The sequence below is a fragment of the Centrocercus urophasianus genome, unplaced genomic scaffold (assembly GCF_019232065.1).
Source record: "Centrocercus urophasianus isolate 14NV4802_14NV808 unplaced genomic scaffold, USGS_Curo_1.0 seq_15, whole genome shotgun sequence".
Lineage (NCBI taxonomy): Eukaryota > Metazoa > Chordata > Aves > Galliformes > Phasianidae > Centrocercus > Centrocercus urophasianus.
The window spans coordinates 20,592,490-20,653,437 of record NW_024884697.1 but is presented as its reverse complement, the minus strand read 5'-3'; the positions used below and the strand labels follow the sequence as shown (position 1 = coordinate 20,653,437).

Below are 60,948 nucleotides of genomic sequence, written 5' to 3'. Positions count from 1 at the left end.
TTTGCAATCACATTATAGTACAAGAAGGGAATTAATGCTTTCTTAATTGGGAGATCTTTTGGAGTCAAGGTGGAAAGACTGATTACTTTGAGTTCCTCTTCCTTTGGGAAATAAATAGGGAAATTTACATCATGAAAAAAGCAGTGTTTTCTCTTGGGAGTGGGTAGGAAAAATGCCTGTTCTTTGCCAAACTCACATCTTACCCACTTCTGTAGGTGGGAGAAGGCTGGAACTTTTTCTTCTGGAAATGCTTCTAGTGGGTAGTGAGAAGGCAAATTTTCCTTCATTTTTGAAAAGTCCTGCTCACAACAGAGTCCTGCAAAGCAAACTTCAGGTGTTAACTGTCCAGGTGCCTTTGCTAGTGCAGAACGAGAAATGCAAGCCATATGGGCCAATCTTGTTAGTATCTACAGGTGGGAAAGAACTGAGGCAAAGCCAGTATTTCTCACCACCATTTCTGGAGTCCTTGTGGACTCAACCTTTAAGGTAGAATTTAAGATAGTTTCATAAGCCATGTTCCCAAAGGAAAAGGAGGTCAGAATTTCATCTTAGACTGTTATCGTTTGAAGAGGCACTGATGTTTTACAATAATTTGTTCGCATTATCCAGGAAAAATCTAAGCTCCAAAGCAGGGACTGTTACACAAATAGATTCCAAAATCATCTTTTGTGTAAGTCTGAAATTCAAGAAATGATGATCAGCTGTGCTTTTAAAGCATTTATTCAGTTCTAATAGAAACTGGCAGATCTGACCCTTTATCTGAACAGTTTTCTTCTCCTGATGAAATGCAATGACAATTGAAGGTAAATGAGCCCAGGCAGATTTCCCAGAAAACGCTTCCTAGAAATAGAATGTCTCTATCTGACCCTGATCTCCTGAGTTGGAATCTCTATTCTTACCTCTGTCTGATGCAGAGAAAACTTACATCCTTCATACCTGTCCAGCATCCTTTGTAGCTTATATAAACAAGCGAACCAAGGCAGTAACTATTATAGAAAAGTTTCAAATTAATGCCTTTTCAAAGCATAATACAATCATAAATGCTATGAACAAGTCATGCTAAAAATCTTTTTTTTGAAATTCAGTAATATAAAAACCACATGTAAGATGACAAAAGTAGCAGTCAGAAAAGACTATCAGGGTTGTTCCAAAAGTAATGCCTCCTGTTTTATTATCTTGGCCAACACCATCAGAGGCGGTGGTACCACCATCATGTTGGTGGTACGGCAGTAGAGACTGAACCTTCCCACCAATATGCTGTTATATTTTGTTACCATACAATGGATGGCAGCAAAGGAGCAGTGTGATAAATGGTATATAAAACAAAGGTGTATCACTCCTTTGAATTCCTCCATGTGGAAAAAAATGGCATCCACTGACAATCTTCAACATTTGCTGAACATTGGTGGAGATGAAGAGTGAGGCAGTCGGTGGTGCATTTCAGCAGCAATGACAGCAGATTTTTTTACAAGCATGGCATACAGGCTCTTGTGGTGGTGAAAATGCATAGCTAATAGTAGTGACTATGTTGAAAAACAGTATGTTAGAGCTGAGAATTTGTTCTATCATGTAGTGTTACTGTGCTTTTTGTAATTACTCTCAGAGCAACACACGTAACATGAAATTCTGTATGATAATTTCAATCATTAGATTTTAAAAGTCATTCTATTTTAGAACTGAGGTGACAGCATTTGGCTTTTATCAAACAATGAGTTTCAACAAGATAACCAATAAATTGCTATTTTAAAATGTTTTTAATTTTAAATTTTCTTTTCAATATACCACATTCTTTAAAACACTCAACTTCTATGCTTTCAAAAGCCATTTTTGGACACCAGCTTGAAGGAAGACATGAGTTTTCACTGTATGTTCTGTATGCAGGTAGTTCTGTGAGAACTATGAGAATCATTCTATGATTCTGTAACAGTTTTTTTCTTCCTCTGAATGTTCAAAATCACAAGACAGCCATGTCCCAGAAAAGTCAACTGGACTTTTGCATAACCAAACAAAAAAACCTGTTTGTGAGCAATTCTTTGGCAGGCTAAAACAGGCTTGGTTGCTAATGCTTAACTGAATGCAGAATCTAGAGATCTTCAAGAATGAATTCTTAACTCTGCATCTAATTTCATGTCCCTCAAATCAAGAGGACTATGATAAATGGAGCAAGTTCAACAGCATTCCACTGAGAAGCAAAGGAGGCAGAAGCACTTGATGTAGAAGGAGAGGCTATACTTATTAGGCCTAGACAACAGGCTTAGGAAAATCCTGATAGAAGCTTTCTGAAATTTACAAAGAGATTATGAAAATTAAGGCAGTTGTGCACAGTAAAAGAAACAGCAGACTTCACTGAAAGAAGGCAGCTTTTAACTGGATAGGAGTGTCGATTTCTTTTTTAAGCTGAGGACAGTCAGGCACCAGATCAGATTGCCACTAGAAGTTGTTCATTCTCCATCCGTGAACATTTTGAAGGTACAAATGGATAAAGCCCTAAGCAATTCACAGAATCATAGAATGTCTTGGGTTGGAAGGCACCTTAAAGACCATCTGCTTCCATCTCCCATGCCATGGGCAGAGTTGCCACCCACCAGCTCAGGCTGCCCAGGTCCTCATCTAGCCTGGTCTTGAGCACCTGCAGGGATGGGGCATCCACAGCTTCTCTGGGCAGCCTGTGCCAGCACCTCACCATCTCTGAGTAAAAAATTTCCTCCTAATACATAATCTAAATCTCTCCTCTTTTAGTTTAAAAATGCTCCCCCTTCCCCTATCACTATCTGCCTATGTAAAAAGTCAATCGCCTTTCTGTTTATAAGCTCACTTTAAGTACTGGAAAGCTGAAACAGAAAAGATCCAACAGTTCCACATATTTTTATAAGGGCATGTAGTGACAGCATGAGGGGAAATGGCTTTAAAGTAGAATAGGGTAGATTCAGACCAGATATCAGGAGGAAATTCTTTACTGTGAGGGTTGTGAGACACTGGAACAGGCTGAGCAGTGAGGTTGTGGATGTTCCCTCCCTAGAAGCATTCAAGGCTTGGCCAAAGGGGTCCTAGAGAGGTGGCCCTGCCTATAGCAGGGGGTTGAAACTAGATGATCTCAAAGGCCCCTTCCAACTCAAACCATTCTATGGTTCTATGAATGTACACCATAAAATATTTTCCTCTCTAACTGTAATCAAACATAAATGTAACTGTGTAAGTTTAGGGAGGCAATTAACTTTTACTTTAAATAACACAAGCCTCTCAAAAGATAAACAAGTTCTGAACAGTCTGCACTGTGTATTTTCAAATGTTAAGCCTGATTCACAATAACTTCAAGATCTTGGATCCGATAACTGAGTTCTGGCAGTTCCATTATGACCAACAGGATGAGCCACAAAAAGATGGCTGACTTTTTTACATCAATGTTTCCAAGGCATAACTGCTTCTTTCAGAAGAGAGTATCAATTTTGGTTTTCGATAGGTTATGATTTGGTGGTTTTTTGCTGGGTTTTCTGCCAAACGTTTTAAAATCAGAGAAATAAATTTCATATAATTATTATTACTTTTATAAGTAAAAAACAACAAAGATTTAGCTTAATTACCTCATCAAAAATATTAGTTTGCAAGCAAAATATTCCAAGTAACACAGGCATACATAACCAAACAGTCATGGCTCATGAATGTAAACAGCTCACCATCAACTATCTACCTTTTAAATAATGAGGCTACAAAGCATGAAATGCAGTTACATGGATTGGTAAGGATCAAATTATTTTATACTCAGAATTTTATTTTGATCTATGAAATGCAGTTTAGGTGTTGGGAAAACAACATATTTCTTTAAAAGCAGAGGAATTGTATTAGTAAATAATTCAATGAACTTCTTTGACACCTGTTATCTGAAGAGTTACGTTTTCCTATGAGTAGGAATAAGGATAGCTTTTAAAAATTAACTTGCATTAGCCTGCTTGTCACTCCTGTGGAAAAGTGATGTCATCACTGGGATCTGAGCAAAGTACTTTTTTGCCCGGATATGCTTCTGCTTTATTCCATGAATAAATGATGCTTCATAAGCCTGAAAGGAAAGAAAATCCAAATCCTATTAAATACAATTAAAATATTCAGCAATATACTTGTTTGCTTTATATTTTAGACAATAGAAATAGCAACTCTTTACTGAAGTAAACCATATAATGTATTCATATCTAATACAGAATGAAATAAAACATTCTACAGTTCTATACTGCTACCTTATGGTGAAAATCACTAACCACTCCTGGTGAAATTTTAATCATCTGTTAAAAACAGTTTTTTATCCACCCGAGGTAAGTTCCATTTATTTCTTTTCAAGTAAGAAATTTCAAAAATGGAAATGGTTAAACATCAGCACTTGCAAGGTAATTAATATGTGAAATCTCCTTGGTAAGAATCAGAATGGTTACTTACAAATAACCATGGCAGCAAGCACTTCACTGTGTTTGAGTCAGCGTATTTTCCTGATTTCTCATGATCAGTACTAGCACATAGGATGATGTATAAAGACAGAATATTTCGTTGAAAAAAAAATTTTTTTTGCTATCTCTTTAGCCATAGTTATGAAGTAGAATCACTACTAAATAAAGTGCTTAAGAGGCCACTTTCTTTGTTTCAAAGAATGACAAACAATGATTCAACTTACGGCATTTTAGGCCTCATTTTCTCTTATTTCACAAGCATTATTTGAAACAAAGCTTTGGCCATTACCGCTGAAGCAAAGCAGCTTCTCGCTGGCCCACTTCCATTTCTGCATCAAGAGATAACTGAAAATAACATGCAGCTTTAAAATAGATTATATACCTTATCTGCTGCTCTTCTGGCCTATCTCCCACCTCCACTAAAGCAGATGTGGAGGCCTTTCCCTGTTATCCTGCTGCTCATTACCAGTCATACAGAAGACTGAACAGTTCAAAAATTTTCATTTCCAACTTAGAATGAAAGCATTTGGAATAGGAAAATTAATGGTTCTTTTCAAGAGTCTGTAATTGGCTTCAAGCTGTGCCAGGGGACATTCAGGCTGGGCGTTAGGAAATACTTCTTCTCTGAAAGAGTGGTCAGGCACTGGAACGGGCTGCCCAGGGAGGTGGTGCAGTCACCAACCCTGGAGGTGTTAAGGAACGTTTGGATGCTGTGTTGAGGGGCATGGTTCAGTGAGAACTATTGGTGATAGGTGGATGGTTGGACTGGGTGATCCTGTGGGTCTTTTCCAACCCTGGAGATTCTGTGATTCTATGATAATTATAGAGTCCAAAAATTCAGTTACAGAGAAAGTATAAGTCCAAATCAGAAAATATTTCTATTTCTATTGTGTAAAAGTAATGAAATATTTTTTACTAGTATTTATCATTCATATTAAAATGTCAAATCTAAGCTTTGGACTTAATCAAATTAAAAAATCTGACAATGACAATCCAGCCTTAAGAAGTTAAACCAGGAAAATGCATAAACAGAACATCTGCCTGCCATCATGCCGGGAAGATAGATTTATGGATGCAAAGGTGTATTATTAGATTTAGACTGCCTGGAGAGCACTGTTGATTGGAAGTGAGACAGAGGACTTAATATAGGAATTTCCATCATTAAACTGATTCTAACTTTTAAAGGTAATACTCATGTAAGAATGTGTCTGCTTGAAAACAAAAGCTGGGCATGCACAGAACAAATATGGATTGTTAAATTCCCTTTACATTTTGAGTTCCCTACTGTATTTTGTTCCCAAAACAAAATCTTCTTTCAGAGAGTCATTTATTTGCTTTGTCAATTTAGCTCTCAGATAATATCAACATTTCCAAAACGAGTACCATCTGAAGTCCATGCTAGATCAGTAGTTACAGTGGGACAATTTAAACATGAATGAGTGCAAAGTCTTTGGCCAAACATCATTACTCACAGGATACTACTAGAACAGTAGAGTCACTGGAAAAATATAAGCCATCAGATATTACCTCTTGAAGGTTATGCAGCTTAAGATGTGCATCAGCTTCATCTTTAGTGAGGAGAATAGTGTTCCATGGAGACCACTCTTGCTGCTTATCCCATCTGACCATAACCAAATCATAGAGGTCATTGCAAGAACTAAGAGCTGACTGACAGCCCCATATGTTCTCAATCATGTACTGCAGATGCTGCTGCTGAAATGGAAAACAAGAGCAAGAAAGGTGAAACGTATTTCATTCTACAGCAAAAATGGTAACCATTTAAGAGTCCAGACTTTGGAGTAAAATACTTCTATGCATGTCACACAATCACTTGGTTGAAGAATATCTAGACTTGCATCTTCCTTAAGCAGGGCATGGAACTATTAATTAAATTTTTCTTACGTCATAGCTAAAATCTGCATTCTTACTTGGATTATTTCTGCCATTGGAAATTTCTTATCTCCCTTTGACATCCCAATTGATTAAATGCTCTTATAAAGCTTCTTAGATCTCATTTTCTTTCTCTTGTAGCATGCTTTAACCTGTTCAGACTTCTTTGGTTGATGATAATAATCCATCCCTGTTATCCCCCATTCAAGAGTTCAGAATTACTGTTATTGAATAAATAAGTTATTATACTACTAAATTACTTAAAGTTTACATATAATCAGAATAATCTGGCCTGAAAAATGTGGAAAATTACAACAATGAAAAGTTCTCCCTGTTAACAGACCTTAAATCACGGCCCACTCAGCTTTTTTGCTCTCAGTCTCTTATTGGCACACTAAGTGTGTTCATGATACTGTTATTCATTTTACCAGATGTGGTCACCAAAGATCAGGTAGTTATGCTACAACATTAACAAAAAATAATGGAAGGGCTGCGTGTAAAAGTTCTCTGGTACAGAAAGATCTTTAGGTATACTTTTCAAGTTAATTTATATTGATCTTGATTTGTTTAATTTTTATTAGCCATCTGAAATAACTACAAATTCTTGATTAAAAAAAAAATCATACATAACAAAAAAAATTAGGCGAGCAGTTGCCACTGAACTTGGTGAGTTTTTCAGTCACCCTATGTTGATTCTTCTCTGTCTCAGTCATGGAAATGTTATTAGAAGATCGTTCTCTACAGGAGCCTGTATTCAGCAGAATTTAAACAGGTTTTCCTCCAGCAAGCCATTTAAAAAGGCTCATTCCTCTAAGGAGAAATCATTACTTACTTAAATTAGTGTTTCCATCTTACTTATTAGAACCCTGGCAAAATATGGATGGAAGTATACCAACACAATGCTTTAGTGAAATGAAGTCTCATGTATTCTCAACTACCTTGCTTCCAAAATCCAGGAACCCACCTAAATTGTTGCCAGGAAAAAAATGTATGATAAAAGATGGGCTTAGAACATCCATTATAACAACTATATGCTTACTGGTTCCAAGAACATAAGACTGCTGCTACATCTGGTCTTAAATCTGGTCCTCCTTTATTAGCTTTCATTAATTGGTGTATATTTTTAGTATTTCCTCCTTTTCACCACATTTTGAATAACATTTTGAATAACTGTGTCTTCTTTTAAGAAGCCAGACGTTTGAAAGTACACTGGCATGCACTTTTTTTTTTTTTTTTTTGGTCCTAAGCTGTGAATCTCAAATAATTGGCTAAAACTTACATTAAAATATATGAAGTACCATCTAAAACAGATCCAAAAACTAATTTGTCATTTTCCTTTCCTGCCTGTAAATTAGACGAAAGCCTGTTCTGTGTGAAAACTTTTCTGGTTATGAAGAAAAGTCTGATTTAAGAGACAACTTCTGCACTTTGTTAAGGTAGATATGCATTTTGCTGTGAAAATTCACAGTTCATATCACATGACACTCTGTCCCTCCCCTCTGGTACCTTGTTCTACTCTCACAAAGAAACAGAAAAGTCGTTCAACCACTACTATCAGACAAGTTGAGAGCAAGCATCATTACTTAGCGATGGAGACTGGGAAATGAGTGAAGGCAAAGAATGGATAAATGAGTTCATCATATTCATTAGTTCAAAGGAACACTCCCATCAGCCTCAGGACTTGACACATTGCTGAACTAGTTCATTTTGATAGCAAAAAAGCAGGTCTTTAGCTACAGTAAACTGAATTTAGTGGAGCTTCCATAACACACACCAGCTGCTTTTTTGCCTTAGTAGCACTCCTGGTGTTCAGCCCAAGTATGGTTAGAATCAGCATGCAAGAAAAATCTTTTGTCACAAAAATCTTACATCTATCCACGAACAACACAATCAGAGCCTATTTTGGCACTGAGCTGGGCAATGAATAAATTCATAGCTGCTGCAAGACTTCTGGTTGTGACAGTCATTTCTGGATGAATCACAGCTGTTTTCTGAATAGAAGTAGAGGACAGACAGTTGTTGGGAGATGAATTAAAAGCAAATAGCTCAGAAAAAAATGAAACAATTTAAATAAATGTTAGAGAAAAAAATAAGGAAATTAGTAGCTGAATATACAAATCTTGGCTGTTTAGATATTTATAGCTTGAAACAGAAGAACTTGAAATTAATTTGGCTAAAAAGTGACAGAGTTTCAGTGACAGTCATTATTGAGATTATGCCAATATCTTTAAGCAACAGGATGGCCAGGGCAGTACCAGAGAATTTGGATCATCTGATTCTGTTAGCTGGACATCCCGTTTCTTTTAATGTATTATTTGCAACCACTTTCGAAAGTACAGGTATACTTAAGGAGCTTTAGTGCTTTCTCTTAATACTACTGAACATCACAGAAAGAAGTTTTCATAGCTTCTAGCCTATTTCTCTTCCTGACAGTTACATCCACAAAACAAAAATTATAATCAAAGCCGCCAGTTTCCATTATTAGCAATGCTCTTGTAGACATTACCTGAACTAAGAAAACAATTCTAGCATCGTCCTTATAATCAGCTTCAGACTTTCTGAGACTTTCTAGAATCAGTCTGTACTTCAGAAATGATTCTCGTTGCCGAGCCTCATTATCAAGCTTGCAACAGAAGTGACATCTGCCAACGGTGCGGGAATTAGCAGGAATAGGAAACTCAGTAGCTGGGAAGTAATTTTCGCAACTGCGACAGAAGTGAACGTTTTTATAAAGCTTTAAGGGATCTGGTGGAACCTAAAAGATGAAATTGAAGAAAGAAGTTATTTTCTCACAACATATCTCACTGTTACTTGTGAACCACCCAAATTCTGTAAGGAATAGATTTTACGTATGTTTAAGGAAATGATATTTAAAAGCCAATGATTTATTTCAAAATACTTAAAAGGATTTTTATTTTATCTTTTTAACAGAAGACTTTAAACAGGGGTCTACCACTATTTTTACTTCCTCTCTGTTTCTGCTTTTCAGGAAGTATTCTTCCTTTCTGGACTCATGGGAACTGTCTTTCTTACAGTGGAAGAAAAAAAACGCTTTCAAATCTCTCTACTGGTTCCCTACTTGCTATTAAAATTTATTGTTAACATTTTTAAGATATGTAAGGCCACTTAAAATGCTCAGATTTTTCAGTTCATACCTGGAGCTCTTGGCTTGCTCTCTACTCCCTGCTACCTGATAAATTGCTAAAAACATGCCCATGCCTCCTGAATGACTGTATAAGTTTATTCGTGTGATACTTGTATATATTTTGACTTCTTGAGGAATACTCACAGCAATTCTACAGCAAAAGGTTATAGGAAGTAAAAGAACATTGATGATTTTCAATTCCTCTTCTCTATCTTTAGTTTCATAGCCATTAAGTCAGATTGCAGTCTAGGAATACTACCTTAAGTATCCTTGCAACTTCAGGGTTAAACTTCGGAATTTTAATATACTGAAGAAATAGTGTACAAATTCTTTTCCTCAGTCCTTCTAAGTTGCATTCTTTTACCTCTCTTGACATAAGATCAACTTCCCTGTCAATTAATTCCACTATTTCCTGTGTTAATTCACATTTGTGTTCCTGAAGGAAAACAGAATTAAAAAGGAAAAGAAAACTTTATTGTTAGAAAGAAACAAACAACATAACTCTTAACAATGGCATGAAAGCAAATTATAGCTTCTGTGTAATTCATCAGTCACAGCTCTGTATGTTCACAATAAAAGAACCCTTAGTGGAAATAGGAAAATAACCTCCAAGCACACTAATGTAAGAAGTTAAAAAAACAAAAAACAAACAAACCAGAAAACCATGAATACATACAGATTTTGCTTCAACGAGCCTGCATATATACTGAAGCTAGGAAGAACTGAAAATCTGGAGGCACTAAATAATGCCTCTAAAACGAGGCTGAAAACTGTTCTGTTCTGTTCCTCTAAAAGCTTGAAGAAGCATCTCAATAAGAAGCTTCCTTTGGTTCTGTGATAGGAAATGTATATACACTGGTAGAAAGGAAAGGGGGAAAGGAAGGAAAAAAAAAAATGATACAAAAGGCCTAAGGGACTTACAACCATGCTTGAAATTAGTGCTTTCAGTGCTCCAAACACTTAGAGATACTCCAGAGATAGAAATCAAATGACTTAGGTCAATGTTTCTTCACCTGAAACGAGTGCTAATCTGCAGAAATTCTAGAATTTGTTTACTACACAGTATTGAATTGTATTAAGATGAACAGAAATTCATAAATTAGCAATGCTCCCAACATCATATTGACTTTTAATCAAATTCTGCTATTATCAAAACCAAGAGCAAGACATTAGTTTCATTCAGTAAGAACCAGGAAACAGCATTCTATTCTTACGTCACTGTTAATGCTGTCATCTCACAAGTACTTGAAAACTTACCTTGGTATTCTTTTTGTACATTAATATGAAAAAAATGGAGAGAAAGAAAGAGATTAAAAGAAAGGCAGACAAGTTTTTATTCCACTGGGAATAGTGGCAGCATCTAGCGGGGATGTAAAGCGGAAGAGAAAAGAATATCAGTATTTGCCAGCCATAGAAAGTGGCAACAAACCCACAGAGATCACAGAATCACAGAATTGTAGGGGTTGCAAGGGTCCTCTAGAGAGCATCGAGACCAACCCCCCAAGATGACAAGTTTCTAAGCAGATAGGTCAAGCAATTGAGAAAAACAGAAGTACAGTAACAGCCATTTACATTTCTGTCAAGGTTTGCATCAGTTTGTTACAAATATTAAGCTGAACTTTGTACTAAATTTGTATTATGTAGTAATACACACACACAAAGACTAAAGCCATGGGGTTAAAATCCTAATGCATCTTGAAGAAAAATGTGTACGTCACAAAGTGCAACATGGATTTTAAGTACATGTGGAATACAAATCATTCTGTCACGCCAGTTGGTAGACTAGGCTTTCTCTTGCTGCCAACTGATTTCCCTGGCACCTATTTGCCAGAAGAAGCATTGTTTATGTATCAACACAATTAAATCATAGAATCATAAATGCTCACGTCTTTTGAAAGTGCAGCTCAAATCCAAACATAAATAGAAAAATAGAAACATACCTTCACTGTACCTCTGAGTGTTAGCAGCACATCTCTTCTCTCGTCTTTCGGGATGTCATTCATGCTAACACTGCGGTAGATTTCAAGTAGTTCTCTGGCACGGAGTGTGTATTGTGTATCCATTTCAGTGATTTTTCCATCACATGCTTTCCATCTCTTAGGTTGTGCACACTTCAGAAACAATTTGTACGACTGAGCTACTATAACCAGCTGAACAAGTGTATTGTTACATAAAGTTTCAAACTGGGACATGACTTTGAAGCTTAACTAACACCAAAATCTAATTCTATTGCCAATACTTTACAGTACCTTTTCCACCAGAGCAAGCATTCAATTGCGCACTTGTTTAAGATTGCAGGTCATGAAATCTCAGAGTAAATTAATAGTACATAATACTCTCCTACAAGGATACGCTCTACTCCTTTAGAACAAATTTACCGATGGTGGTGTTAGAATACATTTGCTCAGTGTTTCATCTTGCAGTCATAAATCCCTCTGAAGTATCAGTAAGATCAATGGGACTGTTGATTCTGTAAAGATTGCAAATTTAAGCCCTCAAAGTCAGCTGCAGTACAGAACATCTCCAGGGAACTGCTCTATTTATGCTAGCTGCACAGACAACTGTAGAAGGCATAGACTTTGGTAAACTAAATTACGACTTCACAGCTTTTTGGATTCTTGGGCTAGCTCCCTGCTCGCTAACTTAACTACGTAACATATGCTTACTACTTCAATTCTTTTTGCACGTGTTTATCTGCTAAAGACAGTGAGAACTTACATGGTATTGGTTGCACTACTCAGTTTGAAAAGTCCAAACATCGTCCTCTTTCTACAGGACTGGCTCTGGGGGCTACTTACTCAGGGAGGTAGATATCTAAATCCAACAGAAATACAGCATTCAAAACCCTCTCCCCATCACTGCCCAATTCCATTCCCTGTCCTTAATCATATAGTGGGACAGTTACTTTGAACTTCATTCTCTGCGTTAATTATTCACTTTCACTGTATTTGAAACTTGAGTATTCACAAACATCTGTGAACTTCACTTTGTGATTTTAGTGGAAGTTAGATGCAGAAACACAACATGGAGCCTTCAGATACTTGAGTAGTTCTGTGGAGAACGCCCCAGTATCTCTGTGATCATTATTCTGATCAAATATACAGGCCTTCTGTGGTGATGTCATAAAAACAGCAAGGATATTAGATAGAACATATATGAACAGTTCACATAGGGTTTTTCTCTTTTTAAAATAAATTACCAAATTATAAAAATACGTAAGCAAAAGGAAAACAAAGCAACTGAAAAGGGAGTCCAATACTGAATAACATTTGATTATGTTGTCAGTGGAGATGGAACTACAATTAAACTGCTGTTTATCAATAGTAACAATCCAGAGCAAAAACTGTTTACGGGACACAACAGCAGAACAGGTACTAGTGAAAAATAGAACCCTTAGCTCCTTAATTAAATCTTTGAACTTAAGCAAAATTAGAAAGGAGTCATTTTCTGTCTTAAAAAAGGAACAGTCCAGCATATATTCATTACTTTCCTACATTAACAATGCACACTAACAGAAATGCTTTTAAAAAAAAAAAAAGAAAGGACAAAAGAAAACAAGGAAACACCACCACCCAACAGTTACGGAGCAGTATCGTGCTGCAGCTTTCTCACACAGCAGGTAAGCAACAATCCCTGTTTTCCAAGGAGTACTTGAATTCATTACCTTCATTTGGTCCTCTTAATGAAACCACTCTTTCTAAGACAGAAGGGTCATTTGCTTACAATATGAGCACAATGAGTCAATGAGCACAACTTTGCCTAGGAAATAGCTATTAAAGCTGGGTTTTCTCATCAGTTTGCACAAGCCATATATAAGCTAGCAGCCTCACTGTTCTACACTGAATACAATCTGTAACATGGGCCATTATATTATGACCACATTTAAATTATTCAACTCAAGATATGATATCTGTAAATTCTGTCATTTTTTCCTCTTTACTTTATCAAAACTGAATATGGTATAAATTTTAAACAAAGAAAGTAAACAGCTTTCTATTGAAAACAAAACAGGAGTCTCATCATTACGAACAATATTGCGGTGTTTCAGACGAATTCCAAGTTAAGAAATATATTTACTTTAAACTGTTCCAGGCTTCTTTTTCTGAGATGACAGAAGAATGTCAAATAGTAGAAGCAAATATTTGACAACGAAATGATTTATAATTTTGTTATCATTTCTAAATATTTAGTTTCCTAGCATTTTTCACTCTTGAAAGCAGTAATAGAGAATTCAAACACATCACAGCAATAAACCTTGTAACAGTTCCACCAATACTTCAGAGAAGTAATTTATATTCATGATGAAGAAAGATCATATATTTTTACCAAATCAGTTTTTGTGAACCTGTTCCCATTCATCAATAACAAAAACAAGGAAATTTCCTTTGTACCAAAGAGTCACTTTTTTGAAAACTAAGTAGTCAAAGTTGAAAAAAAACAATGAACTTTGATATTTTAAAACTCTTGCTGCTGCAGTATATTTTTTCATAGTTATTTCACAACTATGAAAGTAGACATCAAAAACCTTTCTTCTTAAGGGATGGATTGCTGAGATATTGTTTTAACTTAAAAAAAACTTCTCGTGTTTTATATTAAAGAGCCATTGAATCTAATGTCACTCTAAACTGTTGTTGGAATGAACTGAATGAATTGAATTTATTTTTTTAGTAAGTTTTATCCTCAAGATTATACAAAAATAAATTCTCATGTAAAATTTGTTGCTCATCTAAGAGCAGTCAATTAATCACTGAGATCAATAAGATTCAATTAAAGCTCTCCTGGCTTTCTCATCCAATACATGAACAATAAATAAATACTTCCTTTCAAGTCCAACAGAAATGATGACTTAGGAACAAAGGCCTATCCTAAATGGAGAAATGAACAATACATCTAATTTCTGAAGGATAACTTTTTTGAGGGAAGAAAAACGAAAAAAAAAAAATCACATGATTAATTCTGTGGGATTTAAGATTTTATAATCTTTTTTTATCTCCACATAATCTTTTATAATTTTATAAATACTAAATATATGCTTAAATTTTGCATTTAACTGCAATAGCAAACATTTCATTCTAAAAAGCAATGAATGAAGATAGCAGAGGGAAGGTCACCTAGTCATTAGTTTCATTTAGAGAAACAGAATGTTTTTGAAAGAGCTTATAGGCAGATTTCTAAAGATTCAAAAACGGATTAAGACAGATCACAGTTTCATGCATGAATTATTCTAGCATTCTAATTCACAGAATGCAAAATACAGAATGATTTGCAATGTTCTTGTGTTTCATAACCTCAAATCAGCCTTTCTGAATTCTGTCAGAATGATCTTAACAATGCTGTCAGAATTCCATCCTTGATGCAGGACAGTTAAAGGATAAAAAATTCATCCACTCAGTGCTAATTGTTTAGATTAAATACACAACTGGTTGTGTCTATGGTAGATCTCACAATTTTAATGTTGCACTGTTTGTCTTTTGATAATCAGTCACAGAGCTGCAAAAGTTGCTTCTAGCAAATGGTTTGCAGATACCTTCTCTGTTCTTGTATGCTGGAACTTTCTTTATATTCAGTCTAAAATTATTTCACTGACCTTATCCAGAAAGTGCAGCACTGCTTTCTGTTGATTGTCCTCATCTGCATTTAGCTTGTGTCTCCCAATGGAAGCAATCAGCTGTGTCTCTTGTTCTAGAAGTCCACAAAGTGCTGCCTTTCTTTCAGCTCCAGTAAGAATTCTGTTAATCCGTTCCGTCTCCTCCTGCCTCCATGCTACAGATACAAATATTCTGGGTAGTTTTTTAGAATATGCTTTCCAGTGAGATTTCTACTTTCATATTCAAGAAATAGCATATTTTCTATAGTAATAATAATAATAATAATAAGCTTTTGTATTAGCAAATTGATTATTATGCAAAATAGACATAAAAACAGCACAGAAAATAATGCCGAGGATAAAGATGTTCTGAGAGTGCAAGTATACATCAATACCACACTGCCAGGAAAATCAGTGAGAATTTAGCTTCTGTGGAAATGTGTGGTGCAGTGATTTCTTTAGGATTTTGCATCTAAAAACTACTCCAAACAAGATGAACACTAGGAACTTTTTAACCAAACATCGATCACCGTGATCTTCTCAACAGATTAAGAACAGAATCTTACTGTGGTCCCGATAGTATTCGGTGCTACAGCTTCTCCCTGCAGAAATGAGTAGAGATCAAACAAGACTGACTGACAATCAAGTTTAGCACTTCAGGGCTTAACAGTGAATATTGAGTGGTATCATCTTTTGCCACCGAAGGCTGATGGATGCACATATATAATTAGGTGATCATTATGTTACTCTCCCTTCTGCAGCAGAACCCTTCCAAGGGAGGGAAGCGATATACAAACATGCTGATGACAGCAGCAAGTAAATCAGTGGATGCTATGAAAACATCTGGCCTTCTGACTCAAGGGCAAATCAGCAAACCACAGGTACCTGCTGCACTTTGAAGTAGAAGCCAAATGGAATGACTAACATGCAGACACATCTCTCATGGCTTATTTTGCAGTACCCATTTCTTGACTATAATTGCTGACATCCAGCTTGTATGCCCTTACAGAAATCTCTCAGTAAAATCACCATTTACATAATACTGCTTTCCTTTGCATCCATCATAACAATTCCTGCCTATTTTGAAGGGTATGCTCCATTTCAAATACATCCAAAGATTTTTGCAGGGAGTTCTGTGAGATCCAAAACTTCCACATTCCTGAATAATATCAATAAGTTATTGTTTCAGGATAGTTATGCAAAAGAAAAACAGTGTGAAGAAAACAATCCAGTATGTGATGAACAGCTACTCAAAAAAAGGCTATAACATCCTGTATCAGGTAAGATTAAAGGCAGGAGGAGGGAAGGGAAGAAAGTTTATTTTCTGCCTGTGGCTTCCTTATCTACAATGCTTTATGTTTTATACTTTAAAATATTTTATTCATTTCCTTAAGGCTTTCCAAGCTTTGGTATTAATGTGACAGCTGTCTGACAAGTTCTGAGTATCCAAAGATATATTTTTAAATAAAGCCATTTCAGCAAATAAAAGCTCCTCACAGAATTAATTCACATGAGGCTTTGTATGCCTGAAGGGGGCAGCAACTTCAAAGGTGGAGTTAATAAATACACTAAGCAACTTTGTACCTGCAAAAATGAAGGGCCTGTCAAAATGTTACCCATACTCATCTACAAATTCAACATGTACATTTTATCAGGTCAGACATTCCTCTTAGACTATCTATTTTGCCTATTTTACTTGCATTTTTTATTCCAGTGTTTATAAAGCAAATGAAGTAGTTCATACTTTTCAAATAAATAGTGAATGTGTCTATATGTAGAAACACAGAATATTTAGATACATCTCATTTGCACCATACAGCCAACAGGTAAGTTTTTGTACCAAAAATAATTGCTTCTCCTGGCTGACGTTGTAATAGTATCCCCATGTTGTGATCAGCAGCAATAACCTTCACAGATCTGTAGAGGACAATAACCTCATTCTATTACTGTCACAATGATTTAGCTTGTGTAGACTGTTGACACTGTAAGAATGTAAAAGTAGTTTCAGATGCAGGTAGGAAAAAAAAGACTTCCTAGAACCACTAAGCTCTATTATATTAAAGAGCATGACTACAAGTCTCCAGAGAAGCAATGAGTCAACAGTGGTAAACAAAGACCAAAGAATATGATTGATACTAGACAATTATCTCCCACAAAATGTTTAAAAGACATTTCAAATATCAGTGTTTAGTTTATTCCTTCACAGCTCTTGAAATGGCAAATGCTTCTCAGATTTCCTCAATAGGCAAAGCTGGACTTTTTTATTGTTTGTGAATCCAACCATACTAAATTAGGCAAGAGAGATGTATGTAACCATACATTTTAAATCTAAGAATATAAAACAACAACAACAACAAACAGTGTGCTTATTCAAAACAACAAATCCCAGGAAGATATAATTTCCCAAATTTAAAAGCTTTAAAAGCTTCAGACTGGAAATAATTTTTACATTTGTCAGAAAGAACAGTAATATTTATGTCATTTATACATTTAGACAAAGCAATTTGTTCAATGCCACACAAAGTATGACAGAATTAAAAGATAAGTGGATAACTTGGGGTTTCTTGAATGATGAGCTTAGGCTCTATGAATAACACATACTGCCAAATTTATGCTCAGTTTACCATAGGAAAAATAGCTAGGATGGTTTAAGGCAGGTTCAGTAGCTTTGCAATGAATCAGGGAATCCATTCCGTCAGTTCTGCTATAGGGACAGCAATGTAAAATCTGCCAGAGTAAAACCACAAGTAACCACTTAAGCTTAGATAAAATGAGGTGTCCAAAGAGACAATGCAAATATATAGGCCATCACATTACTTTTTGTTGTTTTCATTTTTCCAAAAGAGCATGTGTTAATTTTTTGTTATACTTAGGAGATCATTCTTGTATAAGACTTCATGCCAATTATTTGCAGTATTCACCTTATTTTGCCAGGGAAGTTTACAAGTGCTTGTCTGCAGACACCATCCACTCTGCTAGGAGAAAGATTTCATGATGCCCTTTAGGAACTTTAAAAAATGTTCTTAAGATTTAACATTTTTATTTTTTAAAGATTTTTAAAATATTTGTAAATATTTGTAAATTTTTGTCTGCAGTTACAGCAGCTCTGCAAATAAAATACACTAGAAAGAGAAGAAACAGCAGCAGAAGAGGACATGCATGAAACAAAGAACCTCATTTACCTTTCATAAAACTCTTGGTAGAATTTAGTCCATTATGAAAATTAAATGGCAAATGATGGATCTTAATTGCAATTTCTTCATGACATTATTTTCAGTGACTTAAATGCATTAGAACTAACTTAGTCTTTTGATCCTTAGAAGAAAACAATAGAAGAATCTCGTTCTTCTTGTTGACCTGTATCAGGTCGTCTTGATCAGAAAGGAAAAGAAATCAACCAAAACCAGAAAAACTTGGTTCTAAACTACTCTCTTTTTTGCTGACTTAGGAGTGCTCCCTTAAGAAAAACTTACATTCTAAAGCGTGGTAAAGCAGGTCGAAGTCTTCTTTGGTTTTAGGGTTCAGTTTTCTCTCCTGCTCCATTCTCAGTTTGTCTTCTTTCTCTTTTTCCCTTTGTAACACTTGTTGTGCTTCCCATGCCAGCCTTAATCTCTTTTTTTCCTTCAGGTTTTGTACTATATTTCTAGCATGCCAACGACGAAAGTATTTCTGTAATACTATTACCTACACATGATAAAATATCACAGAACCATCAATTGAAAATCAAACAGCACAGCATTTTGTTCTTAACCGTTGTTTTTTTTTTTTAAACTACATTTTAACTACATTAACTGCATTTTAACTGCATTTTCTAAGATTTGTCTTGTACCTAGGCTAATTTAAATGCTTTAAAAACAGTTAAGTATTATTAGTCTAAACACTAGCCTGCTTACTTTTTTAGTTAAATGCAAGAGTGTAATCAGTGGAGGAGGTCATTGTTCTTTTTCAAGCTCCCCTTAAAAATTGGCTTCTGCCATGTATTGCTTTAATTTTTTCCCTTCAGCTGTGTAGGCAGAGGTCTCCATCTTAGTACCAATTTATGCTTTGTCAAAATTAGGAAATTAGATTCATATTTGCAAATTTAATTATCTTATTGAAAATTAAAAAGAAAAAAAAAAAAAAAAAGCACAGACACAAAACTAAATTAACTACGTTTTATTTGTAAACAAAGAATAAAAATGAAATTAATATTGCTGTTATGAAAAAACTTAAAAATATATATATAACCACCATCAAAAATGTTGCTATTAAAGACTATGGAGCTAGCCTAGACATATCACAGTAGGGAGGACAATGTACAGGCCTGAACTTCTGCCAGCTGAGTTAGCACCTGCACCAAAAACACTTGAGCCAGGTTAATTTAATGCCATTTTGAGTTTATTAAGCATCATTCAGTGTAGAAGGCCATCAAACACAAAACCATGTTGATACAGCTAAACAGCTCCAGAGGTATCTTAATCTAACATTTCCTTGGATACGTCTCCAGTTAATATTTCAGAACAGAACTACACTGTGCTGTGCAAATCCACCAAATTGAATCAACACCAGCTGATGTCTCCACTGTGCTCTATTCCTTGACACAGATGCACTCTAAAAAATAATTTTAGAATGTTATATATCAACAATAAAAAATACTCCTGTGTTCTTCTTGTACTGTGAAAAAATACATACAGAAAACTAACTAATATCCAAGGTATTAAAACCTGAAGGCCAGTTTTGGTTATAAGAAGCCACTGTGAAGGGAGAAAGTATTTTGGAATACATTTGCAAAGTGTTTGCTTTTGAGGTGAAAAATAAAGAAAATCATTCTGTGGTAACATTCAGAGCAGCATTATAGGTTACCTACAGATACATCACAGATTTCAGTGAGTAGCACTAATGATCACAGTAAAATTTTCTTGTAGTCCTGGGGAAACAGTTAGCTACTTGGGTTCCATTCCAACAAGATGCTTATTGCTGTCAGCTGATGCTAACCAAATAAGAATTTCTTACAGAAAATTTTAACAAGATTTAAAAAGCATCTTGTCAACCATATTAATACAATGATCCCACTTAGACACTTAGGGAAACCAACTTGTCATCCACTTAGTAAGACTCAGACTGCTTATTTTAAGCAATTAAATTAGGAATTAGAGCATTCACAAAGCAGCGTCCAAGCTAACGTGATGACAGGGAGTAATAAGATTGGTGTGCAATGACTGAACAGGTGGTTTACAAAGAGAAGTTCAGAATGCCTAAAGAGACATTCTGTGTACAACGACTATACAGCATCCGTTGTCAGAATTGGCTACGCTGAGCATCTCAGTGCACCAAAAGACTCTGAACCAAAAGAACCCTCAAGGCCATAGCATATATATATAGTCTGCTCTTAAATAAATACATACAGCGGGAAAAAAAGCCATAAACTCCAGAAGTTGAATGTAAGTCACATAAATCCTAATCCAATATTCTAGCTATTATGTCATACATGGCATTAGGCAGGGAGTTCGGGTCCTTCTAAAAGAGATCAAGAGAATGGGAATGGGACAGACCTATTGTAATAACTAACAGTATGTATGAAAGCTTAACTTAAGACAGAAAATAGCAAATTCACAATGATTAATATTTAAGAAACTGTAATGTCTCAAATGTTGCTAAAAACACCAATACTGTAAATGTGCACACGCACACATATCAGAAAGATAAGGAAACGTGAATATTCTGAAGTTCACTGCTAAAATCCCTCTTTGAGCACTCTGAAGACTCATTACATATTCAGATAACTTTTTTGCTACTTTTCTTTGCAGATACAGTTGCAAACATATGAGAACTTACTGCTTCAAGTCGACGCTTATGGTATTCCTCTGCTGTTAGGTACTTTCCAGGAGTTATTAGTTTGTCACTTTTGTTAGACACATACAGGCCACTTTTAGTCATCTGTGTAGATGTTGGGCTTGTTGTTTGTTGATATTTATTTCTTTCAAAAACTGTCTAGGAAAAAAATACAAGTCAAATTATCAGAAAATACATAGATTGTTTTCTCATTTCAAGAAATAAAGAACGAAAAATCAGCTATTTATAAACCCAAATCTCAAGATACATTATATAAATTCATTAAATATATTCAATTGCATACTTACTGTTGATTATTTACTTCCTCATTCCTGTTTGAAATAATTGTGTCAACATTCTGTTGTTTGGCAAAATAAAATATATCTTAAAAAGACACTGTTGGACCATTACCTGTGTTTCTCTACAAAATAATGTAGTTCCTTTTTCAGGTCTTTTTTTGGGTACCGTTTGTGACCCTGCATTATGAAATTCCACTCCTGTTACTCTGTTCTTAAATCCACCCAGAAATGGTTTACGAAAAGTAGGTCTTTCAATTTTCACAGCTACGTCGTGGAATGACTCAGAATCTGTTAAAATGAAGGTTACAGGATAGAAATATTGTTTCTTTCAGTAACAGATTGAGATTACAGAAGGTTTGTTTATTTATCTATCTTTACGTAGATATCCATAGGTATACAAATACAGCTACAGATACGTATTTAAAGGTGCCATTTACCCATCTGTACTCTGACAGTGATGACATCTGGCATATGGTAATCCTGTTGAGCTGCTTTACTAGGTAAAAGTTCCAGGTCAAGACACAACTTCTCAGACTGGGTAGTTTCATGAAATTCAGCCCTACTCCACATAACAGTTTGAATTATGCTTCCTAAAAGGTAAAAGGACAATTTATGATATTGTTCTCAAGCAACAACAAAAAAAAGCTTTTCAAGTTAATACCCAGATCATTTTACTGAAACACTGCAAGAGAGAACAAATACAGATTTTTGAGCTGAAAAAGTTTTCTTCAACAAAAATTTATTACACACTTTGAGATCTAACATGCTACTGTTATTACATAAAAATTCATTCATACTCCAATCAGAAAAGATACAGTAAGTAAATATCTTTATTTGCAAATAGAGAACTTTAAATCAAAGTTACCCACATACGCAGTGAACTTTTATTGAAAATCTTACCAAAGCCTGTTCCAACTTAGAACCAAGCATACAATGGTGGAATTGGTGTGTTTTTTTCACACAGAATTTGACTTCGTGGTGTTTATTCAAAGACTACATTCTGAACCAGATTTACATAGCTTCGTGCTCCAGAAATTAATTTGGTTTGATTTAGAGATACAACATAGCATCTGGCTTTGGTACAGTGCATTTCCCAGGAAGGGAAAGCCAGCTACTGGAGAATAAGAGCATCTGAACACAACTCAGGCAAGAGAAGGCAGTCAGCAACTCCATATTCTGAAGGGTCAGCCACTGTGCTCACATGTGGAACGGGATTTGTTGCCTTCAGCTCTGAAGGCCTAAGGAAGTGGGGCACTGAATTGAAAAGGGGAAGCAAGACAGGACACCCAGAAGAGAGAAGAACAAAGTGCAGGAAATGCTGGACTGTTTCAGGGACTGCAGGAGAAAGGCATGGAGGGTGGCTGGTAAGTCACAAGAGACCTAGGAGGTAAAATAGTAAGGTGATTGCTGTGGTCTGGTCTAAATTGATACCAGGTCACATTGTATTTGGAATGTGCACTGCTTATTTTAAAATACCTGTACAAAAGCCATATGCATTTCTTGATTCAAGAATCACTCAATAAAATGTCATATTAATCCATAAATTGCTATCACGATGTGAGATAAACAATATATCCCTCGCCTTTTCAATCGTGTTTCATTTAAGATTTTTAAAAGTCACCTCAAAACCAAGAACCTGCAAATGTTAACAGAACAAGAGTAGGGAGCACAAGAAGGCATAATCAGATTGAACAAAAGAATCCCTTTAGAGCAGTAACGTCCAACATTTTAACAACTTCTTTACCTGTCCCTGTTGAACTTGTCACATTCTCTGACAGCGATGCATTTTGAGATGTTTCTTCTTCCCTTTCTGAACTTCTTAATTCAGGTAATGTAGAGGACTTTGTAACGGCAACAGGAGATGCATTCTCAGGTGACGCACTGAAGGGGTTCTGTGGCTCGAGCACACCTTGGTTGCCATCTCCCATCACCTCCTGATGACAGAGTCCTTCTCCAGGTGCCTCCCGCAGAGCTGCCCCTGCCTGCTCCCAGGAGGCCTCCTCTGCCTGCATCGTGCTGGCAGCAGGGTGAAGCAGGGCCTCTCTGGACGGCTCCGTGCTGCCAGCCTGCCTGGGCCCCGCAGGAGGCTGCTCTGCTGCCCGTGCTCCTGCTGGAACACCTGAGGGGCAGCTCTCCGAGGCACCTTCCATCTCCAAAGGGCGAGCTCAACTTTTTAACCTTTCTGCAGGAATGCTCACAGTACCTATTAAAAACACATACAGGTTTGTTGGTATCATCACAGGAGCGGCAATATCCTGCAAAACTTCTCCCGAATTCTTTTTCAAGCAGCCTATTTAGAATAGCTTCAGATCTTAGTTTTTACTCAGAGAAAAACACAAAACATCTTACTGCTCTGTGAAAGCCATAATGTGCCAGCAGGCAGCCAGCAGAGCTTATATATATATATATGTATGTATGTATATATATATATATGCATGAATACGCATGATAAGGAATACACAGGTAGGAATATTTCATATACTCTGATAGATACAGATAGGGGAGATTCGGGAATCCGCGGAAGAGTAGAACCCCGCCCGGCCCGGCGTAGCGCCGGTGGGACGCCGGCCCCGCCCACAGCCCCGCGCCCCCCTGGAGGTGCGCGGCTTTCTCAGCACGGCCCGCGCCAGCGCCCTCACATCGGCCGTCGCACCAGGTGCTGGGTGCCGCTCAGCGCCGCGGGGCGCTCCCCGCTCCGGTGCCATCCCTGCAGGGCTCTCGCAGGACCTCCCGTCCCGGGCGGCTCTCCATGGTGGCGCTGCACGCACGGGCAACGCGTTGCGGTAGCCACGGCAACGCAGGGCGGGGCTGGAGGAGCACTTGAGCGTGCGCGGTGAAGCCAGGCGGGGGACGGCGGCGTCATGTGCGCGGCTGCTCGGCGGGCGGCTGTGGGTGCGGGGCTGTTGCGCCGCTGAGCGCTCGCCTCCTCAGTGCGCGCCGTCCCGCGCTCGCTGCGAGGCTCCGCTAGGCTCGTGTACGCAGGCCTGCTGCTTTCTCTCTAAATCCTGAGCTGAGCCCGAGCTCAGAGCAGAACCAGCCGGAAAGTGACTTGCTCCCTGGAAAGAGCTCTGCTTTACTGCCATCATAACTGCCTTCAGCATTCCAACGCAGCTTCAGTTTGGAAAATGCTTTCTCTTCCCCCCACAGTTACTTTGTTCTTCCTCTTGGCAAAGAATTAAACTAGTGAGAACACTGCCCACACACTGATCTCTCAGCACTTCAATCTGCTCTCTTCCCTCCCTTTGTTCTCAATAACCCATAACTTACTAATAATCTTGGGTAGCATAAATGGAGTTAATTCCTGCTTTCTAAAATAGTAGAGCAAAATTTAGCCAGCAATAAAGCATTAAAAGAACTTATAATGCATGCTGCAAATTTGATAAAAATCTGAAAAATCCTTCGTGATTTCTAGACTTTGGCTTCACAGTAGAACCTTTCTAATACTTGGGATAATGGATTCCTAAATTGAAGTATGAGTGAAAGCTAATTCAGTGTTTTGATAGATAAAAAAAAGTGATCCTATTTTGAGAGATTTGAAAGAACCATTTATAGAGCAGCCAAAGCACTGTGGCTATAAATAGGAAACATAGCAGTAAAAATACCTGTCAAGGCAGTAAGTCTGTTGCAAGAACTTATTTCTGCCTTTGAGAAAGGGAGAAGAGGTGAACTTCTGGAGAGTGGAACCTGACCTCGGTGCCAGGGAATGTTATGGAGCAGAGGGAGATCAGGTGGCACGCGCGGGACAACCAGGGATCAGGCCCAGCCAGCATGGGTTCACAAAAGGCAGGTCCTGCTTGACCAACCTGATCTCCTATGATCTACTGACCTGTCTGGTAGGCAAAGGAAAGGCTGTTGATGTGGTCTACCTAGACTTCAGCAAAGCCTTTGACACTGCCTCCCACAGCATTCTCCTGCAGAAGCTGGCAGCCCATGGCTTGGACAGGTGCACTCTTGGCTGGATAAGGAACTAGCTGGAAGGCCGGGCCCAGAGAGTGGTGGTGAATGGAGCCAAATCCAGCTGGCGACTGGTCACGAATGATGTTCCCCAGGGGTCGGTGCTGGGGCCTGTCCTCTTCAATCTTTATTGATGACCTGGATGAGGGCACTGAGTGCACCCTCACTAAGTTTGCAGATGACACCAAATTGGCTGGAAGTGTGGATCTGCCTGGGGGTAGCGAGGCCCTACAGAGGGATGTGGACAGGCTGGAGAGCTGGGCTGAAGCCAATGGGATGAGGTTCAACAAGGCCAAATGCTGGGTCCTGCACTTCAGCCACAACAACCCCAGGCGATGCTACAGGCTTGGGGCAGAGCAGCTGGAAGACTGCATAGAGGAAATGGACCAGGGGATATTGACTGATGCTCGGCTGAACATGAGCCAGCAGTGTGCCCGGGTGGCCAAGAAGGCCAATGGCATCCTGGCTTGCATCAGGAACGGTGTTGCCAGCAGGAACAGGGCAGTGATTGTCCCCCTGTACTCAGCTCTGGTGAGGCCACACCTCGAGTACTGTGCCATTTTGGGCTCCTCACTGCAAGAAAAACATTGAGGCCCTGGAGCGGGTTCAAAGAAGGGCAACAAAGCTGGTGAGGGGTCTGGAGCACAGGGCTTATGAGGAGAGGCTGAAGGAGCTGGGAATGTTCAGCCTGGAGAAGAGGAGGCTCAGGGGAGACTTTACTGCTCTCTGCAACTACCTGAAGGGAGGTTTTAGTGAGCTGGGAGTCAGCCTCTTCTCTCATGTAACAGTGATAGAACTAGAGGGAATGGCTACAAGTTATGCCAGAGGAGATTCAGGCTGGATGTTAGGAAATACTTCTCTGAAAGAATGGTCAAGCTGGAATGGGCTGCCCAGAGAGATGGTGGAGTCACCGACCATGGAGGTGTTAAGGAACATTTGGATGCTGTGTTGAGGGAACATGGTTTAGTGAGAACTATTGATGATGGGGATGGTTGCACTGAGCGATTCTGTGGGTCTTTTCCAACCTTGGTGATTCTGTCTTCAATGCTGGCTATCAAATTTCATCACTAGTGAGACAGTAAGAGACTTCTGCCCTGCAATATAATTCACTAGCTTGTAGGACAGATAATTCATATGACAAATACAGCTTTAGAAGCAGAGTATGTAATGGAATGAGAGCTCAGCTCTCTCTGTCATGAAAGAATAGAAACAAATTGCAGTAGCTGTTACTGCATTTTGCCAATGTTTCCATCTCAAGAATTTCTAGCCAAAATACTTTGTTTTGGGGTCATCATCATCATCTGACATCATTCACACTCATTCAGGTTTACAATTCTTCGGTAATTCTCATGTGGAAATTGATTGCAAGTCACAGTGAAGTCCTTTTCAATAATGCCACCTAGTGGCTTTATCTTAGAAGAAACCAGCTTTTCACAAGGCTGAAATAGCTGTCAAAATCTACCAACGAAGTGTAATATTTTCAACTTTTTGAATTGTGAGAGTTTAAGACTTCTGTGATTTCACCAATAATCAGTGGGAAAAATCCCTCTAAAGTTGCTGTAGAAGTAATTACTGGCACGCAAGCACTACATAGCTTATACTGGCTATACCCAGTAGGTTCTCTTCCACTTGCCTAATGCCCTAATACCTTACCTATACTCATATATCTACAACATAATTAGTCACAGGTAATTAGACAGTGGTAAACTGATGGTTCTAAAGTCTGTATACCTATTACAAAGTACGTATGTAACATAATGCACTGGAACTGTCAACCTTTAACAAGCTGCAGATTTTTGTCATACAGCTCATCTTTAAACTTATAATTATTATAATTAATAATAAACATTATTAATGGCACTGAGAAACTGTGAGCAAAGACAAACTCGCACACTGACCCTGGATCTAGTCTGTCAAACTTAGATTTCTAAAATAGTTTTGAGACTGGAGATGTGTGGCTGGTTCTTCTTTCAAGCATTTAGATGGAAAGAGCACACGTCAACAAAAATCCATTATTTTTTCTTAACAGAATTTTCTTAACAGAATTCCAGGTCTGAATCAGTAATATACAAATAAACCAATGCAGTACACACTTATATACAAAACCAAATCCTACACATACAAAATTAGAGTGACGTTAAATTTTGTGCCACGTATATCATGCTAAGTATGGTAAGCTACCTGCAAATGAAGAAACCCATTCCTGCTTCTCAGCACCTCCCTGAGCCAGAATTATTGCTTATGTGGCCAGAGGAGTCAGCTAGTTTGGGACAGCGATTCAGCTAAAAACTGAAAAACATTATTTTTGGTAAGCCTGACTTGCATTACATCAGATCCCTAATACTGGTATCTGCATGGTCATACAGACACTGGTACTGGCTTTACAAAGATAGCAAAAACACACAACCATCAATGGCAGAAAAAGGCAGAACCATGCTTTTCTACAACTTTGATTTTGATTTCAAATGAAATACCTGTATCTGCTAATATACACATACAGATTATAATGTTATCGTGCACAAATAAGTACCCTGTTAATCAGCAAATGACAAAAAGAAATGAATCAATGGTTGTAAATAAGCTGACTATTCTTAAAGCCATTTTTGCAAGAAACTGGTAGCAATCTTTAGATTGCTGTATATAGTGGACATTAAGACAAAATATGGTTTTATTAAGTCACTTTTTTTAATTTAAAGGTACTGTCAGTAATAGATTATATTTCAACTTTGACTTTCAAGAGGTTACACCATTTTCAGTATTATATTGGCCATCTCCACTGGTCAGTAGGAGGTTCTTCAACTAGAGGCTCCCATGGTTTCCACTGTAACATTTTTCTTGCCAGGGAAAGCTCATTTTCAGCCTGTTAATAAAGACCATACATTAAACAAGTTCTTAAATTCTATACAACTGCCAGAATATGAAACCACCTTTAGTTCAGTTCATCATCTCAATGATGTGCCACTACCTGTTGTAGTCAGGGACAATGTCAAATTTTATGTTTAACTATGGTACTTCTTTTCCCCCAAAAGCAGCTTTGTGAATTTAAGATGTGCCAAGTCACCCCCAAATGCCTGCAGTCTGTTCACCTCATTCCTAATGACTACTTTATAAGCTCATCCCTGACATTCTCCAGTCTATTTGGATTAACCTCCCACATCATCCTGCCATCTTCTGTCCTCTTTTTTTGGTTGATTCAGACTCTGCAAGGTAAGTATGCACAGTATATATATTAGGCATAATACAGTAAATGTGAATTATCATGTTCATTTTTAATATGGTCATCCCATTCACTATAGGAAGATTCAGACTCATATATATATATATATATATATATATGTACATATATACATATATATATATATACACACACATATATATATACATTCACACACACATATATATATATATACACACACATTTATATGCTGTTTGTTTTGCAGCAGAGGAAAAACGTGGAAAAAATGCCCATATTCTGAACAGCCAAAGGAACACTAAAAATTACTAACCCAACTTACACCTGATCTTAAGTTTCCCTCTTTTACCTGTACAATGACTTCTTCTATTTGACCACTATTCAGTTTGTCCTGTAGTTTCTGCACATCAGTTTCCTGAGAATTCAAACAAATAAAGATTTAGCTGTACTGAAAAGTAGAAAGAACAGACACATCATGAAAATACTAATTTGGGCAGATCACACTCCAGCCTTCCTTTATGTTCTTTACAGAGAGAGTGGTGAGGTGCTGGAACAGGCTGCCCAGAGAGCTTGTGGATGCCCCATCCCTGGAGGTGTTCAAGGCCAGGTTGGATGGGGCCTTGGGCAGCCTGGTCTGGTATTAAATGGAAAGGTTGGTGGCCCTGCCTGTGGCAGGGGGTTGGAGATTCATGATCCTTGAGGTCCCTTCCAACCCTGGCCATTCTGTGATTCTGTAATTCCACAAAACTACTACCTAGTTAGCTGGTCTTTGTCATTTACTTCATTAAAAAAAAATAAAAAAATAAAAAAAATCCCTCATTGGAAACCAAACATCAACCTCTCCATGAGAAATACTAAAATAGAGTACTGCTTAATGACATCCAAACAGGCATTAAAAACTTAGGGCGGCAGTATATAACCTTCAAGGAAGATTCTGATCTTAGGTTTTATAGAGAATATTGTGCAACCTCCTAATAGTTACCTGCTTTCAGATGTGCAGGACAAAGACTGTATGAATGTAACACACCAGTAAGAGGACAGTTTTTGTGCAAATGTGAAAAGTACATTCCAGTTTCATCAATCTTAGAAAGTACTTATTCTTCTAATTTTCACAGGCAATATGATTAAGAAAGCAATTATTTCTGATGTACCATCAAAGTACTCAAGACTGATTATTTCTGAATTGATATTTCAAAGTCACTTATACTCCTGGAAAACAGTGAGTCATTCAAAACCCTTTTTGTCATCCTACAAATCTTTCCATGTGTAACACTCATGAAACAGCACTGTACTTACTGTTTGCACCAAATTATATCTCTGATTTACAATCTGCTCTGTGTACTTCCTATACGCTGCGTCTTTGGGAATGTTCTGCAGGACAGCAAGGATTTTGGAGTACAGAATTTGCAGGCGCTGAAACAATCACAACACATGGTTAAAATTTACAACCAGAATTATACAATTACCCGTCCCACTAAGCATGACAGCACTCTATGTTCTGTGTTATAGATAGTTAGGGTATTCAAATGTAAGATTAACAAAATGACCAGGCCTGAAACGCACAATTCTGTTTTAGATGGGACTGGGATTTGTCAGAACAAGGAGTTACCACTAGCAGATTCCTTAACTGCAATTTTAAGCATACTTAATGCAAAGTTGAAACAACAAAAGCTGCAGGTCTAGTACTAACCATACTTTTCACAAATCAGACAAACTCACGTTTAAACCAGCTTCTGAAAAATTACTTGAGAAAGATATAAAGAAGCACATAATCTTCCAGAGCATAACTTGTTTTTTTGTTTGGTGATGGCATTTAGCACTTCTTATGCTACAAAGTTCTGAGTGATAAAGCTAAAACCTAAAAATTCTATTGCTGAATTTAAACATAGTGATGAAGGCCAATGAGGATCATGAATAAATTACACTTTTGTCCCTATTGCTGGGTAGCTATCTATCCAAAGAAGAATGGATATCCTGTAAGTTGCATATTGTTCTAACTGGAATACTGCAGTGATAAATACAAAGAAAACACAAAATGAAAGGGGGAATGGCACAGAACCTATACTTGTAAGCACAGTACTATTGATTTCTCTGCTCTAGAAACTGAATCACTGGAGAAAAAACAAAATTTTATCAACTCCACCTAAAAGCCTACCTGACAACACTGTAAACTGCAGTCATTTGTTTATAACAATATCGGTTGCCACAACTATTGTTTGTTACACCGCTCCTAAATATTGGTAGCATTTCTGAAACAGAATTGTTGCATAGTTGGGAATTTCAAAGTTCATGCCTCCACGATTAAGACGTGGCAAACATACTTTCATTACGGACCCTGGGAGGCAAAAAGCAAGCACCAAACTGCTACACAAATCCCTGAGTGTTGTTCCTGAGAACCACTGAGGTATTGCAGTGCTTGCCATCACAAAGCCCTGAGCCTGCTTTGCAACAAATGGTGCCTATTTAGGGTGAAATCAGCCTTCTCTCTTGGCACAGATAGAGGTTATTTCAGCACTTTTTGGAAACACAGCACAGCGGGGTGGGAAAACACCTGTATGCTTCTGAATTCTGTGGGGGCCATGAGCCAGCAGTGTGCCTTGGTGACCGACAAAGCCAATGGGATCCCAAGGTGCATTTAAAGGAGCGTGGTCAGCAGGGAGAGGGAGGCAATCCTCCCCCTCTACTCTGGCCTGGTGAGGCCTCACCTGGAGAACTGTGTCCAGTTCTGAGCTCTCCAGTACAAAACAGATATGGCCCTTCTGGAAAGAGTCCAGCAGAGGGCCACAGAGATGATAAAGGGCCTGGAGCACCTCTCTCATGAGGAAAGGCTAAGCGACCTGGGCCTGTTCAGCCTTGAGAAAAGAAGACTGAGAGGGGATCTGATCAATGTACATAAGTATGTGAGGTGCGGGAGGCAAAGGGATGAGGCCAAACTCTTTTCACAAGGACAAGGGGAAACAACAAACTGAAGTATAGGAAATTGCAAACGTGTGCAAGAACTTCTTCACAGTAAGGGTGACGAAGCACTGGAACAGGCTGCCCGGAGAGGCTGTGGGGTCTCCTTCTCTGGAGATGCTCAAGACCCACCTGGACACCTACCTGTGTAACCTGGTCTAGAGAGCCTGCTTTGGCACGGGAGTTGCACTAGATGATCTCTAGATGTCCCTCCCAGACTCTACAATTCTGGGAACTGGATGTTACATTTACGAAGGACAGCATTTAGAAAGTTCTTCACTTTTACTTTGGAGATGAAAGATAAGTGAAGCACTGGTTCATTACAGCACTTATGACAGAAAGGTTCTGAAATCAACATTTGCAGCACACACTGCACCTACACGCACAAACCCTTCACAGAAACGCTCTCACTGGCGGCACGCACTACGCTGGGAACAGGACACACAACGTACCTCATGGGGGTTTTCAGCCACGGCCAATCCCACGAGCCCAGTGCTCTGCACAAAGCACACACACAGCCATTTATTACACCAAAGCCATCGCTTCCACGCCGTTCCGCACCGGCGCGTCGCCCCCACCCCAGCCCTGCCTGTGACGCGAGCCTCTCTCCCGCCCGACGCAGCCACGAACGCGCAGCGTTCCGAGCGCCGCGCTCTGTACAGCCGGCAGCCCGGCGCGGTGACCTCGGCGCAGCGCCGCGCTCCGGGCCCATCGCCACGCACAGGGGCACGCAGCCCTGCCCCCCGCAACCCTTTATCCCACGATGCCCGCTCGTTCCCAGCCCTTCGCTCCGGCGTCCCCGTTCCCTCTCAGAAGAGCGGCCGTAGCCCAGCTAAAAGCCTCATAACTCCCAGCTCACCTTCCTCAGCGCCCCCGCCATAGCTGCGCTGCCGCGCTGCGCCGCCGCGCTGCGGCCCCACTCTTGGATGGGTGCGACTACGGCGCATGCGCGAGAGCGCGCGGGCGTCTGAGGTCACCAGTTAGAGGACATAGCGAAGGACGCTGGACCGCGCATGCGCCGTAGTCGCACTCATCCAAGAGCGGGGCCGCCCGGTCTGTAACCGTATGGCTTTGCGCATGCGCGGTTGGAACGCGGTGCGGCTGTGCGTATGCGCTGTGAGCTAAGCGAGGTGGTGCGCATGTGCGGAGTCGAACGGAAGGAAGGCGAACGTGCGGCGGGACCGCTTGGGTGCTGGCTCTGGCAGTTACGTTAGTGTGCTGTCTGTTCTCCGAGCTGTGCTTCTGGCCCTCGAGCACAGCGTTCGCCTGGGGCGGAGCGCGGTCCGAGGGCGGGTGCATGGAATGGCTGTGCACCGGTGGTTGGTGTGCTCCACACGGCTGGTGGGAGCAGCTGATCTGTACGGAGCAATAGCTAGCTGTAACTGCTAGGAACTGCACGGTCGTGTGTTTGTAGCCTTCGCTTTGTGTGTTGTTTCCCAACACGGTTTCCAGTGGTTTTTCAGCATACAAGCTCCGGAGCTGATTCCAAAGCTCACTTCATGAGTCCAACAACTATATAAAGCCTTAAAGCTTCAAAAGCGTGTTTGGCCGCAGCTGAGAGTGCTCTTCATAGAATCATAGAATGGCCTGGGTTGAAAAGGACCACAATGATCATCTAGTTAAGCTATGTACAGGATCGCCAACCAGCGGACCAGGCTGCCCAGAGCCACATCCAGGCTGGCTTTGAATGCCTGCAGGGATGAGGCATCCACAACCTCCTTGGGCAACCTGTTCCAGTGTGTCACCACCCTCTGTGTGTAAAACTTCCTCCTAATATCTAACTTAAACCTCCCCTGTCTCAATTCAAAACCATTCCCCCTTGTTATGTCGCTGTCCACTCTCGTAAACAATTGTTTCCCTCCTATTTATATACTCCCTTCAAGTATTGGAAGGTCGCAATGAGGTCTCCCTGGAGCCTTCTCTTCTCCAAGCTTAACAAGCCCAGTTTATGTCATTCTTCTCTTTGAAATAAAAATGATTTTGTCTACCAAACATGAGATTTTAGTATAGTGACTGTCTTTTAAATATCTGTCAACTTCTGTTATTCTTTCATGAATTGCTTCAGTATTGAGCCCTTGGAGAAGTTTCCAGCATATCAATACTGTTTTTCTACAGCAGACATGTTTAAAAAAAATACCAAATTGGTATGTGTGCATTGGGTAATCTGGTCTTACTAAGGTCAGAAGATTTCTACCTTGCGAATACTCATAAAGTTGGGTAAATATTCTGGAATTTGTTTCATAATACAGTGTGCATATGCCTCTTACGAATTTGCTTCATGGAATTGGTTGGCTAGGAGCTGCAGAATCAAAAGTGAGATTCACTGGAGTAGAATATGGTAAACAGGCAATTGCTGAGTTAACGTGTGCGAGAACAAAAGTAAAAAACCCACCACATTAAGGGACTTGTGATAGAAGAAGATAAATTGGCAATAAAAGGGCATTTTATGTTATCAGTGGATTTTGGACAAAATAGTATTAATAACAAACTGAAAAGCAAAACAATGCCATGTGTGTCATATTGATATGTGTTAGTTGTGATAGCACCCTAGTTACATGAAGGAAATGAGGTGAACATGTAAAATCTTTATGTTCTTTATAGATATTATAAATCAATATATTTAAAATATTTTTCATATATAAGGATATATTCCTGTTCTTATCAGCTGTTAGCCAGCAGTTGAGCAGGGCACTGGCACTGTTCATACCTGTTTCTATTGCACTGTATTTTGAAGGCTCACCACACTTGTCTGTATCACAGTAACAGAAATTGCATTTAATAGTATATCATCATTGAATGACTTTCCTGATCTTGCGTCCAAAGATTAGGTGCATGTCACACATTGGTCAAGTTTACAGTTTCACAGTTCTATACACATGGATGAATTACATAGCACAGAAGAGTAATGGAGTTCTGATATTTTGTTCTATCAGAAGTGTAAAATTTCATTGTATCAGATACTTATATTAACAACACGTTGGACATTTATTGTTTCAGCTTGTTTTCCTTTTTGTGTATTAATTTTGGAAAAGATAGTAACAGATCTGATTAAAACAAAAACAAGACTAAGGTATCAGTGATATGACCGAGGGAAAAAAATGAGCTGGCGGGAAAAAAAAGATCCAATTTCTTCCACTTTCTGGGTACAGATGTTCTTCGTGTTACTCCTGGGTTACTGTGTTTTTATATCACTTCTACTTGCACTATAGAATGACAGAATCATAGAATGGTTTGGGTTGGAAAGGACACTGAAGATCATCTAGTTCCAACCCCTGCTATAGGCAGGGACACCTCCCTCTAGACCAGGTTGCTCAGAGCCCTATCCAGCCTGGCCTTCAATGCTTCAAGGCAGGGGGCATCCACAGCCTCTCTAGGGAACCTGTTCCAGTGTCTTACCCTCACACTAAAGAATTTCTTCCTGATATCTAATCTATATCTACTCTCTTCCAGTTTAAAGCCATTACCCCGCATGCTGTCACTACGTGCCCGTGTAAAAAGTTCATCCCCAGTTTTTCTGTAGGCCCCTTCAGGTACTGGAAGGCTGGTGTAAGGTCTCCCTGTAGCCTTCTGTTCTTCAGGCAGAAAAGCCCCAGCTCTCTCAGCCTGTCCCCATAGGAGAGGTGCTCCAGCCCTCTGATCATCTTTGTGGCCCTCCTCTGGACCAACTTGAACAGCCCAATGTCCTTCTTGTGCTGGGGCCCCAGAGCTGGACACAGTACTCCAGGTGGGTTCTCATGAGAGCAGAGCAGAGATGCAGAATCTGCTCCATCTTTCTGCTGGTCACATTTCTCTTGATCCAACCCAGGATACAATTGGCCTTCTGGGCTGCAAGCACACATTGCTGACTCATGTTGGGTCTTTTATCAACTGACATCCCCAATTCCTTCTCCTCAGGGCTGCTCTCAAGCCATTCTTTGCCCAACCTGTATGTGCTTGGGATTGCCCTGACCAAGGTGCAGTGCAGGACCTTGCATTTGTGTTCTGTACTGTGTCTCCTGCTTTTTTGACCAATTTCAAGTTCTGAATCTGGACAAGTAGGTGCTATAATTGACTATCATCAAATCTATAAAGCTTTGCATCATATCAGCTTCAGATATAGTGATTACTATTTGGCCATATAACCTGTCAGAATTTACAAATCTACAAATAGTTAAATGCTAAAGCTTCCCAGATTCCTTTTAATTTATGTTAATATGTTACAGGATGTTAATGTTATCCTTGAAGCCAAGTTGGGAATTACTTTAAGAGTTGTTGAACCAATGAGGGCACAGATAATCTTACTATACCATCCAGACCTCATGTTACATTTGATGAGATTTTAGAGAAGTCATGTGTAATACTTTCCTGTGGGTTGAGTCTGCTTGTGTTACAGTTGTACAAGGTCAGACCTTAATTTATCAAGCAACTGTGTATTTAATTTTAGAAATATCACAGGACACATTAGCTTGCAGGTCTCTATTCCTGGCTGTTCAAAATGCAGGCCCCAGACTAACAGTGGCAAGATAATGGGTTGAAAAGGTGAGGCTATACGTTGTGCTCGCCAATTAGACTAACGGTGAAATCGTTTAAAACTGTAATATTTAATAGACTGAGACCAAACTTAGAATGCTATTTTTTAATTATTATTATTTTTATTATTTTATTGCTGTGAATAACCTCTTTGCATGCCTAAGGGCCTTCTATTTCTAGAGAGAAAAGCTAGGTTTGTCTGGTTTATTTTAAGGATAAGAAATGAGAGTAACATGAACACACGTTATTAACTTTATGTGTTTGAAAATGATAAGTGCTTATCTATGTGTTTAAAAATGATAAGTTCTTGATATGCTTCTTCCAGGGAAAGACTTGGAACTCATTATTAGCAGGTTGTTCAGATGTTTGGGGGTAAAAACAATGACTTTAAGATGGCAAAACTTTTTGGTTTTTTTGTATGCAAAACAATGGCAAGTAATCCCTTTTTTCAGGTAGAAATAGAAAACAATGTCAGAATGGTATCAGATTACTCCAAATGTTATTTAAGTAAAATATTCAACATAAAGCAACTAAAATGTAGAGTAAGCATTTGTACTTGTTTCTTGTGACCTAGTGCCGGGTTCTAGCCACTGCCAAATACCCATAGCTGGCTGGGAGAAATTTTTGCTGCTGAGCTTTTTAGCCTTTTCTCTGCTGCACTGCGTAAGAGGGACACTGCTGCTGCTGCTCTCATGCTGGCTATGCTGCTACACTCCTGTGTGATCCCAGTGGAACATCCACGCTTCTGTCGGACCTCGTCACTTTAGCACAGCGTATTACCAGCAGTGATATAGCAAATCAGGCTCTCAAGGCATGTATAGACCTCTAGCTATGTGTCCAGCACTTGTGCTGTGGTGAGCCATTTACATTCTACTTACTCTGCCATGTCAGTCAGTTGCTACCTTACTAAATTTATCATTTTACAATATACTATTAATTTTTGTGTGATAATTTGAAAATGGCACACACAACAATTTTAAAACACTGCTTACTTAACACCTTCCTGGCTAAGTCTGTGTTGAAGCAGAGCTCTGGGTTGCCTGTGGCATTATCAGTTCTAGGGATTACAACAAAGCAGGGGATAGCTGGCAAAATGGGCATGAGAGTTGTATGACCAGAAAAGAGCTACACATTTAGATGATGACTAATTTCTTCCCCTAATTGTGTGGAGATAAAGTGGAGGTAGAAAAGCAATATATATATATTTAAAATAAAAGAATTTTCTTGCTGTCCTGCATTTGAGTATCCTACAAGCTGTTCTGTGCTCTTAATCCCTCTTGGAATAAGTGAGGTTGGATGGTATGATCAACTTGCAGGATTAAACCATTTGTGAACGTTTGTGAACAATAGAAGCAAAACTCAATAAGATGCTATGAAATTAAAATAAATTGATGGAAACAATTTTATTATTTAAAACAAAAACAAAAACAACAACCTTAAGTAGTGTACTAATCCTAACCAGTATATTTTTGTGTGTATTTCAAAACAGCATATGAATATGATTTGCCATAAAAAATGATGGATGAAAGTGAAGATGTGGTCGAAAATCTGCTCACTGAGTATGCCATACAGCTTAGCATTCAAGAATCAAATGCAGCCAAACCACGAATGTCCAGCTTTAGTGACAGGTACTGTGAATTCAGAGGTTATGCCATAATTTTAGTGTTTTGTGATACTGACATTTAGTGCTTGATATTGTCCTTAAAGCAGTTCTTGGTTTGGCTGTTATGCGTTTTGCTCAGTGAAATACTGCCTGAAAGAATAAACAAAACAGAAACTTGCTAGTGAACTTCTCTGTACTCACTCAGTTTTCCCCTGTGCACTCGGGTATCTAGGCGTACAAGAAAACTGCAAACGAGAAAACCAAAAGATCCTACAAAAGTGTTCAGCAAGAGTTCAGATGTGACATTAAATTAGACTGATTGAGTCCTTTGATTGATGATTGATGATGAAAATCATCTCCCTGGCATCACGTGGGGCTCTGTGCTGGAGACAAAGCTGAGATCCAGAGCAGGCTTCTGCCCTGCTTTGCCATCTGGAGCAACCCATCTTCTGGAGTTGCAGAGATGTTAAGGGAGACGGGACTCACTTGGTAAAGTAATACTTCCCGTAGCTTTTTAGGCCATTCTTGTGAAAAGGTACACATGAAACAAAAATGAACTTTCTCTAAGTGGAGAGGTTCTTTGGCAATAATCCTATAAACACATATTGTAGGTTGATCTATCTTGGGACTGAAAGGGATATCATAGAATCATAGAATGGCCTGGGTTGAAAAGGACCACAGTGATCATGTAGTTTCAACCCCCTGCTGTGTGCAGGGTTGCCAGCATCCAAAACCTCCTTGGGCAACCTGTTCCAGGGCATCACTACCCGAGATGTAGAACTGTAAGTCTGGGAGCACTGTCAGCCTTAATTTCCTGTGGGATCTCATGAGAATTTGACTCTTGGTCATCAGTGTTTGCGTGAATCTTCCTTTTCACTTGGCTGCTCCTTTTTTTTTTTTTTTCTTCTTTGTAATCTAATCTAGTTTTTAAGTTTAACCTATTCTTGTTTTTTTTAAGATACTCAGTGTACTAGCAGAAAGCAGCATTTAACTTCTGTTTATGGAGGTTTGAATAACACTGTTAAAAAAACTGACAGTTGTTTTTCAGGGAAAACTACATAATTGACATAATCAAACTCATTAATTAACAAATATTGAAATTCTGATGCCATCATGTATTCATTTGCTGCATAAAGTTTCTGAGTCTGAGGGGCTCGTTTCTGTACTGTGTGGCAAATACGCCTTTTAAATCCATAGAATTCTTTACCAAATTCAGAGCTTTGTCAGAGCAGTTCACAGCTCCTCCTGGAAACAGCCACACCAGGGGAGGATAGGGGAAGGGACACAAGGCTGCTCAGGAAGCCAGGCAGGGCCTGCACCTCCCTTGAGAACTTTGGCTACTCTGAAGGTCCTTGTTACAGGTGTAACTTAAGAGATCACAAGGCTAATGGGGACTATAGATGATATATAAAGGAAAGTTGGCTCAGATGAGAAGCTCATGGAAAATATTGAATAAATAATGTAATGTATTTACTGTGTGTTTGTATTTTCTATTTTCTGTTCTCTTTTGGGTAGTTTTGTGCCACCTAGTGAAGAAAATAGGAAAATTGTAACAGCCATAAAGGAAGGTAAAACCCCTTCTGTCCCTTTGTGAAACTGTGCTCTCCTCATAAAATTTTTCAACTGCATCTCACTTATCTGTTGGATTTCTTAAGGTCAGATATTTGGGCTCCAAGATCTTGTGAAATGGAAATATGCTTTGGATGAAGCTGATGAAAGAGGATGGTTTCCTCTGCACGAGGCTGCAGCTCAGCCAATTCAGCAAATATTGGAAATTATTTTAGATGGTGAGTAAATGAGGATGTCTCATGGGACAGAGGAAGTAGCAAAGAAACAGAGAACAAAAAGCCAGACATGGACAACAACAGGCTAGAACTGATTACTAAAGAAGCATGAAGAGATCCTCTATGAAGCATCTTACAGATGTCATTTACATCTCAGGCAAATTTTATTTTTGGGATGTTACATCAATTTACACTAGGAAAGAGCTTGAAGTCTTATTTAATGCTTTGTTCAGAATCCTACGGAAATAACATAGCTAAAATGAATATTCAGTATTCAGTCTGGAGGTACAAGTTAGATTAAGATAAACATAATTACAAGCAATTTTCATAAAGATTAAAGACTTAAAGCATCTAAGGACTGCTGGTTTACATGTGTGCATTAACAGCATTGCGCTTTAAATTAGTTTTATGTTTCCTCACTTTCTTACTTCTAGCATCGTATAAAACAATGTGGGAATACAAAACATCTGATGGAGAAACACCGCTAACTTTGGCAGCCAAAGCTGGCTTTGTGGAAAACGTCCGAGCGTTGCTGGAAAAAGGTGTTTGGCCCAACACCACGAATGACAAAGGCGAGACTCCACTCCTGATTGGTAACTGCCCCCTTTCCCTGGGCTGCAGCCCATCCACTTCACCAGACTGACACATCTGCTTCGTCAGACTTGAGAGCCAACCCTGACAAGGGGAAGTTAGCTCCATTTCTGTGAATCCTTGTCAGTGTGTGTAATTCTTACTCACTCCAATACTCTGTTGGGCTGTTTTGCTGGCTGTTGGTAGATGAAGTGAAATGTACCCAGTGTTCACTTCAGCGATAATTTTACTGAAGTCATTCCTGAGTTGCATGTAAAGATAATCCTGAGAATGCGACCTCTGTTTTGTTTGAGGCATCTTCTCTGTGTCTTCAAATGCTGTAAGGCCATTAGCAAGCTGTCCATCTTAAAGTTTAAGTCAGGTACAAGAATAAGGCGTTACTTTAACTTGAACGTGCTTTCTGTGGAGGTCTGGAGGTTACTGAAGATTTTTATATTTTTTGGATGGTTTCTTCAAGAGTAGAACGGCATTTTCGGTTGCAAAATCTCCCATCTCGTCTCCCTTCCTTCTTGTACTGAAAGCAAGCTTGTACTGCATTTCTAAATAACACCTCAATCTCAAGAAAGCTGATTCTTTGTAAGATTTTATGCTATTGGTAGACTTAAATGAGCATCGTTGCACGTGGGCAGCTTAGCAGATATCAGCTTCTAGTTGCTGTTGAAAGCCAAATATCTCCATTCTTCTGAAGAGAATAAATCTCTGAAGTTAATGCAATTCTCATGTATACATCAGAGTACCATTATACTGCATAATGAACTGCAATATATATTACAATAGCCAGTATTAAAATCTTAAGTTCTATGAATTTTTGATAAGTGGATAAGTTAACATTTTAAGGCTCTGAGGCTTTTCTGAAGCTTTCCTTTGGGGTTTCTTGCTTTCCATTGTTTCAGCTCTTTTCAGTAATTTTAAGTCTATAACTTCGAAGTTATTTTCAGTTTTTGTTTTAATGAAACTTGGAAAGAATAATTAGGGCAGATGTAAAAAGAATTCCCCTTATAGTGGTAATTTATTTTCCTAAATATTTCTCTATACAAACTCCTGGAAATGAGGCTTGCCAGATGTGAACTGTTTATGTGACGCTTTTTGTGTTTTTGTGCCACTTAAAGCTGAGAACGTGGACGCAGATATTGCTGTGCATCACACATTTTAGCCTTAGTGAAATAGAGAACCAGATGTTTAACACTTAATAGATGATGTTGAGAGCTGAAAATCACCTAGCTTCCCTTTTTAATTCTAAAATTCTGAATTGAAGGGCTCTTCAGTGTAAAGATAAATGCTGAAAAAAAAATCTAGCGTGATAATTTCTACTTCCCACTGTGTTCAGTAATGCTTCTCTTCTAAGCAGATGTAAGTAATTATGAAGACTTTTGCTTCATAAAAACCTTCTTACATGTTTAAAAGGACATTCACTGAAGTTAAATTTGCTAACCCTGACCTTTCTCACCTGCCTTGCCAGTCAGAGAAGAGATCTGCTATTCCAAAAGATAGTTCACATGTGAGATTAGACTACTATCTGGATCACTGTTTTATATGTGGATAATTTGCAGGTGTAGTTATATATGGAAATTTCAAACTTAGCACGTCAGAAGGTCAGAATATGGGATGGCAGATGTCAGTGTTGTTTTGGCTGACAACAGCCACTGAATACATGCTAGGATTAGAGCTACCAGATGACTAAATCACAACTGAGATTTTCAGTGGACATTGTAATGTTGGCATCACTTTTACAAGTAAGGACCATTGTCTAATACTTTATTGTTCTTAGTGTTGCTTTTCCTTGCAATTGATCTGATGCCGCTTTTGTCTTCCATATTCCTAACTGATATTTCTTACAGATTAAGATGGTTTAGGCAAAGAATCTGATAAGGACTACTTCTTATACACTAAACAGCGTATGAGAGGCATTACCTGTGACTACGAGCTTGAATTTCCCATGCAGCTCAGATCATCATTGATTTACCATTGAATTGGACCCCCAGATTCCTAGGACTGGAGGTCTTTTGAATTTCCTCATGTTAGTACAGAAGAAAAAAATTCTCTAAACTTACTGGATATCTTTAAATTAGACAATGTGCTTGAAAATATAATAGTATTTTTTTTCCCTTTTTTAATATCTTCAAGCTGTAAGAAGTGGTTCTTTTGAAATGGTCTCTACTCTGATTAAACACAACTGCAGGATCCACCAGCCATGTGTAAAACGTTGGTCTGCAATGCATGAAGCTGCAAAACAGGGACGCAAAGATATTGTTTCTCTTCTTCTGAAGAACGGTGGAAATGTGAACCTTAAGGATGGGTATGGAGTAACACCATTAGGTGTTGCTGCTGAATATGGTCACTGCGATGTGCTGGAGCATCTCATTCATAAAGGTATGTAGCCACCACGTGAAAAAGAATTGGGCCTCTGCTCTGGCATGCATCGTGCCTGGTTGCTGGGGTGTTTTAGAGTGGTAATGGAAAAGGAGAGAAGTAGGAGCGATGAATGATTAGATTTGGTTTCTTGGAAAGAAAGGAAGCATATATGAGCATTCCTACTCTACCATAATCCATGTCAAAGGAATGATGGAGTTGATACCAATCAGTTTCAATCAAGGAGGGACCTACAGCTACTGTCCTACTTTGCCTTCTTCTACTTGCTCCTGTCCCATTTTCTTCATCTGTTTCATTCCTTTCTACAGTGTACATAATTATATTGGTACTAATTGATGCAATTAAATATTTATTTAAATAGGCCAGGCTTTTGAAAACCCTCAGTTATAACCCTTAAGGCCTAAGCAGACCCCACCCATACATCATACATCTGGACTTATATCTATACAAGATTTCTTTTTGCCTTTAAAGGCTAATTTTGTCACAAGAAATGTTTGTTGTTTACATAACGTTTTAATATAAATACGTTTTAAAATATGAGGGAGAGTATTCTGGGCTTGTTTTTATGTTGATCTGCAAATCAATTTGGTTGCAATTCTAAACTCTCTATCCTTCTTCAAGGTGGTGATGTCCAGGCCTTAGCAGATGATGGTTCATCAATACTATTTGAAGCGGCAGGAGGAGGAAATCCAGACTGCATATCGCTTCTTCTGGAATATGGAGGAAGTGGCAACGTGCCCAATAAGGCAGGACTGCTTCCCATACATAAGGCAGCTTATGAGGGGCATTACCTGTGAGTATGAGTTTGTACTTCACATTCTCTTTAAGATATAGTGTGCCTGAGGGTCACGCTGAAGAACACTGTTAAACATGAAAATGTGCAGACCACCTGTATTTCAGAAATGGCTGCGTCGCATCAACTTGAATCAACTTCTAGGAGTTACTTTAGCAGAAACAAAAGAAAATGTAAAATATACTGCTTTAGAGCTAAGTGAAAAGCACTGAAATATCTTAAAGACAAGGTTCCATTTGATACTTCCTGAACAGGTGCTTCTGTGTTAGGATTTTCCTGTGTGAAGTGTCTATTTGGTAAATTAACATATAGGTGTGATGGTCATTTTCTTCATGCAGAGGAGTGATGCCTTATTGTCTTCACTGTTTTTTAGGGTCCTGAAGTATCTCATTCCAGTCACATCCCAAACTGCAATCCAGAAAAGTGGGATAAGCCCTGTTCACTCAGCTGCAGATGGCCAAAATTCACAGTGCCTAGAGCTCCTTATTGAAAGTGATTTTGATGTCAATACTGTCTTGGATGATCACATCTCAAATAGTTATGATGATGAAAGGAAAACTGCACTCTATTTTGCTGTTTCTAACAATGACATTCTTTGCACTGAAATATTACTGAAAGCTGGTGCAAATCCGAACAAGGATCCTTTAAACTGTCTTCTTGTGGCAGTAAGAGGTGGTAACCACGAAATAGTAAGGCTGCTTCTATCTTATGGAGCAAATGTCAATTGTTACTTTATGATGGTTAATGATACGCATTTTCCCAGTGCCATCCAGTATGCCTTGAATGATGAGGTGATGCTAAGGCTGTTACTGAATCATGGATACAATGTGGAGTTGTGTTTTGACTGTATGCATCAAGATGTCTTCGGAAATTCTTTTGTGTGGTCAACTCCAGAGGAAGAGATTCTGCCAGGGTGGACTTCTTCTGTAATAAGGGATAATCCAGTAAATACATACCTTCCTTCTTTTTGCTTTCTTCTTTCCTTTAGCCAGCTTTAAAAATTCCATATTATTGTGCAGAATTAAGCATATACTTGCAAAATCCTCTTAAAACAACCTAAAAAACTCAAACAGCTATTTTTCATTTTTGATTCTGAGATAGGGAAAATTATTTATGTAGAATGATTTAGTTTGGTACCTGTACATTAGAGATTTAGTAAGGAAGATTTAAGAAACTGCAAATCAGGCTATTGTTATTTCAGTTCCTGTCCAAACAAAGGCTAGATCACAAAGACTAAGCATGGAAGCAAATGTAAAGTAATTTACATAAGCATCCATTCATAGCTATTAAAGCTCATTCCTAATACTTTGTTTTAATTACCTTTTGTAATTGCTTTACAATGTGTTATTTTGGCATTCCACTGCGCATATTTTGAAATTATTCTTTGATATGTTTTGTCTTTCAGTTCTGTGACTTCATCTCTGTTCCGTGGTTGAAACACTTAGCAGGAAAAGTTGTTCGTATTTTTATAGATTACATGGATTATGTTCCACTATGCACAAAAATTAAGTTTGTTCTAGAAACACAGAAGGAATGGACAGAGATACGCCAGATATTGGGTAAATATCTAACTTCCAAATAATTATGTTATGTTTTATTACAGGAGACTGTAATTGCTTTTACCAGGTCATATTAGTCTAAAATGCAGTAGCAATACAAGTGTGTACTAGCTTAAGAGCCAGGTTGTGTCTGTCATCCATTGCTCAGATTGAGACAGATCGTCTCGATGTTGCCACTGGTCACAGTTAATTGGACTGGAATATAAGTGTGAATGAACCTGCTGTGCACCTTACCAGTCTCCTGTGGAATGTCAGTGGTGTGTGGGAAGCCTCTTCAATTGTGCAAGACCATTGGGGTACTTCTCATCCTCCACATGAAGCATTACAGTGCCAATCATTGCACAGCTATGAAACATATTTTTTATGGAGGAATATTGCTGATACTTTATCTTTTTTTCCTCCCTTGATCGGCCAAGTCTATTAATCATTCCAGCATTATCATAAGAGCGTGTTTCAGATGCTATTGTGTTCAAGATGAGAGATGTTGACAATGAGTTACCATCACAGTGTACCATCAATTCCTGATTTACAAGATCTACATTTAGAGTTGCCGTTCAGTAATTAATACTTCTGTGTATGCTTTCTCTTTTGAAGCTCTACAACCTAGTTTAGATATTTTACAGCAGGTGGCACCAGAAATGGGTTTCATCCACCTTAACTTTAGAAAGTTGAGAAATAAAGGAAAAGCTCTCTATGCAGGATCTAATTTTATTTGACTGTAGTTTGCAGTTTTTTAATAGAATTTTGTTCAACATCAATTATAAAGGAGCACAACATTTAAATTTTAATCTGGCATTTAATTTTATTTTGATGTTTTATACTGGCATGCAGAGGAAGTTTTTTTATTTACTTTTAGTGTCATAGGCACATCAAAATAATTTGGTTGTCTTAACTATAACAGGTGTGTTGAAAATTGTTGAAGTGTTCAGGAAAGCTAAGTCAAATCAAAATCTTCCAGTGATGTGAAGTCTGGTAAGAAGTTTTGGTTTAGATCCAAGCATGGTCTGGTCTCAGTGCCTTATTTCTGCTCTATTGAGCAGAAATGGAAGTGCCAGGTCATTTGCACAGCTGGTTTAAACCTGCAAATTTTTTCAATATACACAGAGAGAAAGGAGAGATCATTTATCAGTTGCCATTGATTACGTTAAATAATGTCCAGCTTTGGTGACATAACACAGTGTGCACATTTCTAAAAAGGAGGAATGTAGTGTTAGGAGAAATCCAAAAGAAGTTTGATTAATATCAACAGCATGTAACATCACATATTCAGAAGTGGCAAAATTATGCCCAAAGGTAGATTTTGATATTAGTTTTTTTAGGGCAATCATTCATCAGCCATAGTTAACAACATTGTTATTTCTCTCTCACTGTTATTTTCAGACAATCCTCGCCCATTGAAACATCTGTGTCGCCTGAAGATACGTAAACTCCTGGGGTTGTGGAGACTGCAGAAGCTGTCATCCATGAAGAAGTTTCCACTTCCACCAGTTCTCCAGAACTACATCCTATATAAAGAATATGATCTGTATGGAAAAGAGATACATTCAGAATAGTTTTTAATAATAACTGTGCACTATTTTAATTTCTTTTCTATTTTCTACTGTCTGAAGATTTGCTTGCTGATTCTATGATTCTATGTTTTATATATGTTCACAACATTCTGCTATGTATTGTAATTAGTTCTTTGATGGGCACAAATTTTTCTTCAAACCTAGTATGTTTTAACACAAGATTGTACTTTTCAAATCTAGGCTGAAATCACAATAAGGGCACTATAATAATTATGTAGAAAAGAATCACTCTAAATGGGAATGTGGATGAATAAAAGACAAAAGATTTTCCTGGTAATCTTCCCTGTGAGGATGATAAATGCACACTCATCTTAGTTTGTGGCATGAGTTTATCTAGAAAAGAGAAGAAATGCCTAATTTAACTTGGTAAGGAAAATTAAACCTCTAAATGCAGTTCTCTGACATGTAATTGGCAGGAAATATAGCACATTTCGTATCTGGAAAATCATTATTCTATTATAAAATTCTCCAAACACTTCAAAGAGTCTTTTTAGCTATTTTTACCAATCAGTGTTCTCAGGTACATCTACTTGTCAGTACAGTATGTCAGTGTAGAAAGTTTTAATGCCCAGCAAAGATTGAGGGATGTCAGGCTTCTTTAAAAAAAGAGTAGATCTTGACTGGCAAACCAAGCAGGAAATCAAGTAGCTTTTCCCCTTAGTTGAGAAATGGTACAATATCATAATTTAATCATGATTCCTACAGAGATTTGTCAGTTCATTTCTCAACCAGACTAAACAAGACCCTTAGTCACATACTGCGATATACTTGGCAGCATGTTTCTGTGCGTGCCCAGAATAAAACACATCTGACTAAATATCCTTTATATTATTCCATTAAAAGTGGATTGCACTTGTTCTTTTGCTACACATACACACACACACAAGATCAGCTGAAGCATCCTTCTGCCCCATTCCTTAGGCTGGCATTCCATGTTCTCCAGAGTGTGTGCTTGGTGTATATAACTTAACACCTCAATCAGTATTGAAAAATTCCACTCCCCAGAGCAGATGTATCAGTCATTTGTAGGTCGGTCCTTTCTCACAATATATTTACAGGATAAAATGGAAGAAGTGAAGATTATTGGTCAAGGACATGAAGAGTGTTATGAAAGAAGGCTTAGTTGTTGCTTCTGCTCTCCCTAGAGCTAATCCTCATCTGAGTTTCCAAGACCCATCCTCTGTTGCTTTGCCAGACATTTTTACTAGGATAAAGAGAAAGAATTCGGTTATTTGTGTGAAATCTCTTGGTACCTGGCAGACACACTGAGCCACTGCCAGCAGGATGTCCCAGGTGGTGGATGGCTCCACATGGCCTGAGGCTGAACGTGCAGTGAAACCAACATGGCTGTCCGCAGGCAGGGCTCCCCAGGCCAACTCATCTTGGGCACACCGATCTATGAGCTGGTTTCACTGTGTGGGGATTTCTAAACAGAAATATGGGCTTAATAAGACTTAAATAGTGGCAGTTTCTGTGAATCCAGTGACCACAACGTGCGGATCTGAACGGTCACGTGTTTGATACTGTACACTGCAACCAGTGAAGGAAACATGATCAAATGGGCTTTAGATGGGAGGCTTAAGACCCCTTCTGTGGTGAGAGCCAAATTCCATTAGTAATTCTAGTTCATAGACCAAGGTTTATATTTAGGGCTCTATACACGCCTCAGGCAATAGTTACATTGCCTCTGGCATCAGAGCATTCAGCTCTAGGGCAAAGTGTTGCCTGAAATGTTTAAAATATCATGGACTGCTCCATAAAATATCATTAGGTAAGTTAAAAGACCTCATTGTGCTTATCTTATTAACGATGTATCTGGGCCATTTTTGTTATTTGTCATCCTGTTGCCACAATACTGTGGCATAATCCTGTGTTAAAGTTTTTCTTTCCCTCAACATTGAAGATGCCAATTTATCAAAGACTTCCCCCTCCCCTCAGCCCTTGAAGGAGATTTAACATTATAGCAAAGCATCTGGAATGCCTCCAAGGCACCTGTGGCCTGAATGGAGAAGCAAGGGGCAAAACTGTGTTTTAAATGGAATATGAGAAGAGATATATGGATACAGAAAGGAAACTATTTAGTTTGTGCCATGCTTTTGGCAAGTTAGGAATTGAACACAAGCCTTTTGATTCCCATGTTTTAGATCGAGAGCACTGAACATTTGTGGGGTTGAATATGTACTAGTGAGAGCAGGAAATGTGTGAAGAGAAGTGAGGGCAGCAGCCCCAGCTGAGAGAAGAGATTGCTAAGAAAAAAACAACTCCTTTTCCTCTCTATTTGGATACTGACTGAACCTTTGTAAAGCTGGATTTTCATTTTCTCTGCTATTTGGGTGTGTCTCATTGGGTGTTCCATCCCAATCCAATTCCATAGCATGTCTACCCTATGGGCAACACTGGCTAGACGTAAATAAATGTCCTAGTTTTGATTCAGGCATGCTCTGGGCTAGGGACTCTGATCAGTTGGGGCAATGCTTGAAAGCAGTGATATCATTTGGGCTCTGTTTCTCTTAAAATCTGACAGAAACAGCTGCACCAGGCTGATCAGATCTCTGAGGAGCCAGGCATTCAACTGTGGTTACATCAGCCTTTCCAGCACCAGTGAGATGGACTTTGTAGCTGTGTTTTCACAGCTTGGTGTAGGACCAAACCACAACCATGAGTTATAGGACTAGCTATTGCCTTTAGAGCCCGTAATGTTGCTTATGCCTTCTGTAAAACTTACATGCACTGGCTACCATCTAATCTTGGATGCTGGCAGGGCAGATCCTTGCTCTGCATATCAAGTGGGGGACAGTTTTACTGTTTCTCTGCAGGTGTCAGTGTTCTGGCTTGGGCTCACCGTGCCTGAGCTGCCTTTGCTCAGATCATTTCTGATAGCATGCGAGCCATGCATGGAGAAACTGTCACAATGTAGTGCTCTTCTGTGTCTACCTTTGGTTAGGTAAAGGGATTTTCCTAACCCTCATTTGAGGTAGAAAAAGGCTTCTAAAATAGCCAACCACTTAGCTATGGTTTGCATGGGAAAAAAGTGGTGTAAACTCATGAGCGCGTATCTCTGTAGTAGAACAGGTCTCACCTCTTTAGGTTTTTCCAGAACTCCCTTTAATATGAACCTGGTCATCAGTCTCTTTACCTCTGTCTTCTTCTGTGTAGCCAGCTTTACCTCTCTGCTGTACTCAGCCACAACTATAGTCTGCCTGTTGAGTCAGTCCATTCAAAGCCTTCTTCCCACCTTCTTATTTTGTTATTCATATGAGCCTTAGCTCTGATAGATTGTTGCTCAAGAAGTTGATATTAGGAAAAGTAATACCAGCCAAAGTAAATTTCAGCCTTAATGGCTCTTCTGTCTTATTCTCTGCCTTCATTTCCACTGGAAATCATTTGTTTAGGATGCAGGAATTAAAACTGGAATGTTGTCATCCAAGTTTTCTACCCTTCGGAGTCTTTTTTTGCACCTAGAGATAACGATCTTGATTAAAAAACACACCCTCTGTCTCAGAACAGTCTTCAAAGAAATCCATTCTAATCCTTTACCAGGACAAATGCTGAACAGATCGGAAAGAAGTAAACGGGCAACTGCACCAAATTACTGTTTAAATATTTAAAGGTATATATTGCAATGGGAAACATTTTCTCTCTGAGTTATTCCCTTAAGTGTCACTCACATCAGCAAAAGAGGTACTTAGATTAGGAGGAATATTCCCCGGGTAACTTAACATTTTGTGATTTTCCAGAAAAGCTGGAAAAATGCATGGTTAGTAGCTAAAAGGCTGATATGGTATTGTGGCTCTGGTGACATGTACAGAGTATTTAATTTCATTTTCAGAGTTCACATTTTCAGTAGAAATCTCCACAATTGATCAAGTCTTAATGCAAAGCCAATGACTTCTCAGTGACACTGCATATTGTGTGCATGGTAGACAAGGTGCCCGGAACTCCTAACGTCATTAATGTGGCCTATTTAAAAATAGACATAAATGAAGAGAATAAAAAAGAGAATTTACTTCCTACTGTTGCTTGTATTTCATTCCTTATTATTTGCATCATTTGTTTATATTGCTAACACACTGTTAAAAATACTCTGACATAAAAATAAGGAAATGCTAATTATAGAAGCACATGTGTTGCTCCTTGAGTGTAAAGAAATAGAGGTGTTTGGTTTTTTCATCTGAAAGGCAAATGGTAGGTTTGGCTAAGCTACACAGGAGAACTGGGCCTTTGGCATTCCACAAAGATTAAATCCATGCACTTTCTATGATTACTTAAAATGTAATAGCTGCATACTCTCGTCTGGACATATGACTTACAGTATATTTACAAATGCTGTAAGTATTGTGAGGCTTACATTGACAGATGTTATATGTTTTGGCATGCTTTTGGGGGAAGAATAATCTGACTACAGCTGCCTAAATAGTATCCCATGGAAATTAAAAACTGCTTTATCTGTGTTCAAGTGCACCTCTGCTCCTTTCTCTGCAATGCAGCGCCCTCTACTTCCTGCCCCAAACCATTGAGTAATATTGCCCTGTAATTCTACACAGCCAGAATGTCTGTACATCAGTAGTGAGTGAAATGATTTCTATATATAGCTTGTAAATCTGTTGGCAATGTTTGTAAAGCACGCCAAGATTCTTTGGAAAGATAGGAGCAGCTATATGAAAGCAAGAGCATTAGGATCATCATGGTGTACAAAGCAATTTATCTTTTTGGGGTGGCTGAAACTGGTGCTGGGGAAGTGGTCACGCATTAGAGATGTGGAGAAGAGCTTACACTGAGCAAAACTGTGGCAAGAATAGTTTATGCTGACAGAGATAAGCAGGTTCATCACACCTTTTCCTTTTCTTTTTTTTTAATCAAAGGCTGGGGATTTTGTTAGTCTGAAAATGTTTTTATTTGCACCCGGATGAATTTTTTTCCCTGATGCTTCCCAACAGCCAGGTTCACCTCTTGAGTCCCCTTTCAAGATACATCAGCACTACCAGAACCCATTCATTTATTTTCTGTCACATGTATTTCTATGACTGTTCTGTCTTCTGGATAAGTACAAGGCAACCCAACACTCCTACCATCAAAATACATTAGATTAGGGGTTGCCCCATGGCTTGGTGGTATGTGATGTTCTCCAGACTTCTGGTTGACTTCCCAGCAGCTGATATTCCCACCTGCTGTTTTCAAAATGAATCTGAGCAGCAAGGCAGTCCACGTGCACACATTTTTGAGTGAAAGCTGATCATTGTTTGTGATGGGACTGAGTTGTTAAGCTACAATCGGGACCTGGAATCTGCCCTCATATTGGCCTTAGGGTGTGCTGCCAGGGGTCAGCAGGAAAAATCTGTCGTTGAATTAGGTTGTGGAGCCTGACTCCTGAGCAAATGTTGCTTTTGGTTCACAGTCATCTTTGAATTCATCCCGCATTTATTCTTTTCCCCAGCAGAGCTAAAGGGAAAGGTCTTTTTCTCTAGATAGACTCCCTGTTTACAACAACACCAGTAGAGATCATAGACAACAGAATAATTTGGCATAGAGAAGATCAGCTGAAAAATTGTTCTTTTAAATACCTTCAAGTGCATGCTTTATCCCATTTGCAATGCTGATAGCACTGTTAAATGTAGGTGATGACACATCCTTTTCAATAACAGTACGGTGTGCACACTTTTCAAAAGTAACGCTGGTCTCTCAATAGAAAGGACTACAGCTTGTCCCATCAGTCTGCCAGTCTGGCAGTCCTGCTTGGATGCCAGGTTGCTGACCCTTTGTCTTTTCTGGCCATTTGACTCTGCATTCCACCACCTGGGCCTGCAGAAGCAGTATACGGAAATCGATATAGATAACTCTATATACATACATATAGAGGGAGGATGGAGAAAGGAGTGTGAGGCAGGAGAAGGGGGTGGGATTAGGTGAGGGAAGGAGAGGCCAGGGAAAGGAGGCATGGAAGGGCACAGCAGTGAGGAGATTGGGAATGGAGTCTGGGGGCCTGCCGGAGGGCTGTACACCAGGGAAGGCACTGGGTAAGGAATAGGGGTGCAAAAGAGGTGGGGAAAGGCAAGAATGCACAATGGGAGGGAGCAGGAAAGCCCAGACGTGCTGTGGCTGCATTGTTTTTAACATGCTCTATGGCAATTGGAGCCGTTCCTGCAGCGTGGCCTGGCGTTTTGATACAAGCCAACGCATCTGTCTGACAGGCTGTCCTCAGAGCTGTGACTGAAATAGCCAGTGTCCTGGGGGCAGGCCACGTCCCACGCCTGAGGACAAGGTTGTGCAGCGCTCACTGTGCTTTCCTATCTTTTGCCCTGTGCTCAACAGACTAGAAGTGAAGTTTAAGCTGTGGATTTTACCTTGGTTGAGGATGCATACTGCCTGTCTGATGTAGCTCTCTTCCTTTCAACAGCTGGGCCAACAAGTTTACGGAAACTTGTGAAAAGCAGAACGTTTCCAAAGCCTTGAAATACCAAGATCACTAAAAAAGTAATGCCTCCTATTTATTTCCACAGAAACTACAACAGACACAGAGAGCATAATAACATGATTTGACAGAGCAAACTCTCAGCTACAAAACTGTTTTTCAACATAGTCACCACCAGTAGCTTATGCAAATATTCCAGCAATGAGCAGAAGCCTGTATGCTGATCTCATAAAAATCTGCACCAGCAGAGGTTGCCCACTGTTTCACAGCAGCTGTGGTGGCATCATTACTAGAAAAATGTTGTCCACACTGCCCATCTTCCATTGGCCCGAGAAATGAAAGTCAGGAGGTGCCAAATCTAGGCCATAAGGTGAGTGTGGTACGACAGCCGCGCCAAGATTGGCAATATGCTCCCCAGTCTTCAAATTGGTATGGGGCCTGTCTTGTGATGCAAGAGAAAGGTTTTCTTCTCTGGCCTAACTCTGAAAGTTTGAGCCGCAATGGTAGCAGTCAGAGTTGATGGTTTCCTATTATTCCAGGAAATCGAGAAGGATTGCCCTTTTCACATCCCAGGGACCTACCTGGCACAAGCTTTGCAATATACCAACGTTGCCACCACCATTTCCAACAGCACTGAAGCTGATGTTCATCTCTGTACACAATTCCAGGTCATAATCCACTGAATGCCTGGATGAGCTGATCAAGACACTCTTCATTTCAGGTGTGACAGCTGAGCATGGCCATCCAGAACATGGCTTGTCTTTCATGTCACAGTCACCACTACTGAAACGCACCACCCACAACCTCACTGTGCTCACATCCAATGTTTGGCCTCTATAAATGTTCAGCAAGCATCAATTTATGTCAGTGGGTGTAATTTTGTCAGCGAGGGAATGGTTTCAAACTAAAGGAAGGGAGATGTAGATTAGATGTCAGGGGGGAGTTTTTTACTGAGAGAGTGGTGAGGAACAGGCTGTCCAGAGAGGCTGTGGATACCCTCTACCCTGCATGTTTAAGGCCAGGTTGGATGTGGCCTTGGGCAATCTGGTCGAGTACTTGACGTCATGGTTGGCAACCCTGCCTGTGGTGGGGTAGCTGGAATTTCATGATCCTTGAGATCCCTTCCAATGCTAACCATTTTATGATTCTATGATTCTGTGTTCGATTCATGAAAATTGAACCCACTCTCCCCATACTATTTCCAGTGGAGCAATATGAATCATAATTAAGTTGAATAAACAATTTGGCTAAACACCACGCATCAGTTCTAGTGCCCAATCCGTACTAGCCATAAAGAGGCAATACTGGACAAGAGCATAGTTCAAATTATTTTCAATTACATTAAATACTGACTTTACCAACTAAAAATAATAATAAAAAAAGTTTTATTATTTCATCATGTTAACATTTATCATTATAGATGCCATCCTCCGTCCTTGCACCAAAACCAGCTGTGTCTTTCTTTCTCCATTTCTCTCCTACAGCACTGGCTTGCAGATATTGCTGGGCTGGGTGTTTCAAAATACCTCACTTGTTCTATGTTAATAAAGAGAAAAATCATAGAGGGAAGTTTAAGCTTTCATTCTGTGGTTCCTTATATTGGAAGATACTTCTCTCTATAAATGATGTCAGAATAATACAGTAGAAGATGTGACAATATACATACACTTATATATACACTGTTCCCAAATATTTATGTTTGTGTGTGAGAACATTATCATATACCTATATTGGAAGAATGTACATGAAGATTTATATATACACATATTTAAAGGCAGATGTGAATGTGAGGGTGTTCTCCAGATGCCACCTGTCACCTCTACTGAGCCACAGCCGTTGACCAAAATGCCCACTAGAGGCCTTCATTTGCTAGTCTGTCCAATCTGCTGAAGCCAGAGCCACGAGGGCACAGCAGCCCCAAATCTTGGTGAGATACCGCAGCACACAGCCTGCTCCACTAACATCTGGGCAATAGCTGCAAAGGAATGACTTGATACCACCATCACTGGTGGATTAGCTGGCACTCCACTGAGCGATGTGCGGTGTGTGAGGCATGGGCTGCCACCTTCTGCATCTGCCACCCCACCACTGCAGTCTCCTGCCAATGCCTCACTGTGAAGGCAGTGCCACCAGAGTGCTGGCAAGGCTGTGGGGCCCCACTGGGCCCCAGTGAGCCCGTTCCACTCGCAGCCCTGTGGCAGCCTGGGATTATGTGGATTTTCACAGCTCTTCCCTCCTGTTGTTAGAGGCGAGGCCGGCGTGAGGCCGGCAGTGTTCTCCCCACCCCCTGCAAGCCCGCTGCTCTAAATAAGGCAATGGTCACTGTGTCAGTAATCCCCTCTTCCAAGGACCTGCAAACACCAGTGGAGGGACATTCCTTCTGTTCAGATGTCTGGCTGACGTCTGATGCTTAAAACGGAGCATGCTTTCATCCCTCCATGCATTGTCGCAAGCTCCCGGTGCTTACTCTTAAAAGGGTGCCTCAGCTACGCAGGGAAACAGTTGCTGACCAAACGGGACGTGGTGTGCTCGATCCAGCCCTCGTGAATGCCTGATCCTTCCAGTTCTGTACCAGCCTGACCCAACGGGACCATGTCTACCTTTGGCTACAGAAGAGAGCTTAGCAAATATGAGGACATTGACGAGGATGAGCTCCTCGCTTCTCTCACGGAAGAGGAGCTGAAGGAGCTGGAGCGGGAACTGGAGGACATCGAGCCCGACCGCAACCTCCCAGTAGGACAACGGCAAAAGAGCCTGACAGAGAAAACACCCACCGGGACTTTCAGCAGGGAAGCGCTGATGGCCTACTGGGAGCAGGAGACCAGGAAGCTCTTGGAAAAAGAGAGGCTGGGCGCGTGTGAGAAGGTAAGGCAGCAGGCATTCCGTTCCCTGGAACTATTAGGGCTTGTTCCTCCCTGGTGTGATCTTTGTGTCTCTTGCAGCATTTGTAAGGCTATTGTCAGCAATGTGTTTATGTCTGCTAAAGCACTGCCTATGAGCCTGGAGAGTTTTTGCACCCTCTCTGGAAGTACATTAAAATCTTAGCTGACAGCAGAAGAACTTCCTGTAAAAAAGCATGGGTAGTGATTTTAAAAATGGCAGGAATACAATTTTAGGGGACAGGGTAAAAACTTTTGCTAGCAAAAAAATTATTAGACTGTGTTTAATTTAAAGCCTAATTGCTTTAAATATATGTACGTTCACGTTGACTCCTGGAATATATGAAAATGAGGATTTTGAATATAATGCATGTCAGAAGTTGAGTAAGTGGCCAAGAGGCTCCATGGTCCCTGGAAGGAAGCGGCATTGCAGCCAGCAGGGTTGTCATGCCTCGGTGCTGCTGAGCATCCTCTGCCAGCTGCAGTGGTCGGAGGGTGGCTGTAAGGTATTCAGAAGTTGGCCTTGAGCAGGGAATCCGTCAAACACCTGTGTTGCCTACAGAACAACTCACTGCTTGTCTGGGAATTCCTTCCCCAAATAAAAATTGTCATAATGAAAGCTGATTCATGAGCTACAAAGTAATGGTACAGTTAGGACTCGGTCTTAGCAGGTGATGAGCACCCTCAGTCTAAGCTAATAGTCATATTGGCATCCTCTCAGCCCTTGCAAAAACAGACTGTGAGCTGGGGCTCATTCAGAAAGCAGTTTTTGTCTTAATAAAGGCTCTGTGTAATTTCCAAGCAAAGCAAGGACTTGCGGATGTTTTCTATTCGTAAGCACTGCTCCATACCAAATCCTGACTTACCAGGACATGTTTTCCTATGTTTAAATAATAATAAAAAATAAAAAGATAAAAAATAAAAAGATAAAAAAAGCAAAACTGTACTTCTAACTTTAAACAGCCTTGATTCAGTTCAGTTCATTTCCAAGGAAATAATTGCAGTCAGTGCATTAGATAAATACTTCCTTAGAAAAAAATCACTTGGACCTAAATTAGCTTGCAATACTAATAGTCACGATTGCTTTAAATGTTTCTTTAAGTGTTCTTTCTTGCTAGTGAATGGTGCTGTAGTGACTTTGCAGGCAAGCACACAGAGCACTAGCTGTCATCAGACCGTTAGTATCAGCTTGCAGACGTGGGCTTCACTCCCTGTTCGTCAAGTCCCAGGAAGGCAATGGCAAGATTAATGTTTTTTTTCAGCTGAGCCTGGAATTCGAAACCTGGACGGTTCCAAAAACTTTCTGCATGGATCTTGTTCCGTGTCACATAAAGCTTTTCCATGTCTGTGTAGCATTAATGGTGTGTGCTGGCTAAACCTTATAGCAGTCAGAAAAGCCTTTATATTTTCAGATCTGAGAAATGGATTTCTAAATATGTTCATAAATAGGAAAATGTTCACACGCTGATGTAGAAGGCACAAATGCTCACTCTACTAAAGGCAATAAGAAACACCTTCTGAGTCTCTTGAAAGCAATCTTCTTGCCCTCAACTGTCTGAAAGTTAGACACCTTACTTAAGATAGCTATTTGTGCCCTTTCTATAGTTAGTGGTGAGACATCAGCCCCTCCAGAAGGCAAAATCCTATAGATAGCCATGTAGGGGGAATGCCTTGCCCTCCAGAGGTATTTCTCTCTCTGTATTGACTATCTCAGGCCTAACTTTTCATCGAGCTTCTACCAAGGAGTAAGATGAAGCCCTGCAAGCTGCCAGCAACAATCCCTTACTGAAATGCTGCCACAGTACCAGGGCATGCCTCCGGAGATCTGCAAAGAAAATAACCCAATTTCAAAATTATTTTTCAGATTGCTATGAGATACAGCAACCTCACAATGTATGCTATGGAAAAATAAGCACCTTTACTCCTAGAAGCGCCATTCCAAAAATTCAAATTGTTTTTTATTTTTTAATCATTAATGTGGTGTCATCAGAATATACCAGCAGTCTTTTCAGAGGCACAAGCTTCTGCTCCTATACGTAGCTGCGCTGAAGGCTGTAGGTGTATGTGACTGGGTAGATAAAAGCACACCATAAGAATGGCTTCCTGGACAACTGGTGTTTTCAGCTTTTAAAAGGCTGCATACATGTGCAGAAGCTGCAGATACAAATTTCAGTGTCATAATAAACCCAGCCGTTTCCATATGCAGTGCAGTGCCTTCCTGCTTGGAATCTGCAGGCCAATGAGGCTGGACCCTGCAAGCCCTCCAAGCACTGAGCTCTCAGGAACAGTGGATTGGAACAGTTTGATGTCTTGTTTCATTTGAGTCAAATTTATCTGAACATTAACAAGTACTGTGTGTTTTGCAAGCATCCCAACACAGAAATCTGCTCAAGAAAACAATACCATGCAATCTATCATCACTGTTGTTTTAATCTTTCTGTGTTTTTAGAACCAGATAATTAAGCAAATTTAAAGCTGCCCATGTTTTCTAGAAATAAGCTACCACATTAGTAACAATCGTGTTTTCTAGAAACATAAAAGCCAGTGACCGTGTCTCCACAAGGTGTACTCATTCTGTCTTTAGTATTTTACAAAGACTAAAACATGGATGTTGAGAAGGTGGTTTATGCAACCACTATTCTACCTCTAAAACTGCATAAGCATTTACCAATGTAAATAAAAAGGGTTACACAGTGGCTTGTCCAGTAGGCTACAAAGCACACAAGTGGTTTTTCAGGCAGGAGGTTGAGGGCTGGTTGTAGCTTGAGGGCTCGGTCAGGGCCCAAAACAACAGGGCCATGCTTCTGGAACTCTCCATGAGCAGAGGGGGGCTTTCCTGGGGCACAGGTCTTGCTGATCCTGCGTGTGAAGTACTGTTCTCTGCAGCCAAAACTGCTGAGCGCCCCTGACAGAACTTTGAGAAGTGGATCCAAAACCGGTGTTTTGGTGCCAACAAAAAAACATTGGAGTTTAGAAAAGGAAGGATTGCTTGGGCAATGAGTTATAACATGTTGCAGTGTTTGGGAGCAACGTCCTACCTCTTGGCAAACCTGAAGTGATCTGTGGTTTATTGAGATGATTACTTGTTAGCTGTGGGGATGCATCTGGGTCTTTTCTTCACAAATAGCTTTGAAGTGTGTTCTGAATCTTTAGTTCATACACAGTACTTTCTGTGTAACTCTTGCAATTCTATATTATTTTGCACATCAATATGCATGTTGACACATGCAGACACTATTTGTATTCTAAATCATGGTGTTCTTTACCTTTTTGGATCTAATAAATGAAAGGAAGACTGAGCACTGATACAGCAATGTTTATGAATCAGGGAATTTGTTGCTCACAGATCACATTCATTCTGAAATTGCAGTCTTGTGTTTCTGTTGGCAAGGATGGTTCCATATCAGGCCCTTGTAGACATCCCAAATCATAGACAGCATGAAGTTCATCCATATCACAATACCTTGTATCAAGTTTTCTCTTGGGAGTAATCTTTGACATTGGGAGAGCTAAGCCAATTTACATTAAGCATATGCATTTTAAAGAAAATTAAAGAAATAATGATAATAATGTGTTAGGTGCTGAAATAGTTTTCTGCTCACTTAACTGGCTTTGTTTGTGGGGATTTATTTTTAGCTTACAGCATTAACTTACATAGTTTCAAGATAATCATTTTTGGAAAAAAAAAAAAAAGCAGTAGCTACATTACTGCAGTCATTTTAACACCCACACCTACATTCCTGTTCAGGATTCAGAGCAAGAAGAAGACAACTCAGAAGACATTCAAGAAGAATGTTTCACAGAAAGCAACAGTGAAGTGTCTGAGGAGGCATATACTGAAGAGGATGATGAAGAGGAAGAAGAAGAGGAGGAGGAAGAAGAAGAGGAGGAGGAAGAGGAAGATGAAGATGACAGTGATGACGAGGATGAGGAAAAGCAAAATTCTGCGGCTAGTGAAAGACCTGTGAATTGTGAGGACGGCAGGAGTTCTGACCACGTCAGACACAAGAAGTGTAGCAGTACGAAGAACAGTGAAAACTTGTTCAATGGCCATGATGACACTGAAAATCTGAGCTTTAAAAGCAGTGCCATCCACCCATGTGGAAATCCAACAGTTATTGAGGATGCTCTGGAAAAAGTTCGGAGCAATGACCCTGAGACCACAGAGGTTAATCTAAATAACATTGAAAATATTACTTCACAGATGCTTATACATTTCTCCCAAGCCCTGAGAGACAACACTGTAGTTAAGTCATTCAGCTTGGCTAACACACATGCTGATGACAACGTCGCAATAGCCATTGCTGGTATGTTAAAAGTAAATCAACATATCACTAGTCTGAATATCGAGTCGAATTTTATCACAGGCAAAGGAGTACTGGCCATCATGAGAGCTCTGCAGCATAACAAGGTTCTAACAGAGTTACGGTTCCACAACCAAAGGCATATCATGGGCAGTCAGGTGGAAATGGACATAGTTAAGCTGTTAAAAGAGAACACTACTCTGGTCAAGCTGGGGTACCACTTTGACCTTGCTGGCCCAAGAATGAGCATGACGAGTATCCTGACAAGAAATATGGATAAACAAAGGCAAAAGCGCATGCAGGAGCAACGGCAACAGGAGTATGGTTGTGATGGAGCTATCAACCCAAAGACCAAAGTCTTGCAGAAAGGCACTCCTCGTTCCTCACCGTACACGTCCCCTAAGAGTTCACCTTGGTCCTCTCCAAAGCTCCCTAGGAAATCAGCACCAGCAAAAAGTCAGCCTCCGGCTCCTGCACCCCCTCCACCCCCGCCTCCACCCCCACCCCCTCCTCCTCCCCCTCCCGTTATTCCAGACAAGAAAGTACCGACCAGGAACATAGCTGAGGTAATCAAACAGCAAGAAAGTTCAAGAAAAGCCTTACAGAATGGACAGAAAAAGAAAAAAGGCAAAAAAAGCAAAAAACATGAGAACAGTATATTGAAAGAAATTAAAGATTCTCTGAAATCCGTCCCAGACAGAAAATCGGAAGAAGGTTCACGGCCTTCCTCCCGACCCTCCACCCCACAAAGGTCCCTCCATGACAACCTTATGGAAGCAATTCGAGCAAGCAGCATAAAACAACTAAGACGGGTAAGTGAGAGATCTTATTTCAGTAACTGGCTGTGGATCAGGTATAGAAGGAGCTCAATTAATTTTAGAACACAGGTATTTAATAAAAACACTCCTAGAAATGTGAACATAAAATACCTAGGAGGTCATTTTCCTCTGATTAGACTTTTCTCAGCTCACTGATTTCTATGTAATAGGGACTATGACAGAAAGTGGGTCATTTTCCTAGTTTCAGGCTTGTTACAGGACATGCATTAGCAGAAAGACCTTGGAAGAGGGCCAGCAATTCAGGAAGGAATTTTGAGGTATAGAATGTACAACAAATGTAACAGGATTCCCCCACTCCCCGTTTTGTAGGTGGAGTTACCAGAAGCCCTTCGGTGAAAGCCTGGATGATGGAAGAAGCAGAGCACTGCAGTGGCCAAGGGAAGGCTGTTGGGCTGTTCACCGGCGCTAAAATAGACTGTGTAGCAAGCTGCTTCTAAAGTGCTCTCCTAGATTCAAACGATTTATCTTTT

At 39.6% G+C, this 60,948-nt stretch overlaps 4 protein-coding genes across 4 annotated transcripts; 2 read left to right on the top strand and 2 right to left on the bottom strand.

Annotated features, from left to right (window-relative positions):
* Positions 1–3,882: 3,882 nt before the first annotated feature.
* Positions 3,883–23,315, bottom strand: IQUB (IQ motif and ubiquitin domain containing). Its single transcript, XM_042816037.1, has 12 exons — positions 23,201–23,315; positions 22,910–23,125; positions 21,603–21,755; positions 21,278–21,453; positions 20,870–21,025; positions 18,529–18,739; positions 15,056–15,231; positions 11,409–11,579; positions 9,728–9,904; positions 8,830–9,078; positions 5,961–6,146; positions 3,883–4,054 (listed from the first exon to the last, which is right to left on the bottom strand). Exons 1-12 carry the CDS (start codon positions 23,313–23,315, stop codon positions 3,929–3,931), a joined length of 2,112 nt encoding a protein of 703 aa, XP_042671971.1. The 3' UTR covers positions 3,883–3,928.
* A 3,802-nt stretch (positions 23,316–27,117) lies between these two features.
* On the bottom strand, positions 27,118–32,205 carry NDUFA5 (NADH:ubiquinone oxidoreductase subunit A5). The gene is made up of 5 exons (XM_042816324.1): positions 32,127–32,205; positions 31,720–31,764; positions 29,609–29,725; positions 28,662–28,727; positions 27,118–27,979 (listed from the first exon to the last, which is right to left on the bottom strand). The coding sequence occupies exons 1-5, from the start codon at positions 32,145–32,147 to the stop codon at positions 27,878–27,880; spliced, it is 351 nt and encodes a 116-aa protein (XP_042672258.1). The 5' UTR covers positions 32,148–32,205; the 3' UTR covers positions 27,118–27,877.
* A 5,086-nt stretch (positions 32,206–37,291) lies between these two features.
* On the top strand, positions 37,292–46,029 carry ASB15 (ankyrin repeat and SOCS box containing 15). The gene is made up of 9 exons (XM_042816125.1): positions 37,292–37,404; positions 38,895–38,947; positions 39,035–39,166; positions 39,598–39,756; positions 41,879–42,124; positions 42,746–42,917; positions 43,291–43,861; positions 44,323–44,476; positions 45,857–46,029. Exons 1-9 carry the CDS (start codon positions 37,292–37,294, stop codon positions 46,027–46,029), a joined length of 1,773 nt encoding a protein of 590 aa, XP_042672059.1.
* Positions 46,030–55,048: 9,019 nt separating this feature from the next.
* LMOD2 (leiomodin 2) lies at positions 55,049–60,814 on the top strand. Its single transcript, XM_042816126.1, has 3 exons — positions 55,049–55,321; positions 59,093–60,451; positions 60,788–60,814. The coding sequence occupies exons 1-3, from the start codon at positions 55,049–55,051 to the stop codon at positions 60,812–60,814; spliced, it is 1,659 nt and encodes a 552-aa protein (XP_042672060.1).
* The last annotated feature ends 134 nt before the right edge of the window (positions 60,815–60,948 follow it).

What these genes read in the sequence shown, in the direction of transcription:
- IQUB (XM_042816037.1), bottom strand. Translation starts at nt 23,315, where the DNA reads ATGGAAGGTGCCTCGGAGAGCTGCCCCTCAGGTGTTCCAGCAGGAGCA. An exon ending in GGAGCCGTCCAGAGAGGCCC is followed by an intron (nt 23,126 to 23,200) that starts TGCTTCACCCTG and finishes CTCTGCGGGAGG; the next exon opens with CACCTGGAGAAGGACTCTGT. An exon ending in GACAAGTTCAACAGGGACAG is followed by an intron (nt 21,756 to 22,909) that starts GTAAAGAAGTTG and finishes TTTACCTTTTAG; the next exon opens with GAAGCATAATTCAAACTGTT.
- NDUFA5 (XM_042816324.1), bottom strand. Translation starts at nt 32,147, where the DNA reads ATGGCGGGGGCGCTGAGGAAG. An exon ending in TGGCTGAAAACCCCCATGAG is followed by an intron (nt 29,726 to 31,719) that starts GTACGTTGTGTG and finishes TGATTGTTTCAG; the next exon opens with CGCCTGCAAATTCTGTACTC. An exon ending in TAGAAGAAGTCATTGTACAG is followed by an intron (nt 27,980 to 28,661) that starts GTAAAAGAGGGA and finishes CTTTATTAACAG; the next exon opens with GCTGAAAATGAGCTTTCCCT.
- ASB15 (XM_042816125.1), top strand. Translation starts at nt 37,292, where the DNA reads ATGATGGATGAAAGTGAAGATGTGGTCGAAAATCTGCTCACTGAGTAT. An exon ending in ATGTCCAGCTTTAGTGACAG is followed by an intron (nt 37,405 to 38,894) that starts GTACTGTGAATT and finishes TCTTTTGGGTAG; the next exon opens with TTTTGTGCCACCTAGTGAAG. An exon ending in AGAGATACGCCAGATATTGG is followed by an intron (nt 44,477 to 45,856) that starts GTAAATATCTAA and finishes TGTTATTTTCAG; the next exon opens with ACAATCCTCGCCCATTGAAA.
- LMOD2 (XM_042816126.1), top strand. Translation starts at nt 55,049, where the DNA reads ATGTCTACCTTTGGCTACAGAAGAGAGCTTAGCAAATATGAGGACATT. An exon ending in GGCTGGGCGCGTGTGAGAAG is followed by an intron (nt 55,322 to 59,092) that starts GTAAGGCAGCAG and finishes CAGGATTCAGAG; the next exon opens with CAAGAAGAAGACAACTCAGA. An exon ending in GCATAAAACAACTAAGACGG is followed by an intron (nt 60,452 to 60,787) that starts GTAAGTGAGAGA and finishes CCCGTTTTGTAG; the next exon opens with GTGGAGTTACCAGAAGCCCT.